The 72,089-nt window shown below is 40.1% G+C and overlaps 2 non-coding genes across 2 annotated transcripts; both read left to right on the top strand.

Annotated features, from left to right (window-relative positions):
- The first annotated feature begins 35,840 nt into the window (after positions 1–35,840).
- On the top strand, positions 35,841–35,978 carry LOC114811783. Its single transcript, XR_003759479.1, has one exon. It is a non-coding gene; the product is annotated as a small nucleolar RNA SNORA7 (small nucleolar RNA).
- Positions 35,979–49,472: 13,494 nt separating this feature from the next.
- LOC114811425 lies at positions 49,473–49,609 on the top strand. Its single transcript, XR_003759129.1, has one exon. It is a non-coding gene; the product is annotated as a small nucleolar RNA SNORA7 (small nucleolar RNA).
- Positions 49,610–72,089: the final 22,480 nt, after the last annotated feature.

Here is a 72,089-nt window from a genome sequence, read left to right as displayed (position 1 = left end):
ATATATCTACTGGGTAGATAAACAGTGTTGACAGAAAATCCAGGCAAGCTGTGCTGTCAAGAGTCTCAGTCAGTAGCAGATGGATTGGGGATTTAGAGGACAAGGAATACACTCCAAGAGAAGGCACCAATTCATCAGTCTTTGACAAGACTGACTTTGCAGAAAACACAACAAGGGTGGGCCATGAAGGCCTGTGACGGGGAAATCTGAGGTTCTGGGACAATAGGAAGAAACAAAGATGGTTGCACTCTGATCAGCCCAAAGAATACTGCATACAAGAGTTGAAAAGAAAATATTATTCAAAATGGAAAACAAAAACCTCTACTATCTGCAACAATTAGACTGTACCTATTACCAAAATTTTTCCATCTATATATTTTATATATATATTTATATATAAATATGTATATATTTATATATATATTTGTGCATAGAACCTTAATTGAACCATAATCCAATTATAGCCATACAATAAACAAAACAACTATTAAAAGTATCATGAATTTCAGTTGTTCTCTTTTAGGCCAAATTTAATGGTTTTACATGACATAAAATGAAAATTTGATGTGTTGAATATAGGTTTTACTTTGAGTTTTCAAATTTCAAATTGGTTGATGTATTTTCCAAAGGCTTAAAAAGGGCATTGATAAGGAAATCCACACAATATATCCTAGGATGGAAGAAAACTCTACCACTACAAGCTTGTAGAAGCAGAGAAACATAAAATGGTCTGTTTCCACACAAAGGAAGCTGAGGTTGAGAACAAAATCACAGAACCTGTCTGTCATAACAATACTAATTTACTACCTGACTCATTATTAGTAGTAGTATGATTATTATTCTTAGTGTATTTACTATGTGTCAACTGTTGTTCTAAATACTGGGTAGATTTTTTAAATATTATTATTATTTTTATTATTTTAGAATCCATAAAATATGGACAGAAGTGTTATAGGTGACTGTGAGTCCCATGACAGGTTCAGAATCTTTCTCATCCCCACTTTTCAGATTAGAAAATTGAGGCTCAGAAAGGTCGAATGACTGGCTCAAGGTTATCCAGTATGCCATTGGAAGATATGGCACAAGAATCTGGATCCCTGAGATCAGGTACCATAATCTTTCCATTAGGTTAAGGTGCCAGAGGTCAGGGGTTTCAGCTTGATGTTATCAAGAATGGGCAATCGTTTGAATTTTTTGAAAAATGGGGAAGATATGTGCGAAATGCTGCTTTAGAAAAATAATCTTAGCAGAGGAATGAAGTATGGACTGGAGAGGAAACAAAATGAATCAATCGATAAATCAGTGGCAATTACTAAGCACTTACTGTGGGCTTAACACATATAAATATTATTATCACTGTGATGGTGACTTGAAGAACATGGCCACATTGGAATCTAGTCTACCACTCAGAAATTCTAGGTACCATAAAGACTGAAGGTGGCCCCTAGGCTGCTGGCATATTTTTGGTCTAGAATTGTCTCTTGCTTGATAATGTGGGTTTTAAACTCGATTATTTTTTGGCTATTTTCCTCTGGCTTTGGTTTCCCTCTTTGTGGTTTTTTTTTTTTTTTGCTGCCTCTTTTAGAGTTTACATAGTTTCTGATCCCCATCTGGTGGCAGCTGGAAGGCCATATTTCAGGTGGTCTGTCTCTTCAGGAATGGGGTTGACTGGGAACAAAGACAGCTGGATGACTGTCTGGGGGCAGGAAAACCTGTAATCACCAAAGAGAGCAGTGCAGTGGCAGTGGGTTTCAGTCTTTCCTGGTTAGGAATGGCTTAAATCAATCAATCAATTGTATTTATTGAATACTTACTCTGCTAAGAACATTATACTAAGAGTTTGGGAAAGTAGAACATAACAGAGTTGGTAGATATGTTCCCTGCCCAAAATGATCTTGCAAGTAGCCAAGCCAGGATATGAAAACTGTTTAGACCAACATGATGGCCTTTTGGATAGAGAAAAAAGGGGAAGATCTTGGAAATGCTTTGGAGGGAAATTCAATGTGATTTGATGAAGACTGAATGTGGGAGTTGAAAGAGACGGAGGAGTCAAGATTGGAGACTTCAGGGACAAGGAAAATGATGGTTCCTTTCCCTTTAAATCGTTGAAGCCACATTGCTCCCCATCTTCAAAGCCCTCCAAGTCCAATCTCCTCTATGAAGCTCTCGCCAGTTAATATCCAACATCCTAGTCCATGACAATCCAACATACATCTTTATCATTCATCCATATTTGTCCTCTGAAACTCATACATTTCTAATTTATTCACTCATTCTATTTTTTCATGTTTTTACATTCATGATATCCTCTGTTGTCTCTGTATTCTTCCTCTAATGCATGCTATTTGTTAAGAACTTGTGTTCTCATAGCTTCTCCTATTAGATGAAAAATATCTTGAGAGCAGGTCCCATGTGATTTATAATTACTCTTGAATTATCCCAAGCACTTTAAATAGTGCTATGCAAACAGTCGGTGCTCAGCCAATGATGAAAATAGTAATGAATTATAATCCCCTTCCCCTCCCGACAGTACTTGTGTATGTTTGTATATATTACTCTAATCATTTTATTAATGATGTGTATATATCTATGATTCTATTTATCTATTCTGATGGTATTGATGCCTGACTACTTGTTTTGTTTTGCTGTCTCCCCCTTTTAGACTGTGAGCCCGTTGTTGGGCAGGGATTGTCTCTATCTGTTCCCGAATTGTACATTCCAAGTGCTTAGTACAGTGCTCTGCACCAAGTAAGTGTTCAATAAACAAGACTGAATGAAGGAATTATAATAATAATTGTACTAAGTATGAAGAACTGTGGCCTAGGGGAAAGAACACAGGCCTGGGGGTCAGAGGACATAAGAGTCTAATCTTAGCTCTGCTACTTGTACTGTGTGACACTGGGCAACTCAGCTTCTCTGTGCTTCATTTTCCTCATCTGTAATTTGAGGATTCAATATCTGTTTTCCTTCCTAAATAGACTGTGAGCCCTGTGTGTGACAGGGACTTTGATCAACCTGCTTATTTGGTATCTACCCCAGTGCTTAGTACAGTGCTTGCCACAGAGTAAGCACTTAACAAATACCATTATTATTATTGTCACAAGGAGCTTTATGGTCTAGGAGGGTGGGATCAATCAACCTATAATTCAAATGTATTTACTGAGCATTTACTTTACAAAGAGCCCTGTACTAAATGCTTGGGGGAGTACAGTACAACAAAATTAGTATACTCATTCCCTGCCCAAAATGAATTTGCAGTCTAGAGAAGGAGACAGACATTCATATAAATGAATAATTTATAAAACATTATTTAAAGATATGCACATACATAAGTATTGTGTGTTTGGGAGTGGGACAAATATCAAATGTCCAATGGACAGAGATCCAAGTGCATATATGATGTATATGGGGAGCAAGTCTGGAAAAAAAAAAGAACTAATCAGAGAAAGTCTCTTGACCTTGGCCATAAGGAAATATGACCTTAACAATATTGTGAAGTTGGAGAGAGTGGTGGTCTGGCACATATGGAGGGGAGGGAGTTTCAAGCCAGGGGGAGATCATGGAAAAGGGGTCACTGATGAGGGGAACAGTTGGCTCTAGAGGAGCAGAGTGTGCAAGGTGGTGGGCTGCAGTAGAGCAGTGAGATAAGATAGGATGAGGCAAGTAGATTGAATGCTTTAGAGCTGATGGTATGCAGGTTCGATTGGATGTGGATGCTGTACTTTCCCCAAGAGCTCAGTACAGTACTCTACACACAGTAAGCACTTAATAAGCACTCTCATTCTAGGCTTCAAGGCTCTCCATCACCTTGCCGTCCATCTCCTCACCGTCCCCCGCTCTCGCCTATCTCGCCGTCGACCCCTGGGCCGTGTCCTCCCGCGGTCCTGGAATGCCCTCCATCCTCACCTCCACCAAACTAATTCTCTTCCCCTCTTCAAAACCCTACTTAAAGTTCACCTCCTCCAAGAGGCGTTCCCAGACTGAGCTCCCCTTTTCCCTCTGCTCCCTCTAACCCCCCCTTCACCTCTCCACAGCTAAACCCTCTTCTCCCCCCTTTCCCTCTTCTCCTCCCCCTCTCCCATCCCATCCCCTCAGCACTGTACTCGTCCACTCAACTGTATATATCTTCATTACCCTATTTATTTTGTTAATGAAATGTACATCACCCTGATTCTACTTATTTGCTATTGTTTTAATGAGATGTTCTTCCCCTTGATTCTATTTATTGCCATTGTTCTTGTCTGTCTCCCCCGATTAGACTGTAAGCCCATCAAAGGGCAGGGACTGTCTCTATCTATTACCGATTTGTACATTCCAAGAGCTTAGTACAGTGCTCTGCACATAGTAAGTGCTCAATAAATACTATTGAATGAATGAATAAATGAATGAATAATAAACATGAATGAATGAATGAATGTGGAGGTGGATGCGCAGCCACTGGAAGTTCTTCTGGGTTGGTGAGACCTGAACTGAGAGGGTTTATTGTTTAGGGTTTTTTTTTTTTTAATTGATCTTGCATCAAAGTGAAGTATAGACTGGAATGGGGTGAGACCGGAGGGTAGGGGATCAGTGAGAAGGTAAATGCAGTAGTCAAGGAGGGATAGGATAACTGTTTCGATGAGTATGGTAGCAGTTTGAATGGAGAGGAAAGGGTGGATTTTAGCATTAACATTTGGGATCCCAGTGCACTTTGTACTCATGATCCCATCTCTGCTCTAAAGTTTGCCTGAATTTCAGAAAAATGAAATTATCTTCTTTAAATAAAATATATTTCTAATGGTTCCTCTCTATGCTGCAGAGCAAGGTGTGCTCAGTGGGGAAAGAAAGGTTGGATGGTGCATACAAAGCAAGTATTCTGAGAAATATTTCAATCTGTTCAGGTCCAACAGCTGGAGAGGTTCTCATTCTATTGGCCAGTCAGATTCCATTTAACCTTATTAAACTTGTCCAGATGGAATATTAATGAGATAGCTGGAAGGTTCTGAATTTTCAGTACTATTTTCCAAAGTGAGGGGGACAAATGTATTAAAACTAGGTGGCAGAAGATATTGCTCACTTGAAGTTGTCTTGAAAGAAGTCTCAAAACAACTGAAAATATTCCATTTGAAACCCAGAATGTGTGTTGACAAGCACCCAACATTTTGAGCTAAATTTTCTATTTCATGATGAAGGGGGAAATAGCAGTGCACCACCTCAGGATCCAAGGGGCTATCCTCATGCATTCCCCTCCAGAGAGGGTAACCCCCTACGATTGCTGACAAAGCAACTTTCTTGCACCACTTTAGAAGGAAAGTTCTGTAGGAGGATGTGATCAGACAATCTCTGTGCATATTAACTATCAACCCCAACTGGACCATTAATAATTTCTTTAGGGATTGGAGAATAAGGGGTGACAAATTGGACCATTGGTTGGTTGTGGTTATTAAAGTGTTATTTTCCAAGTGACTTGATGAACAGCCAATTTTTTCTAAAAGCTTGGTCAGAGTTTCAATATTGTTTCTTGAAACACCTTTAAATTAACATTTCAGGGTCTGACATGTGTCTATGTGTAAAATGTCCTATGTAATTGTACCCAATTATCAGGGTATTGCAGCCTGAGAAAATCCTTCCCCAGTGGGGTGTTCTAGTTTACCAAAAGAAAACATCCATAATAATAATAATAATGGTATTTGTTAAGCACTTACTATGTGCCTTTCATTCATTCAGTCATATTTAATGAGCACTTACTGTGTGCAGAGCACTGTACTAAGTGCTTGGAAAGTACAATTCAGCAACAGAGAGAGACAATCTCTACCCAACAACGGGATCACAATCTAGAAGCACTTTTCTAAGCACTGTCAAGCACTGTTTTAAGCGCTGAGATAGATTCAAGTTAATCAGGTTGGCCCACATGGGGCTCACAGTTTTCATCCCCATTTTACAGATGATCTGACAGACACAGAGAAGTTAAGTGACTTGCCCAAGGTCATATAGCAGACAAGTGGCAGAGCCAGGATTAGAACCTATGTCCTCTGACTCCCAAGGCCATGCTCTTTCCCGTAAGACATAAAGCTGCAGTGGAATTTTAAGGGACATTATTGATGATTATATCTTAAGAAAGAAAAGTCTTATAATTCAAATATCATAGTTAGCACTTGCTTCAACTAATATTAGCACAGAAGTGGTTTTGTTTAGGGAGATTCAGCTCCCATTGGTATTTTAGATTAAGCTAAAAACCAAACTTATTTATCTTACATTTTTCAATTAAAAAACTTGCCAGATAATGCTAACCTTGGAAAACTTCAAAAACAAACGAAAAATTCCATGAAATATAAAAAGAAAATTTGGGGGTTACCTGATGGGTTGATACATTTTGTGAGACAAAATACTTTTCAGGGAAAATTTTTCAAGATGATATGCCTACTTGGCAGCTCTTTGTGGTGGGGAAAGGGCTAGGGCTAGGGATAGTCTGGTCTGCCACAGCTGGGGCTCTCCAGAACATTCATGGAGAGATGCTGCCTATGCTTCCACCATTATCTCTGAGATGTTCGAGAGTGTAGGAGGATGTGAGGGTGAAAAGACACTTGCTCCTGCCCACATTCATAGTTTTCCCCCACTGAACCAGGGGACAGAGAAGGGTGGGCAGATCCACCTCCCCACTTGTCATCTGTTTCCCTTCCCCAAGCAGGAAAGTGGCACAAACCAAAGAGACTTTGTTCCAGCTATTTGCAAAGGTTTGTGCTGCCCAAGGTCCATTTTCCTACAGGGCAGGTAGAGGAAATGAAATGAGAAATCGTGTGCTTGTTTTCAGCCGCCCAGGTCCAGTAGTGGTCCAGGACTTAGAGGTTCCCCAGATCGGGGAGCGCTGCGGCCACTCCTTGGTTCAATGGGATCATATGCAGGAATCTGGCATCAGGTTGTCCATATAGTAATAATGATAATAATAATGTTGGTATTTGTTAAGCGCTTTCTATGTGCAGAGCACTGTTTTAAGTGCTGGGGTAGATACAGGGTAATCAGGTTGTCCCACGTGAGGCTCACAGTTAATTCCCATTCTACAGATGAGGTAACTGAGGCACCGAGAAGTGATTTGCCCACAGTCACACAGCTGACACAGTCACATAGAGCCAAGATTCGAACCCAAGCCCGAGCTCTTTCCACTGAGCCACGCTGCTTCCCGGTGCTCCTTTACGGTCCATATGACTGGAGGGGTTGGTTGGTGAACACATTTTGGATTGTAGTTCAACCCCTTCACCTTGAGATTGTTGAGCTGATAGGACACCCAGAAAAATCTGTTACCAGACAAATGCCTTTTATGCAAATCACACCCCTGTCATGGACCAATGTGGATTTTCAAAAATTAAACTTAGCTTGTTATTATCTGCCCACCATCCTTGATTGTGAAAAGTCTTTTGCAGAAGGATGCTTAAAATCCCACTGTCAGCTTGACTGATGCGTGGCTCAGTGGAAAGAGCCCGGGCTTGGGAGTCAGAGATCATGGATTTGAATCCCAGCTCTGCCACTTGTCAGCTGTGTGACTGTGGGCAAGTCACTTAACTTCTCTGTCCCTCAGTTACCTCATCTGTAAAATGGGGATTAACCGTGAGCCTCACGGGGGACAACCCAATTACCCTGTTTCTACCCCAGCACTTAAAACAGTGCTCTGCACATATTAAGCCCTTAACAAATACTAACATTATTATTATTATTATTATTAAGGATGCCTGCTTGATGGTGGACCAAGACTTCCCAACCTTCTCTTCTTCCCCCTCCTCTTCCCACTTCTCAGCTACCACCTTAGAATAAGTCACTTCCCAGACTGTTTACTATAGATTTTGATACAGTTCCTCACAAAGAGTTCCAACCATGACAGAAAACTCCAGGGCAGCCTGCATGTTCCCCTGGCCAAACTGTTGGCAGCAGTAGAAGTCGGGGGAGAAAATATCCTGCTTTGATTGGCAGATTTGGAATATACCTGTTTGTGTGTGCCAGTATGTGCCTGTGGCAGAGAATGGGTGAAATTGAGAGTTAAATTTGAAACAAGTGTACATGGATTTTGCTCAGGGACAATTAGCCCCTGTAAGTGGAGGGATCTTTCTCACCTCAATCCCCTGCTATTCTCCCCAGGATTCCTTATTAGTTTTGGTTCATCAGCTTCCCAGACACTTACAGACAAATTTTATGTCTGAAAGTATATTTGCTCACCTAATTGTCTGTAGAGTTACATTCCTGTTTTAATTAGAAAATTCCTCCAATAGTTTTTATGATGGAAGTGAGTACTGTACAACAATGTTGCAGAGGAAGACAGAGATTATTTTGTCCAATGGCCACAGACTGCCCTCACCTGCCCGGTCCTGGATACTCATCTTTCAAAGAATGGTGCTGGTCATAGGGAATCCAGCAGGGAAAATGCTGATGGGTCAGTGCAAGTCAGCACAGTCACTTGAAAAATAAATTGACATCAATCAATCAACCAATGACATTTGATGGGGACTTACTGCTTGCTGACCACTGGACTAAACACCTGGGAGAGTACTGTAGACACAATTCCTGACTTCAAGTAGCTCACAATCTAGCAGGGAGAATTCAGACATAAAGCTCAACCACTTATGTTATTGACAATGGGAAACTTTATCTCCTTATCCAAACAAAATTCCAGTGCAAGAAGCAGCATGACCTAGTAGAGAGACCACAGACCTGGGGGTCAGAAGGATCTGGGTTCTAATTTCCAATCCTCCATTTGTCTTCTGGATGACCTCGGCCAAGTCACTTCACTTCTTCACTTATCTGTGCCTCAGTTACCTCACCTTAAAATTGGAGAATAAGGACTTTTAGTCCAAAGGTGGAGAGGGACTGTGCCCATCCCAATTTTGCTTGCAATCACCCCAGCACTTAGTAAAGTGCCTGGCACATAGTTAAAGCTTAACAAATACTAAAATTACTATTATTAAGAAGGTTCATGATATTGGCCATTTGAGCACCGATGATGCAACTGTGCTGCTTGAATAGCTCTCTTTAGGAATGCATTCCTTACTTTAAGTGGAGAATGGGTTATGAAAGATGCCCTAAATATTCCTCACCAAGCTCAAAAATAGCTCACCAGAGAATTGGGCCTGATGATCTTTCATCAATCAAATAATGGTATTTGTTGAGTGGTTTCTATGTGCAGAACACTGTACTAAGAGCTTGGGAAAGGCTAGTCCAATAGAATTAGCAGACCTGTTCCCTGACCATAACAAGATTACAGTCTAGAGGGGGAGACCGGCATTCATATGAATAAGTAATTTATCTAAAGGTATGTACATAATGGTTCTGCATTCTAATCCCAGTTCTGCCACTTGTCTGCTGTGTGACCTTGGGCAAGTCACTTAACTTCTCTGCACCTCAGTAACCTCATCGGTAAAATGGAGATTAAGACTTTGAACCCCATGTGGGATATAGACTGTGTCCAAATTGATTAGCTGGTATTTGCCCCAGAGTTTAGAATGGTGTGTGGCACATAATAAGCACTTAACAAATACCATTAAAGAAAAATGACATAGGGCTGGGGTGAGGTGAATATCAAATGGCCATATGTCACAATCCAAGTGCAGAAGGAAGACAGAGCTGGAGAAAAGAAGGCTCAATCGCGGAAAGCCTCTTTGATGGACCTTAATAAGGCCTTGAAGTTGTGTGAGTGCTGGCCTGGCATACATGGAGGAGAGAGAGTTCCAGGCAGGTGGAGGATGTGGTAAAGGGTTGGCAGTGAGATTGGGGCACTGTGGGTAAGCTGGCCCTAGAGAAGTAGAGTGTGTGGGATGGGCTGCAATAGGGGATCAGGGAGGTGAGCAGTGTGGCTTAGTGGAAAGATTATGGGCTTGGAAGTCAGAGGTCGTGGGTTCTAGTCCCGTCTCCACCACTTATCAGCTGTGTGACATCACTTAACTTCTCTGGGCCTAAATTACCTCGTCTGTAAAATGGGGATGAAGACTGTGAGCCCCATGGGGGACAACCTGATTTTCTTACATCTCGTCAGTGCTTAGAACAGTGCTGGACACATAGTAAGCACTTAACAAATACCGTAATTGTTATAGGGAGATCTAATTGAGTGCTTTAAAGCCAGTGATAATGGGACTAGGCTGTGAGCCCATTGTGGGCAGGGATTTTTCTCTAGTTTTGCTGAATTGTACTTCACAAGCGCTTAGTACATTGCTCTGGATACGGTAAGCATTCAATCAATACAATTGAATGAATGAATAAGTGGTCATTAACTAGTCAAATATGGAGTTAGTACCCTGGCACTAAGCAAAAGCAGACAAATTTCACAATATAGCTAAAATTTGTCCTTCCGCCTCCATCCAAACTACCATATTTTTCCAAGCACTTATTCAATTCAATTCAATAATATTTATGGAGCGCTTACTATGTGCAGAGCACTGTACTAAGCACTTATTCTTCCCCATCATGATTACTGTATCAGCCTCTTTGCTGACCTCCCTGCCTCCTGTCTCTCTCCACTCCAGCCTAATCTTCATACTGCTGTCCAGGTCAGTTTTCTAAAAATAACATTCAGCACATGTTCCATGACTCCTCAAGAACCTCAAGTAGTTGCCCATCCACCTATAAATCAAACACAATCTCCTTACCCTCAGGTTTACTACTTACTCTCCTACTACAACCAGCCCACGCACTTCCTCCTCTAAAGCCCATCTACTCACTGTAACTGGATCTCATCTAAATCGCTGCCGACCTCTCACCAATGTTCTTCTTCTGGCCTGGAACACCCTCCCTTTTTATATCTGACAGGTAATTACCCTCCCTGCATTCAAAGCCTTCAAGAAGCCTTCCCTGACTAAGCTATAATTTCCTCCTTTCTCACTCCCTTCTGCCTAGGCCTTGGCTTACTCACTTTATTCTCCAACCCCCGTCCCCAGCCCCACAGCACTTATGTATATATACATAATTTATTTATTCATATTAATGTCTCTTTCTCCCCTTCTATACTGTAGGCATGGTTTATGTCTGTTATATTTTTGCACTGTACTCTCTCTAGAGCTTAATATAGTACCCTGAATATGATAAGCACTCAAAAAAACACAATTGATTGATTGAAGACTACCTAGTCTCATGAAAGCATGCATGGAATTCAGTGCTGCCTTTTTTTGTGTGCTTTAAAGTGTGTTTATTTTCATTTCAACTCACCAGAGAACTAGTGGAACTTTCTAGTGTTGGGTTGAAAGTTCCCTGAGTAGAGGGGCCATATCTTCAATTCTATTATATATTCCAAGGATCTATGAGAAGCAGCATGGCTTACTGAATAGAGCATGGACCTGAGAGCTAGAAGGAGTTAGGTTCTAAACCCAGCTCCACAACGTGCCTGCTATGTAAACTTGGGCAAGTCACTTCACTTTCAAAATGGCAATTAAACCTGTGATGCCCATGTGGGCCTGGGACTGCGTTTAACCTGATAACCTTGTATCTACCCCACCACTTAAAACAGTGCTTGGCAGTCAGTAAGTGCTTAACAAATACCATTATCATTATTATTATTAAATGTTTGGGTTTCAATCCCAACTCTGTCACTTCCCTGCTATGTACCTTGAGCAAGTCACTCTTTCTGTGTGTGTACCTCAGCTTTATCACCTGCAAAAAATGGAGATAAGATGCCTGTTCATCCTAGTCCTTAGATGGAGAACTACATGGAGTGGAGGGAAGGACTGAGTCTGACCAAATTTCTTGTATAATAATAATAATAATAATGATGATGATGATGAAGGTATTTGTTAAGCACTTATGTGCCAGGCACTGTACTAAATGCTGGGGTGGATACAAGCATATCAAGTTGGACACAGTCCCTATCCCATTTTGGGCTCACAGTCTCAATCCCCATTTTACAGATGAGGTAACTGAGGCCCAGAGAAATGAAATGACTTGCCTAAGGTCGCACAGCAGACAAGTGGCAGAACAGGGATTGGAACCCATGACCCTCTGACCTTGGTCTGACCCTTGGTCTGTCTACTGCACCATACTGCTTCTCTTGTATCTATCTCAGTATCTGTTCCGTATCTATGTCACCTGAAACATAGTAAGTGCCTACTAAGCCCTACACTTATTAACAATAGTAGTTTAGAACTCTGCACATAGCAGTTGCTCTATAAATGTACTTGACTGTGATAATGATGAGATTGACATCTTCAAAGCACTTAGTACAGTGCTCTGCACATAGTAAGTGCTCAATAAATACTATTGAATGAATGAATTTTGAGCTATTCATGTATAATGCCAAGTGCTAGCCATTTTAAGTCACATGATCTTTCTTCAGCATTTGAAAATACTCAGAGGTAAATTCACTGACTGTTTGCCTCATGACCAGAGGCTTGTCATAACTCAGATGGTCTTGAAAGGTTGAACCAATTACCAGTGCATTTTCCATTTCTAGGAATTTTCCCCTGGAAGGTTCAGAAATTGTGAGATTATTAGTTTTTTTTTTTTAAGGTGACCAACATGAAAACATACTGCATTTTACCTTTTAATGATTTTAAGGTCATTCATTTTTCCTTACTTTACATAAAAAATTATATTAGAAAATTAGCTTCAAAAGCTGGAGTGAATGGGCAATCTCTTTTCAGATTTGACATTTATGTTTTGTTGTCCTTCTAGATCAATCAATGAATCATCGTATTTATTGAACACTTACTGCATGCATAACATTGTAGAAAGCACTTGGGAGATGTACAATACAATAGAGTTGGTAGATATGTTTCCTACCCACAAGGAGTTTACAGTCTAGAGGGAAAGACAGACATTAAAGAAAATTATTGATATCTACGTCAGTGCTTTGCTGCTGAGGGTGGACCTACCTCACTGCTTAGGAAAGCAGCGTGGCCTAGTGGATGGACCATGGGCCTGGAAGTCATAAAGACCTGGGTTCTAATTCCTGCTCCACCACTTTTCTGCTGTGTGACCTTGAGCAAGTCACTTAACTTCTCTGGTTCTCAGTTATCTCATCTCTAAAATGGGGATTAAGACTGTGAGCCCCATGTGGGACATGGACTGTGTCCAACTTGGTTATCTTTTATCTATTTCAGTGTTTAATATTAATACACTGTCTGACATACAGTAATTGCCTAACAGCATTAAAAAACAGTGTTTTGCACATAGTAAGCACTTGAATACACTAAAATACCACTGAGTTTCTGTGTGTACAGTATGGTAGGGATTGTGGGTCTTACACTGGCCTTTCTGTTCCCATGCATCCATGTAAGTCAGTTTCAATCTTAGTGGCACATTCTACGAGCATGAAGGATATATATCCCATCTTCCCATCCATTCCATTCAGAACCTTTTCCTGCTATATTGTAGTCTCCCAAGTGCTTAGTACAGTGCCCTGCACACAGTAAACACTCAATAAATGCAAATGAATGAATGAATGAATCTTACTACAGTACTCTAATACTTTCTTGGTCATTTATAGAATAGACTGTGGTGTTTAAGTGCTTACTATGTGGCAGGCAAATTCAAGTCCAAGGGTAATTCAGAAGGGAGAGAGAGTAGGAGAAATATGCCCTTTTGGAAGAGATGTGCATTTAATAAGGTTTTGAAACAGGAAAATGGTAGTCTGTTGAAGAGTGAGGTAGTTGGCATGACAGGAGTGAAGCACACACACTGGGTTGCAGTAGGAAGTCAATAGGTCAGATTGGAAGGGGTAAGCTGATTGAGTGCTTTAAAGGGACTCCCATAGTTAGGGGGTGTGGAGCAGACGAGGAGCCCACAAAAGAGACTGAGAATAAGAGGAGAGAGAGATAGAGAAAGAGGGCAGAATCAGGAGAGGACAATGGCAGTGAAGCCAAGGTTGGATAATGTTATATATTTCTCTCTATCAAAGCTGCTATTACACTGATCCAAGCTCTCATTACCTTGACTACTCTATTAACCTCTTCACTGACGCAGTACTGCCTTTCCCCTCTACAATTCAGACTTTGCTGTTTGGATCATTTTTCTGAAAAAATATTCTGTCCATATCTCCCCAATCTTAAAAAACTTTAAATGGTTGCCCATCTAACTATATATTGAACAGAGATTCCTTACAGCAGCTTTAAGGCATTCCCTCAGCTCTCTTCCTGCTGCCTTACCTTGCTGATCTCCCACTGAAACCCAACCCATATACTCCAACTTAATGTCTTTATCTGTAAAGTAGCATGGTTTAGTGGAAAAAGCAAGGGCTTGGGAGTCAGAGGACGTGGATCCTGCCTCTGCCACTTGTCTTTGTGACCTGGGCAAGCCACTTAATTTCTCTATGCCTCAGTTACCTCATCTGTAAAATGGGGATTAAAAGTTTGAACCCCATGAGGGACAACTTGATTACCTTATATCTACCCTAGTGCTTAGAACAGAGCTTGGTACATTGTAAGCACTTAAATACCATAATTGTTATTCTCAATCTCATCTATTCCACCACTGACTCCATGCCCTCATTCTCCCTCAGGCCTGTAACTCCTTCCTCCTTCACATGTGGCATTTCACCACCCTTCCCCACCTGCAAAATCCTCCTAAAATCGCATCTCCTCCAAGACACCATCTTTGACTAAGTCCTAATTTCCATATCCCTGCTTCTCTCCACATCAACTATACCCTTAGCTATATACCCTTAAGCACTATGGTACTCTCCCCACCCCACAGCATTAATGTAAATATCTTTGCACTCTATTGTCCCATGTAATTTATTTTTAATATCAGTCTCCCCTTATAAACAGTAAGCACCTTGTTGGCATCATGCCTCTTCCCCTCTGTTGCATTGCATTTTCCAAAGCACTTAGTTATATATGTAATCATTTTTTTCCTTCAGCCTTCTAAACATAGTAAGTATTTATGACCATACTTTCTCAACTGTACTTTCTCACTCTCTACACACTGTAAATACTGTCTTGTCTTATGCCACTGAGGCACCTACAACCCATAGTGACTCCATCGACACATCTGTCTCAGAATGCCCCACTTCATCTGCAAATATTCTGATAGTATATCCTTAGAGTTTTCATGGTAAAAATATAAAAAAGGTTTACCATTACCTCCTTGAGTCTCCACCATCGACTCTCTCCCAAGCCACTGCTGCCCAACATAGGTGAGTTTTGACTTTTAGCAGATTGCCTTCCACTCACTAGTCACTGCCAAGCTAGGAATGGAATTGGTATGCCTCTGCTTGACTCTTCCTCCCACAGCAGAGATTGACAGAGTGCAGAAACTCTCCAGATGTGGTCCTGAGAGGGGCAAGTACTAAGTAAATACCATTATTTGACTGATTCCTTGGTCAGACTTCAGCTGTCTGGTGTCACAATTCAGAATCCATGACCTTAAGGCCCATTAGTCATTCTTACTATGCACAAAAAAATTGGAATAAAATGGGAATTCCAAAGAAATCCAACTGCTGAAATGTTTTTATACCATTGTACAGATTTGGTAGATTCATTAACTCCTTCAAATTAGTCAGCTACATTTGAGTAAACTATGACCATATTCAAAAGGACTTGAAAAAGTTAATTAGCTTCCTAAAGTCCATGGTTTACTCCAAGTGAAGGACTTACTGGCAGAGGCTAATTATGTAGAAAAAATAAACACATTGCTGTGACTATCAAAATACTGCTGCCAAAATTATTTCCTGATTCTCATTAGCTTGTCTGAGCAAAATATTATATGGAAGTAAGTAGTCAGCTAATTATTTCACTGCAACAGAATCCCATTTAGTTACCTGAAAGGGTAATTTACTTATAAACATTCTGAGTGCCCTGAATATTTTGTCCCATCTGGATAGGTTCTTTGTTCTCAGGCACTTCTGCTCACTCCAGCTCACCTTGGAATTGTTGTCTGTATATGATTGCAATGAGTTTTACTATGATTTTGATTCCTCCACCTACTACAAGTAGTGAAAACTTCATTCATTCATTCATTTGTATTTATTGAGCGCTTACTATGTGCAGAGCACTATACTAAGCGCTTGGAATGAACAAGTCGGCAACAGATAGAGACAGTCCCCGCTGTTTGACGGGCTTACAGTCTAATCAGGGGAGACAGACAGACAAGAACAATGGCAATAAATAAAGTCAAGGGGAAGCACATCTCGTAAAAACAATGGCAACTAAATAGAATCAAGGCGATGTACATTTCATTAACAAAATAAATAGGGTAATGAAAATATATACAGCTGAGCAGACGAGTACAGTGCTGAGGGGATGGGAAGGGAGAGGGGGAGGAGCAGAGGGAGATGGGGGGAAAAGAGGGTTAAGCTGCGGAGAGGTGAAGGGGGGGTGGTAGAGGGAGTAGAGGGAGAAGAGGATCTCAGTCTGGGGGAAGGCCTCTTGGAGGAGGTGAGTTTTAAGTAGGGTTTTGAAGAGGGGAAGAGGATCAGTTTGGCGGAGGTGAGGATGGAGGGCGTTCCAGGACCGCAGGAGGACGTGGCCCAGGGGTCGATGGCAGAATAGGCGAGACCGAGGGATGGTGAGGAGGTGGGCGGCAGAGGAGTGGAGCGTGCGGGGTGGGCAGTAGAAAGAGAGAAGGGAGGAGAGGTAGGAAGGGGCAAGGTGATGGAGAGCCTTGAAGCCTAGAGTGAGGAGTTTTTGTTTGGAACGGAGGTTGATAGGCAACCACTGGAGGTGTTTAAGAAGGGGAGTGACATGCCCAGATCGTTTCTGCAGGAAGATGAGCCGGGCAGCGGAGTGAAGAATAGACTGCAGCGGGGCAAGAGAGGAGGAAGGGAGGTCAGAGAGAAGGCTGACACAGTAGTCTAGCCGGGATATAATGAGAGCCCGTAGCAGTAAGGTAGCCCTTTGGGTGGAGAGGAAAGGGCGGATCTTGGCGATATTGTAAAGGTGAAACCGGCAGATCTCGGTAACGGATAGGATGTGTGGGGTGAACGAGAGAGATGAGTCAAGGATGACACCGAGATTACCGGGCCTGAGAGACGGGAAGGATGGTCGTGCCATCCACGGTGATAGGGAAGTCTAGGAGAGGACCGGGTTTGGGAGGGAAGATGAGGAGCTCAGTCTTGCTCATGTTGAGTTTTAGGTGGCGGGCCGACATCCAGGTGGAGACGTCCCGGAGGCAGGAGGAGATGCGAGCCTGAAGGGAGGGGGAGAGGACAGGGTGGAGATGTAGATCTGCATGTCATCTGCGTAGAGATGGTAGTCAAAGCCGTGAGAGCAAATGAGTTCACCAAGGGAGTGAGTGTAAATGGAGAATAGAAGAGGGCCAAGAACTGACCCTTGAGGAACTCCAACAGTTAAAGGATGGGAGGGGGAGGAGGCACCAGCGAAGGAGACCGAGAATGACCGGCCAGAGAGATAAGAGGAGAACCAGCAGAGGACGGAGTCCGTGAAGCCAAGGTGAGATAAGGTATGGAGGAGGAGGGGATGGTTGACAGTGTCAAAGGCAGCAGAGAGGTCAAGGAGGATTAGAACTTCACTTAATTTTGTCTGACTACTTGAGTTTTAAGTGATGTGTAACCATTTTTTCACCCTCATTCTTCTAAAGATAGGCAGTGAAAACTATTTGTGACTGTACTTTCTCAATTGTACTTTCTCACAGTTTCTACATTTTTATCAACCAATCAATTGTATTTATTGATCATTTTCTGTGAGCAGAAAACTGCTTGTGAGAGGACCATATAACAGAGTTTGTAGATATGTCCCCTCCCCACAATGGAACAGTCACTAGAACATCAGTTCCTAGCAAATAACAATTCCTATGCAAGATTGTTACTTCCCATTTTTTGCCTACTGTCTCTACCTTCTCTGTTTTCTTAACAAAGGAACATAAATGGGAGAAGAAAATCAGCAAATGCATTTCTACATTATCTTAATCTCTTGGATAATATTTCTCTTTACAACTTCACTGATTGAGAAATTGGCCAACTGCCAATACCAATGTAACTTCACTCCAAATTATCCAGGTCACTGGAACTTAGAGTCCTTGAAATTTGAAGAAAAGTAGTCTCTCAACGAAGGGGGGTGTACTGTGTCTCTGTTAAAGCTCAGTGAATGGGTCATAGTGATATAAAATAGATCTCAGGGATCAGCCAAAGGTGACTCATGTTTTAGTCGATACCTGATCTGGAGGTTAAAAGATACCTGCCAGTGGCACTCAGCTTGACAGTCATAGCCAGAGATCACTGTGCACCCAATTTCAAAAATTACACTTTAGAAAGCAAGAAAAGGAATGGTTTATTTAGCCCTTTATGAGAAAGGGAAAAGTGCAATCAAGGGAATGACTGGTGTATGAAAAATAACTGTGATCAGGGATAGAGGAAAACTAGAAAGAATGAACACACTTGATGGTGATAAGGATGATACGCTGTGTGTAAAATGTTACAGTATTATATGGCAAACGTTGTACTCATGTAAAATTCATTGAAAATAAGGTTTTATTGTGGTAGGATTTTGTGCTGAAAGGGCTCACTTTTGGAGGTCCCTCTTGGAAGTTGCATGTGTACCTGGTTTCCATGATTTTTAGAAAGTCCCCTGAGTTTGACACTTTAGAGAAGCAGCATGGCTTAGTGGAAAGAGTCCGGGCTTGGGAATCAGAGGATGTGGGTTATAATCCTGACTCCACCACTTGTCTGCTGTGTGATTTTGGACAAGTCTCTTAACTTCTTTGGGCATCAGTTACCTCATCTGTAAAATGGGGATTAGGACTATGAGCCCCATTTAGGACAAACTGATAACCTTATATCCACGCCAGCACTTAGAACAGTGCTTGGCACATAGTAAGCACTTAATAAATACTACAATGAATATTATTATTTGGGACAATCCCTTGTCCTTCTTCAGCAAAAACCCAAAATACCTAGTAACATGCTCAGTACCTTAGGGCTGTTGCTCGATTTATTTGATGTCCTGACTGTCTACGCCCACCCTTACCTTCTGACCCTTGGTTCCCTGTCCCTCTGGCCTACATTAAGAATATAGAGCACACTGGATAACAATATTCAGTCATTTCAGCCTTAGCTAGTTCAGTACAGGCTGATGATCTTGTCACAAAATTGTTGACTTCAAGACAAGACTATACCTCCACCAAATTATAGAGAAAGTCTGTTGCAGTCTCAGAAAATTGTGCACAATCTGATAGAAATCACTGGATTAATTACAGAAGATAGGCTCTGACTGACAGACCAGCTCATAACATTCTACCAGGATCTGCATTTGGAAATGAGTGAGACATTTTTCTCTCACCCCTGCAAAAGTTAGATCCATACTTCTGCTGACTTTGACCCTTCTGAAAGACTTTCTGACTTCCTTCACCCCAATTAATTTCCCCAACCATCTACTAGCTTTCCCCACCCACACTGCCTGCTTATTTTTCCTAATACCCATTTCTCCTAATACCCTCTTCCTTTTGTATTCCTTGCCTCACACTAAGCACCACCCTTCAAGGAATCTTATTATCTCCTAACCTCACTGACTTTTCTCAACTCAACTGACTGTCCTAATGTCTGCTGGGTTTCCCATCCTTACGCTGATTCCCTTTATTCCCCTACTCATTGGATTCTGGAGAAGTGGCTTAGCATAGGGGAAAGAGCATGTGCTTGGAAGTTAGGAGATCTGAGTTCAAATTCTGATTCTACCATAGACATATGCCTGCTATGTGACCTTGGGCAGGTCATTTAACTTTTCAGTGCCACCCTTTCATCATCTAAAAAATGGTGATTAAATACGTATTTTCTCTCCTTCTTAGACTATAAGCCTCTTGTGGCTCTGTCCAGCTGAATTCTCTTGTATCTATTGCAGCACTTAAGAGAGTGCTTGGCACTTAGTTAGTGCTTAAACAGTATAATTATTATTATTCATGCTATTCTTTGTTTACTAAGTCTATGCTCTATGCATTCTTTCTACCCTCCACTAACCCTCTTGATTCAGGACTATCAGCTCAGTTCCTGCTGTTTCTCTGGCCAACAGTCACTATACCCTATTTATAGACCTGCCATGTATTGAAAGGGGACAGTTCACCCTCAAAGCCAATTTGGGGGCTATAAAGAAACCCATCCATTGATACAAGATATACCGCATACCTCAGTCTTGGAAGGGGAAGTAGAAACGTCTTAGGATCAAGAAGACAGCAGTAGCAAAAATAAACTAGTCTGTAAACTAATTAATTTACCTGGTTCTTCTGTAAAGTGGGGACAATAATAATTTTCTCTCCATAGCTCACAGAGCTTAAGTGAGGATTTAATGAAATAACTGATGAGAAAATATTGTGGAAAAATATGAATTCCGTTGAAATATAAAGAATTATAGTTAAAGGACTGTAGGGCTATCCTTACTCAGATTTGTCAGTCCATTCTTCACTTCCTACTTTCTTTAACAATAAGAACTGAGATAACAAGGGCTAAGATCAAGTATACATCTTTAGATAGAACAATGGGGAGGTTATCAATCAACCAATCAATCGATAGCATTTAGTTCCTGTGTGCAGATGAATCAATCAATGGTATCTACTGAGCACTTACTAAACTATGCACATGGGAAACTACAATACAACAGAGGTGGTAAACACTTTCCCTGCCCACAGTGTCCTTACAGTCCAAAGAGGGAGTCATGTGTTTAAATCATACAGGTCCAAGTGCATCGATTACTCAGAAGGGAGAGTAAATAGGGGAAATGAGAGCTTACTTGGTTAAGGCCTCTTGGAGGTGATGTGAAATTAGAATGGCTTTGAAGGAGAGGAGAGTAGGATAACTGATATTTTTATATTTTATGTGACTGCTTCCAGCTAAGAATAAGGCAATTCAGAACATGGGAATTCCATTCTCTCTGCATTCCTTTTGATGTCTTATGGCTTCTTGGGCTCTCCAGATGGCTTATTCAAGCTCACTATACATAGATTAAAAAAATACTTAAATCAGTGTATGAGCAAATACTGTAAATGTAGTTCCTGGGAATGATATCAGTTATGTCTAAAGATATAAGCAAATCTGATATGCTTTGTTCCTCTATCTCCCACTCTGTCTTGCCACTATATAGCTATGCTCTTGCTAAGGGATTCAAGAATTGTGTTACTTGCAAATAAATGTAAATAAGACAGGCTTCAGGCATATCATTATAGTGGATTCTGCCTTTAGGCATCTGCTTATTTCAAATTAAAGCTCAATTTTTCTTGCTAGTGACATTGCACTTACAGTATGAACTGAAATGCACTGTAAAGGCAAAGAAAGGTAGTAATTACTCCAATCTGAAGTATCCAGTGACAGAAAGTAATTAAAGGGGTCCAATCCCTCTGAGATTATCAGTTTCTGGCTTAAGCTTAGTCTAATAAGTAATGTTGAGCAGGTTTACAAACAGATCTCAGAATCAATATTCTCCTTGCCAGCTATTCTACCAAGACAGTGTGAGGTGGTTACATTTACTTTGAGATTCATCACCAAAGTGCCCAGGGTCTGGAATCTTCAAATACTTGGTGCTTCAGAATCCCTGACCCAAGTAGCAAGGTGTACTAAGGAGCTACAAAACAAACCATAATGTAGCTAAGAGCCACAGTAAGCAGAACAGTTTAAAGGTTCCAATTCAGGGAGTGGAAATGAGAGGAGGGAAGGAGGAGAGGAGGTGTGTGTGTATCTGCGTATATGTAGGCAGAGATAGGTATGCCGGGAGGGGATGGTGGCAGCAAGCAAGAGACGGTGGGATGGGACTTAAAATCATGGCTACCAGCACCAGGAGGGTAAAAGCAGTAGCTCACTGCCATCACAGCAGCAGTAAAATCAATAATAGAACATTATCAAGCAAGTGAAGGAATACCATATATTAGCCATCAGCTGCACTTGGGCCCAATTGGTCTGGTGTAGCTCAGATTCTTATAAAATAGAGTGCTATTTTATAGGGATATGGGCTAAACCAGACCAATTTCTAGCTCTGAATGGACACTGGTTCTTTAATAGAACAATCCTGGGAGAGATGGAAGAGTCTTCTTTCACTTTCATTCATTCAGTAATATTGATTGAGTGCTTAGTTTGTGCAGAGCACTATACTAAGCATTTGGGAGAGTGCAATACAATGATGAACAGACACATTCCATGCCCACAATGAGCTTACAGTCTATGGTGGGGAGAGACAGACAATGATATAAATAAATAAATTACAGATATGTACATATGTGCTGTGGATCTGGGAGGGAGGAAGAAAAAAGGGAATAAGTCAGGGTGATACAGAAGTGAGTGGGAAAAGAGGAAAGTGGGTACTTAGTCATGAAAGGCCTCTTGAAGGAGATGTACTTTCAATAAGGCTTTGAAGGTGGGGAGAGTAATTGTCTGTTGAATTTAAGGAGGAGGGCCAGGCCAGAGGCAGGACATGGGTGAGGGGTCACCAGTGTGGTAGATGAGATTGAGGCATATTGAGAAGGTTGGTGTTAGAGGAATGGAGTGTGCAGGCTGGGTTGTATTAGGAGGTCAGAGAGGTGAGGTAAGAAGGGGCAAGGTGATAGAGTGCTTTAAAGCCAGTGGTGAGGAGTTTTTCTTTGACATGGAGGTGGATGAGAAATCACCGGAGTATTTTGAGGAATGGGGTGAAAAGTCTTGAACGTTTTTGTAGAAAAATAATCAAGGCAGCAGAGTGAAGTATGGACTAGAATGGGGAGAGACAGGAGGCTTGGAGGTCAGCAAAGAGGCTGATGCAGTAATCTAGGCAGGATAGGTAGAGTGATTATATGAACTACGTAGAAGTTTGGGTGGAGAGGAAAGGTGGATTTTAGCAATGTTGTGAAGGTGGAACTGACAGGATTTAGTGAAGGACTGACTATGTGGGTTGAATAAGAAGCAGGAGTCAAGGATAATGCCAAAGTTGAGGGCTTGTGAGATAGAAAGAATGGTGGCACTGTCTATAGTGATGGGAAACTCAGGGGAAGGACAAGCTTTGGGTTGGAAGTTACCGAGTTCTGTTTTGGACATGTTAGGTTTGAGGGGACTGGAGGACATCCAAAAGAGATGTCTTGAAGGCAAGAGGAAAATGTGAGACTGCAGAGAGAGAGAGAGGTAAGGGCATTAAGATAAGATTTCTCTTATCTCTCATTAGAGATAAGAGAGATCACTCATCAGCCCCTGCATCTCCAGATTATTGCATAAAATTCACAAAATTCTGGGTACCTTCTAGGTCTAGGATTGGTTGAATGGTTATTTTGAACACTACCCATTATTACATAACCTTAGGCATTTCCAGGTGATTGCTAGCTCTTGCAGGTAGTGGACATTTCAATCATATTTACTGAGTGCTCACTATGTGCAAAACACTGTACTAAGCACTTGGGAAAGTACAATACAACAATAAACAGATACATTCCCTGCCCACAATGATCTTACAGTCTAGAGGTCTGCTGAATCTTTTTGTACTCTCCCAACTGTACTATGGTCTGTACACAATAGGTGCTCATTAAATACTACTGATTCACTGACTGTGATAATGTAGAGCAGTCTATAAAGAGGCACACCAAAAGACTTTTTTTTAGAATTAACAGATATCTGCTGACCAGACTCTGTTGAAGGAACCCAATATTTTGATATGCATCAATGGATCGGTGAATAGATAGGAATCCTAAAAAATGTAAGGTAGTAATGATAATAATAATGACAATAATTATGGTATTTGTTACTACACTCTGTGGGCCAGAGTGCCAGGCATTGTACTAAGCACTGGGGTGGATGCGAGATAAAGAGGTTGGACACAGTTCCTGTCCCACTTGGTGCTCACAGTCTCAATCCCCATTTTACAGCTGAGGTAACTGAGGTACAGAGAAGTGAAGTGACTTGCCCAAGGTCACACAACAAATGAGTGGAAGAGCTGGGATTAAAACCCAGGACCCCTAACTCCCAGGTCCTTGCTCTGTAATAATAGTAATAATAATGACAATGGCATTTGTTAAGCGCTTACTATGTGCCAAGCACCATTCTAAGCGCTGGGGTAGATACAAAGTAATCAGGTTGTCCCACGTGGGGCCCACAGTCTTTATCCCCATTTTACAGATGAGGTAACTGAGGAACAGAGAAGTTAAGTGGCTTGTAATAATAATATTAGAGCGACTACTGAGTGCAGTGTACTGTACTGAGCACTTTGGAAATGCAGTGGAGTATGATATATTATTCAATAGACCCGCACACTAGAAACATCTTAATATAACAGTCTTCAAAAATACCTCACTCTAGCATACACTTTATGAGTAAAATATATAATCAAATTTATTCCAACTTGAGGTGCAATGACACTTAGGCCTTCTTGAGTCACAGAAAAGAAGTACAACCAAACTATAATGTAATAAATATCTGTATGTAGACATTTTATTGTATGCAGTCATTGTCACATTTGAGATTTCTGGTTGGCAGCACACTGCTCAATTAGTATGCCCTGGTTGCATACCTCTTAAAGTAAGGCTGAACCAGAGGACAAAAGGAAATGAGAGACAAAAAAAAAAAAAGAATGTACAAGATAAGTAGAAAGTGGTTAACATAAACCTGGGGAACTCTTGTAACTAACAAAACATTCCTAATGCATTTCAATAACCTTGTTCTTTCTCTTTTTGAGGATTTTCCCTGATTTTCAGACATCTTGTTTTATTTAAACATCTTATACTTGTACTCAAGACTCTGACATTACGTCTACTGTCTTCTCAATTTCTATTTTACCTGTTGCCCTTTTTTCTTTTATTTCAATCCTCTTTTCTAGCTTCTTTATTCCTGTTTCATGAATCTTCATCTATTTCTTCAACTATTTTAGGGTACTCAAGACAATGGATAGCAAAGCTTAAGGCTGACACATATATTACTTCATTTTATAGTTTGCAATTCAAATTCTATTAATCTGTGTACTTTCTGTTGCTTACTTTGTTTTTTATTTATATACATGAAAACTAATCTACTCGTCGAAGGACAGATAACTAATATGTTGACTGATTAAACTGACATTTACTACCCAAAATACATTGAAATCAGAAGTCAGAAAGTAGGAAATTGAAGGGAACACTTAGTTAGAGAAATGGTGCGATCTAGTAGAAAGAGCCACAAACTGGGACACAGAGGAATTATTCTAATATCAGTTTGGCCACCTGCCTGCTGTGTGACTTTGAGCAAGCTGTCTAACTTCCCAAGTTCTACTTCTTTAAAAAGGGGATTAAATACCTGTTTGCATAAAAATTGATAAATAAGAAGTAAAAGAAAGAACATCTATTTTCTACTGGAGAGATTGGGATGATAAAATGAGAAAATTGTCACCTAAGTGTTTACTGAAAATAGCATATTTCACAAAGTTGACAGATTGTTCAGAAATCACAGATTAGATTGTGAAGAATAACTTTTTTAGATCTTGGTTGAAAATTCACTTACTGTGGATCAGCTAAAACAGCACAAATTGTGAAGACTTTCTTCTGTCCTCCTACTAAAACATTCTTGGTCATTCCAGGACCAAAACCAGTCAACCAATATTATTTTCTGAGCACTTACTGTGTGCAGAGCACTGTACTAAATTCTTGGGAGAGTATAATACAACAAAGATGGTAAACACCACAAGGATACCACAGTCTAGAGAAAATAACAGACATTAAAATAAATTATGGATATGTGCACAAGTGCTGTGGGGCTGAAGGTGGAGTGAATATCAAGTGCTTTAAGGCTACAGATCCAAGTGGCTAGGCAAACATAGAAGGGAGAGGGAGTAGGGGAAATGATTACTCGGGGAAAGCTTCTTGATTTTAATAAGGCTTTGAAGGCAGGGGGAGTGATCATTTGTCAAATATGAAAGGTGAATGAGCTCCAGGCCAAAGGGAGAACATGAGAAAGGGGTCAGTTCCAGTTTCTGTTCCAGTGAATAAATAGGCACTAGAGGAGTGAAGTGTGTGCCAATTATGTGGTAGTAGGAAATCAGTGAAGTAGGAGAAAAGCTGACTGAATGTTTTAAAAAAAGTGATTCAGAGTATTTGTTTAATGTGGATGTAGTTGGGCAACTATGGGAGGTTATGGAGGAGTGGGGAAATGTGGGCTGCATGTTTTTTAGAAAAATGATCCAGGCAACAGAATGAAGTGAAGACTGGAGTCAAGAAGACAGGAGGCAGAGAGTTCAGTGAGGTGGCTGATGCGGTAATCAAGGACGATTATGATAAGTGCATGGATCAGCATAGTAGCAGTTGGATAGAGAGGAAAGGGTGAATTTTTAGCGATTTTGTAAAGGTAGAACTGACAGGATTTCTTGACAGATGGAATACGTGGGTTGAATAGAAAGACAACTCAAAGATATGTATGAATGTCGAGTGGATTTCAGAGAGAACAAGCCCAACATATTTTTTTTAATGTGATTTTTCTTTTGAATAGCTCCCCTTATTTTCATGTACTTAACTTCCCCCTACATTATAAATTTTTGTATTGCATTCTCATGAAGCCAAAACTACTTTATGGAGCTGACATTGTCTTAAAAGAAAGCAAATACTTAATCAAGAAGATAAAGGAGCTAAGTGGAAAGAGCATGGGCCTGGAAGTCAGAGAACCTGGATTCTAAATCCAGTTCTGCCATTTTTTTCCTGCTAGGTGACCTTGAGCAAATATTTACCTACTTTGTGCCTCAGTTTCCTAATACATAAAATGGGGACTCAAACTTGTTCTTCCTCCTTCTATGACTGTGTCTGACTTGATTACCTTACTTTTACTCCACACTTAGCACACTGCTTTGCACATAGTAAGTCCTTAACAAGTGCTACAATTAGTTCTATTATCAACAATTATATAAATATCAATACCACTGTAATAATTTTCATGGTGCTTACCCATGGCCAAGCATAGTTATAGGGAAGTTTGGACACATTTATCAAACATGTTTCCAAGGTGTTCCAACATGTTCCAAAGTGCCTGATTAAGATAGATGGCTTCAGAATTCAGGGATAACTCAGTTAACATTTACTTGTTTAAGGCAATGGAGTGAACTGGAAGCCACTTCATGGTAGACAGCATAAGGGAGATTAGCAGAGCCATCACTGCTCCTTTCAGGAGGGAATGTTTATAAAGCCCAAAAGCTTCTGAAACAACCCAGGGTTGAATGCATCAGTGGGGATGGTTGATATGCTTTCACTTTTGAAGTAAGAGGTAAGCAGCTGCAATCAGCTTCTTGTTATAACTCAGTGTGGGGACCAGCAGAAAAGACAGAGACTAGTAAAGGGAGGTAAAACACGGCAATAGAAATGCCTCTGCTTTTCCTTTATCTTTCTAAATCCAGTGATTTAACTTCTAGTTAAATATTTCTATTGTAAAAGTCTCTCAATAGCTAGACACATACCTATATATGTCTATAAATAAGTACATATACCATAAATTTAAATATAGTATCCATATTTATGTATATATCTATTCATATACCAGCATAAAAAGTTAATCGTTGTAATAATCTCTATAGCATAGCATAACTAAGAGACTGGTTAATAATAATATTCAATCTTCTACACAAACTCACAAAGAAAAGTAACTAGATTACACAATCTTCACTTTAAAACCATACATTCTCTTTTTGCCCATTTGAGGACTGGGACAGTATATTTGATTTCTATGGTATTTTTCCAAATGTACAGTATAGAGCTTACAGTTGAAACTCAATAATTACTAATGATTGATTTTTTTTTGGAAAATGAAAAGTTCATTACTTGAAATCCCAGCAGTCTTTTAGAAACCTGCCTACTTTAGAATGGGCAGTAGAATGGGCAATAGAATGAATTATAAATTTAGTAGAAAGAATGTTTTCATTTTTACACAGTGAAAATTTGGGGACTGGAAACTTTATGGACTAGTAAAATGCAAAATATTTTACAATGTCATTCAATGATTTAAGCAAATAAAGTACACGAATTTGAGACCATGACATGATCCTGTGTCAGCATGTTCTACCATTTACATCTGAACATTTGCATGTAAGCTCATTGTATGCAGGGAATATGGGCAGGCAATTGTTGTGCTCAATAAATATGATTTATTTGCTAATTGATTTAGGAGAGGAGCACTTCCTTTCTGTCATTTGAGTTGTTCCATCTGCAGACATAGATATTTCCAACATCTTGTTTTTAAATGTCAAAAACTTATTGAAACAATTGAAAGATTTTTCTCCTTAATGAGTAATTCTTGTTCTGTTCCAAAGGTATATCATCACTGAGACATTTGATACACCTATAGATTCATCAATTAGAAAAGCACAGTACTAGTGATCTGCACAAAATAGTCACCCCATGTCTCATTTACTTTTCTCCTCATAGAGTTACCTGAATACAATATTAATTTAATCACAAAGCTTCCAATATGGAGTCAGTATTTTTTCAACTATTACTGCAGAACCTTGGATAATGAGCTATTCCAGCAGTGTGTGATTTTACCACTTTAGCGATTATTAGTACTACTAGTTCAGTGGAAGTTTCAAAACCTGTTTCAGGAAAATTCTGAAACTTGTTAAATATGTTTATGGCCTTTATTGAGATTTAAATGTACTGGCTGAAAACAGTTGAAAGGCTCCTTCTTCAATGAACTGTGATTAGAAAAAAAAGTCTTGCTATAGGGTTGAAGATTGGACATTGTTCGATCATGTTGGTTTGCAATGAATCACAATAAGTTGAAATGATTTATAATACTATTATAAGGAATTATGTTTGCTGCTATCCCTCATTCATAGTGCAGGGATAACAACAGCATGGTCAAAGAGAAAGAGCATAAGCCTGGGATAAAGCATGAGCCTGTGAGTCAGAAGCTCTGTTACGTCTGCTATGTGACCTTGGACAAGTCACTTTAATCTCTGTGCCTCAATTACTTCTTTGTAAAATGGGGATTAAGACTGTGAGCCCTAAGTGGGACAGGAACAGTGTCCAACCTGATTATCTTGTTTCTACCCCAGTAATTTAATACGGTATCTGGAATGTAGTGAGTGCTTAACAAATACCATAAAAAACCAAAAGCTCGAATGTCATTAAGTCGGTCTAAAAATCAAACAAGACATGCTTTCCCCAGAATGTGGCAGGGGCCACATTAAGTAAGGGTTTAAAAATACCACAATTATAATAGTATTATCACTATCAAAATAAAGCAGGACAGTGTTATAGATCCAATCTTATTTAACCTATTTCACACTTCAGGATACAATGAAGACCTTGAAGGACAAGCTCCCTGAGAGCAAGGGCTGTCCTTTCTATCTCCTTTGTTTGCTACCAAGTTCCTGGCACAGTGCTCTGCACAGTTTACAATGCTTAATGCATACTGATGACTCTGATGATGATAGAAGGATTATTGAGAGTTAAAGGAAGATAAGGATGGTGTTGGAATCTGCTTCCGATGTGCTAGGAAATTCTTCTCAATCAACAAACTGCAACAATGTCCCTCCTGTGTGCAGAGCACCTAGGTTATTCTGCTTCAAATGCTTCTGATAATGAAGCTTTCTGACAAAGCAAGCTGGATGAACATTTCCAGCTATCAGGTATACCTTGCCCTGTCTGGTTAACAAATAGCAGGTAAGACCTGTCCCCACCTGACACATCTTTGGTTCCACCCCCTTCAGGATTGTAGAAAGATCACAGGTGTGGGAGTCAGAGGAGGTGCATTGTAATTCCAGCTTTTCCAGTTGCCTGCTGTGTGACCTTGGGTAAGTCACTTAACTTCTCTGTGTCTCAGTTACCTCATCTGTAAAATGGGGACTCAATACTTCTTCTCCCTCCTGCTTAAACTGGGAGCCCATCATGGAACAGAGACTGTGTCCAATTTGATTATTTTGTATTTAAACCAGTGCTTACTATAGTGCTGTACGCAATAAGCTCTTTGTGGGTAGGAATGTATCTACCAACTCTGCTGTATTGTACTTTCCCAAGCACAATACAAAACACAATACAAAAATCTCTGCACAAAACACTCAATGAATTCCATTGATTCATTGATTGGCACATACAGCAGGTGCTCACCAGATACTATTATCATTAGTATTATTTATTATTATTATTATCATTATTATCATTATCATTATTACCCTCTCTAATTTCTTGAAAGTTTAAGGTGACACAGATTCTTACCATTTTTTTCCTCTGAAATATTTCCCCGCTTTGTCTTCAAATATCCATCAATCTGTTCTAGGCATTCCACTATTCTAGCTATACTATTATAGAAGCAGGTCTCCCCTGTTCCAATCTCTTCCCTCCTCAGTCCTTACTCCACTAGCCTGTCTAGAACACTTTTCTAAAAATTCATTCTTCACATCGTACACAAAATCCTAACCATCTGCTTTAAAACACTAAATCATCTTAACTTTGCCTACCTTAACTTGCTGCTTTGATGCTACAACCCAGCCTGCACACTTTACTCCTTTAATGCCATCCTACTCACTGTACCTCAGTATCATCTATCTCACCACTGTCCTCTCACCCATGTCCTGCCTCTCATTCATTCATTCAATAGTATTTATTGAGTGCTTGCTATGTGTAGAGTGCTGTACTAAGTGCTTGGAATGTACAATTTGGCAAAAGATAGAGACAATCCCTGCCCAATGATGGGCTCACAGTCTAAATGGGGGAAGCAGAGAGCAAAGCACAACAGAAAATAACAAAACAAGACAACTGCCCTCTCTCTTTGTATCCAACAAATGATCACTGTCCCAACCTTCAAAAGGTTTAAAAAGATTTAAAGCACATCTCCTCTACAAGGACTTCCACTCATTAGTTCATTCATTCATTCATTCATTCATTCATTCAACTAATTCAATCGTATTTATTGAGAGCATACTGTGTGCACAGCACTGAACTAAATGCTTGGGAGAGTACAGTCCAATAATAAACAGACACATTTCCTGCCCACAATGAGCTTACAGTCTAGAAGGGGAGAAACAGACATAAATACAAATAAATTAATTAAAGATATATCCCTAAGTGCTGTGGGGCTGGGAGGGGGGAAGAGCAAAGGGAGCAAGTCAGGGTGAAGCAGAAGGGGGTGGGTGAAGAGGAAAGGGCTTAGTCAGGGAAGGCCTCCTGGAGGTGATCTGCATTCAATAAGACCCTGAAGCAGGGGAGAGTAATTATCTGTCAGATATGAGGAGGGTATTCCAGTCCAGAGACAGGATTGGGCAAGGGATCAGCAGCAAGATAAACAAGATCAAAGCAGAGTGAGAAGGTTAGCATTAGAAGAGTGAAGTGTGTGGGCTGAGTTGTTGTAGGAGAGTAGAGAGGTGATTCTATATTTCCTCGTCTCCCACACCCTCTGTGTCTTCCTTGCACTTGGATTTGCACCATTTATTCGGCTGCATAGAATTTGGGTTCATATCTACAGTTTATTTATTTATATTAATGTCTGTTTCCCTCTGTAGACTGTAAACTCACTGTCAGGAGGAAACATGTCTACCACCTCTCTTAAAGTGTACTCTCTCAAGCGCTTAGTACACAAAGTGGCTTAGTGGAAAGAGCACAGGCTTTCAAGGCAGAGGTCATGGGTTCTAATCCCGGCTCCCTCACTTGGCTGCTGTGTGACTTTGGGCAAGTCACTTAACTTCTCTGTGCCTCATATACCTCATTTGGAAAATGGGAATTGAGACTTTGAGCCCCACCTGAGACTACCTGACTACCTTGTATCTAGCTCAGCGCTTAGAACAGTGCTGGCATATAGTAATCACATAACAAATATCATTATTATTATTACTCTCTACAGAGTAAGCATTCAATAAACAAGATTGATTCATTAGAAAAGATGAGAGAAGTCTTTCCATCTTCTTGAAAAAAAGTATAACACAGTATTAACACAGCCTTACTCCTTTGAGCTATCAAAGGTTAGCTAGGATGTACAATTTGAAGAATTGACACCCACCCACTACTACAACAGATGAAATACCAAAATCATATTAGAGCAATTAAAAGAAGACAATGTGCCTTTCTATTTTACCATGACTGTCATCAGATTTTCCAATGACTAACAATTTTGAGCATCTACAAATTGTGAGGTACAATTGTTACTCCTATTCTCGCAGTTCACCTTTATTCGCCCTAAAGCAAAGGGAATTCCAGTGTGAAACTTCAAACTGCAATGATTGAAAAAATAAGCTTCATGCTGAGATTAACTAGTATCAGAGAAGCAGCATGTCCTAGTGGAAAGAGCATGGCCCTGGGAGTGAAAGGATCTGGGTTCTAATTCTGGCTCTGACAATTACTTGCTGTGTGACCTAGAGCAAATCACTCAACCTCTCTGTGCTTAGTTCCCTCAACTGTAAAATGGAGATTAAATACCTGTTCTCCCTCCTACTTGGATGTGAGCCCCATTCAGGGACTTTGTTCAATTTAATTAACTTGATTCTAACCCAGCACTTACAAAAGTATTTTTCACATAGTAAGTGCTTAGTACATCCCATTTTATAAAAGTTAATTTTTAATGAATGTATGGAGGAAGAAAGTGAGGATATAACTGCAGACAGACTAAGAAGTGCTTGTACATACTGGAACACTTCCATACATATCTAGGTAATAATAATAATAATGGTATTTGCTAAGCTCTTACTATGTCTTACTGTACTAAGACCTGGGGTGGAAACAGACAAATCCGTTTGGACACAGTCTCTGTCCCACATGGGGTTTGCAGCCTCAATCCCCATTTTACAGATGAGGTAAACACAAAGTAATTAATGTATAGGAGAGGAAAAATGGATAATAATAATAATGTTGGTATTTGTTAAGGGCATAGCACTGTTTTAAGCACTTGGGGTGATACAAGGTGATCAGGTTGTCCCATGTGGGGCTCACAGTCTTCATACCCATTTTACAGATGAGGTAACTGAGGCTCAGAGAAGGGAGGTGACTTGCCCAAGGTCACACAGCCAACACCTGGTGGAACTACGATTAGAACTCATGACCTTCTGACTCCCAGGCCCATTCTCTGTCCACTACACCATGCTGCTTCTTAAATCTAATTATGGTACTTGTTTAGCTCTTACTATGTGTAAAGTATTGTTCTAAGCACTGAAGTATATTCAAGTTAGTCAGGTTGGACATAGTCTCTGTCCCACATGAGGCTCACACTGCTTATATCCATTTTTCTGATGATGTAACTGAGGCCCAGAGAAGTGAATTGCCCAAGGTCACACAGCAGACATGTGGCAGAGTCAGGATTTGAACCCATAACCTTATGACTCCTAGGCCCATGCTCTATCCACTAAGCCACGCTACTTCACCAAAGCACCACCTACCACCAACACAACCTACCACTTAGAACTTACTCATTTACATATTAAAGAAGCAGCATGGCTCAGTAACAGCATGGCACATTCATTCAATAGTATTTATTCAATAGTATTTATTGAGTGCTTACTATGTGCAGAGCACTGTACTAAGCACTTGGAATGAACAAGGTGGCAACAGATAGAGACAGTCCCTGCCATTTGACGGCCTTACGTAGTAATAATAATAATAATAATGTTGGTATTTGTTAAGCGCTTACTATGTGCAGAGCACTGTTCTAAGCGCTGGGGGAGATACGGGGTCATCAGGTTGTCCCACGTGAGGCTCACAGTTAATTCCCATTTTACAGATGAGGTAACTGAGGCCCAGAGAAGTGAAGTGACTCGCCCACAGTCACACAGCTGACAAGTGGCAGAGCCGGGAGTCGAACTCATGACCTCTGACTCCGAAGCCCAGGCTCTTTCCACTGAGCCACACTTAACAGATACCAACATTATTATTATTATTATTATTATCCATTTTTCCTCTCCTATACATGAATTACTGTGTATTTATCTCCTCTAAACAGCACATTCCTTGTGGGTAGACTTAAACTCTTGTACTCTTCCAGGTCCTAGAATAGTGTTTAGAACACAATAGACACTCAAAAAATACTACTGATTAATTAGTGAAGAGTACATCTTTAGATTGTCATAAAATGTTACATATTCTGCCATTTGACCAACCATGATGAAATACTGACATTCAGTTCACATTTAGAGAAGTTGCATTCTATCTCCTATGCTTTCTCACTTGCACCTTCAATGACAAAGGTTGAAGGAGACAAGGGTCATATATATGCACCACAGCTGGTGAGAATAAAATCTAGGACCCTCTCCATCTCTGACCACTACAAGATTGCTAGCTTCACTTTTAATAATAACAATAATAATGGTATTTGTTAAGTGCTTACTATGTGCCAAGCACTGTTCTAAGTGCTATGGTAAACACCTCATCTCTCCCAGTCACCTTGTTTCAGCCAGGATGCTTGAGCAGTTCGGGGGTGGGAGGTGGGGTGGGGTGGGGGGGCGTCAACATGTGGAAATTCCTTTCCTTCTGGAACTGAGGCAAGCAGTTCAGCAGTTGATTTCCAGGACACATAATATTCACCCTCAGCCCAAGCAGTCTGGAAGGGTCCTCTTTAGTACTACTGGGATCTGGCTAATTGCTCTGAGTGGATCCAGCTCCATTTCTGGCCCTAGCTCCAACTCACTATTAGTGGACTTCTGGTAGCTATTAGCCCTCCTCTTGCTCCCCTAGCACCCTTCAACCCCTTAGCCTCTCCCTCTAAATGTGACAGAGCCCTATCCAAAATGCTAAAGCTCTCTGCACACAAGTCCCAGGGCTGAGCCCTGACATTGTGCACAAATTAAGCACCACTGTCTAGGTTTTTTTCCCCATCTCCAATTCCTGCAGGGGGTGTCCCTGTTAATAATAACTGTGGTATTTGTCAAGCGCTTACTTTGTGCCAGGCACTGTACTAAGCAATGGGGTGGATACAAGCAAATCGGGTCGGACATAGTCCCTGTCCCACATGGGCCTCACAGTTTCAATCCTCATTTTACAGATGAGGAAACTGAAGCACAGAAAAATGAAGTAACTTGCTCAAGGGCACTCAGCAGACATGTGGCAGAGCCGGTATTAGAACCCATGACCATCTGACTCCCAGGCCCTTGTTCTATCCCCTACGCCATGATGCTCCTCTGTTAGCTTGCTGCCAGTGATCAGGTAGCACAGGAGCACATTACCATACCAAAGATGGCTGGTAGTTTGCTTCTGCTCATAATGCTATATTTATGACATCTGATTAAGGAGCCATATACTTAGGATCAGCAGCTTTAATTTTGGAATCCATTCTTTTTTATCGATGCTGAGAATGTGGGAGCTGGGAAACAGGACAGATCCTCTCTTCCCACTCAGGCCCCATAAGGCAATGCTCTCCCATTAGCTGTCATAGCTGTATTCCACAGCTTGGATGCTGCTGAGATACTTTTTATCCACCTCCTATAAGTTATTCATGAAGGTGGTGACAGGTCTACTAGATTGCCAGTTCTTTGAGGGCAGGGATTAGGTCTCCTACATATTATTTCTAAATACTTTGTATCAGGCTCTGCACATAATAGGTGCTCAATAAATACTACTGAATGATAGTAAATGAACAAAAAAAGCACCTGCCTGATGCACAAAAGAATAAGTTAATGCTGTGGTAATTTTCTTACTCTGTGCCAGTTCCTTGGATAACCCATGGGCTAGATACAGGACAATCTGAAGAAGGACTCTGGAAGAATTGTATATGAAGAACAATATATGTCCTATTTTATCAATGCATTCAGAAGGTTTACCTTGTTTGTGTGAAGTACATTGTGGAAGTACTTCATGTTGAATAAAGATCTAAAATAATGCATATAAACAGTACTTGAAAAATATGTTGCTGCCTGAATTGAGAGTTAAATATACCTCATTACAGTCATAGATTTGACTCTGACCTTCCACTGGAAACATTTGGGAAAATACTGTTCCTTTAATAAGCCTTATTTAAAGTACGTCTTCAAGCAGAAATATTTTAACTACAGGGATTAGTCCTTCTGCTAAGGAGATTATCAATCTATCTAGATGACTAGATAGATGGATTACATATATATATATTTCTCTATATATCTACATATCTCCCTCTCTCAGGGTTGCACCTGGAGCGTTTCCAGTACTCTACCAGTCTCAGCTGTGGGAGGGAGAGTCAAACAGAGGCCTACCCATTCCATTCCTAGCTTGGGCAGTGGCTAGCGAGTGGAAAGCCATCTGCTACAAATCAAAATTCACCCATGCTGGGCAGCAGCGGCACGGGAGAGAGTCGATGATGGAGACTCAAGTTTACTGCATGGAATGAGGCAGTGGTAAACCACTTCTGCATTTTTACCAAGAAAACTCTATGTGTACACTACCAGAATGATTGCAAGTGGAGGTGGGACATTCTGGAAGAGATGTGTCTATTACTATGGGTCGGAGATGACTCGACAACATGAAACAAAACATCTTTCTCTCTCTCTCTCCGGGTTATTTAGTCTTAAAGCAAGAGAAAACCACAGTTTCAATAATTAGGAATAACTGTCATAAAAAGTGAATCAGGGCATTGCTAATGTGAAATCAATTAGGCTTAAGACTCCTTGAATCTTAGAGAAGGAGCAAGTTAATACTGTTATTGCCCTGTGGCTGTGATTATGATCATGTTTTATATGTAGCTTTGCTTGATTAAGCTGTCATTTATAGCACACACCATTGCTACTGATCTGCCCTAAGAGATGAAAAGGAGTAATAGAAAAGACCACTGCCATGCCTTTAACAAAATTCATTTCATTTAAGACTATTTGTTTCTATATCTCAATGCTGCAAGATATTGTTTCCTTCATTTTTTTTTAAATTTGACCTTTTAAAAGACTCTATTCTCCTACCATCCCTACATAGCTGCTCAGGGATTCTCTACCAGCTCACCGGGACCAATGCATATGAGGAAACTTACCAATCTGAATCTCACTGAAAAGCTTAGATTCTGAATTCCATTGTCCTTTGGGATTAAAATAATATTGAGTGAGAAGACACCTAATTTGATGTATGACTGGTAATCTTTAGCAACATAGAGTGCTTACTACTTTTAGCATTTGATCCTCACAGAGGCTGGCTACTTCTGTACAGGTTAAATGACCCAAACATATCATCATAATCACAGAGGCAAAAGTGCTCTATGGAAAGGTCCATTGTTTAAAAGGGAAAATCTAGAGAGCTGTGGTAAAGACTGTTTTGCCCTCTAAATTCAAGAAACTTGCACTCTGTGGTATGGAGAGAAAAGCTAAAAATGTTACAGTAGACATTCATTGGTCATTTGGAATAAGAGGATTCGTAGGCTATCACTTTTCTGTTGTATATTTCCAAGCCATATAACTGACACAATAAGATTAGATTTCTCAATCCTAAATTAATTTTTAGAAAGGTTGATCTGAACCTCAAGCTCATGGCTAATTAGAAGTCCCAGAATGATCAGTGACATAAATCATCACAATCCCTAACTTGTGGCCGTGGATAAATGGCTAATGTGATAGATTTCAATTCTACTGAAAGTCCCTTATTGACTCCTGTGCCCATTTCCTGCTCCAACTATTTCATACTCAATACCCTGCATCCTTTCTCTCTAGTCCCTAAGGACTTCTCCATGTACTTCATCAATACAGTATAAATTGTCTGCTGTTCAACCCAACCCTCCTCCTGATCTTTTTTAGCTCTCCCATCTTTTCTAGCAGAATCTCAAGAGGAGGTATCCCACCACCTATACAAACATACCCCTTCCCCTGTGCCTCTGACCCCATCCATTAGCACCTATGAAAATACTTGCCCTTTCCCGTTTATCCTCCTTGAACCTGATCTTCAACTATTTACATTCCTAAATGTAACCTGGAATTTACATTTAGGATACTTTCCTATCGTAAAAAAACCCCTCCCTTGACCCCATTAGTTGCCACCACATCTCCCTCCTACTCTTACTCTCCCAACTCCTTGAGCAAAGTGTCTACCCTGGCTGCCTCTACCTCCTCTCCAACTCCTTCCTTGATCCCCTTCAATCTGGCTTTACCACTGTTATGCCATGGATACCGCTCTCTCTAAAGTTACCAAATCTAATGGCCTCTATTTTATTTTAATCCTCCTCAACCTCTTAGCTTCCTTTGACACTTTGATCCACCCTCATTTACTGGAAACTCTATATAACCTTGTCTTCACTGACACTGTCCTCTCCTAGATCTTCTATCTCTCTGAATGTTCCTTCTCTATCTCTTACACAGGCTCCACTGCTTTCCACCTATTAAAGTGTGGGAGTTCCTAAAGGCCCAGTTCTGGGTTCCTTTCTATTCTCTGTATACACCCATTCCCTCAGAGAAATCATTCACTCCCAGGGCTTCATCTATCATCTTTCATCATCTTTGATTCTCACATCTCCAGAAGATCTCTAGAGAAGCAGCGTGGCGCAGTGGAAAGAGCATGGGCTTTGGAGTCAGGGATCATGAGTTCGAATCCCAGCTCTGCCACTTGTCAGCTGTGTGACTGTGGGCAAGTCACTTAACTTCTCTGTGCCTCAGTTCCCTCATCTGTAAAATGGGGATTAACTGTGAGCCCCACGTGGGACAACCTGATTCCCCTGTGTTTACCCCAGTGCTTAGAACAGTGCTCTGCACATAGTAAGCACTTAACAAATACCAACATTATTATTATTATTATTATCTCCAGCTCTGACCACTTTTATTTTCTGCAGCGTCACATCTCCTCCAGGCTTCAGGACATCTCTACTTGGATGCCCCACCAACACCTCAAACTTAAGTCCAAAACAGAAATCCTTATTTCCCCACCCAAATCCTGTCCTCCCCTTGACTTTCCCATCGTTGTAGATAAGTTCACTGTCCTCCTCACAACCCTGTAACACTGGCATTATCCTCTACTCATCTCTCTCATTCAAACCACATATTCAAATTCAGTGTGTTACCAAATCCTACTGGTGCTACTTTCACAACATCTCTAGAATCTGCCCTTTCCTCTCCAACTAAACTACTACCATGTTGATCCATGTACTTATCTGAACTGAAAGCTCATTGTGGGCTGGGAATGTATCTACCAACTCTGTTATATTATTACACTGTAATCTCCCAATTGCATAGTACAGTGCTCTGCACATAGCAATCACTCAATAAATACGATCGATCAATTACTGTATCCCATTTGACTATCGCATCTGCCTCCTCACTGACCTCTATCACCCCTGATTCTCCCCACTCCAGATCTTACTTCACTTTGCTGCTTGGATCATTTTTCTAAAAAGCAGTCAGCTGCAGCTGCTCATTCCTCAAGAACCTTCAGTGGTTACCCATCCACCTCCACATCCAAAAGAAACTCCTTACCATCGACTTTAAAGCACTCAATCATTTCACCCCATCCTATGTCATCTCATTGATCTGCAGCACAACCCACACACTCTGCTCTTCTAGGGCCAGTTAGATATTTTCCCCACCACATACCCCATAACACTTATGTACATATCCTTAATTTATGTATTTAAAATGAAATTAATTTAAATGAATATCTGTTTGGCCTGGATCTCCGTACCTCCTCAAATCCCACAGACAATTACTCTCCCCTCTACTTCAAAGCCTTATTGAAGACACATCTCCTCTAAGAGGTCTTTCCTGATTAAGCCCTCCTTTCCTCTTCTCCCTGTCCCTTCTGTAACTCCCTGAGTTGCTCCCTTCATTCATTTCCTCTAAACCACACAGCATTTATGTATATATCTGTAATTTATTCATTCATATTAATGCTCATCTTCCCCTCTAGACAGTAAGCACATTATAGGCAGGGGATGTCTGTTGTTATATTGTACTCTCCCAAGTTCTTAGTACACTGCTCTGTGCACAGTAAGTGCTCAGTAAATAATCATTGATTTATTGATTGATTGTACTTCAATTTCATTTCTTCTGCAGGCAGACCTTTACCCACATCCTCCTTCTGGACTTGAACTCCTTCCCCCTTCAGTTCCACCTGACCACTACTCTTTCCATCTTCAAAGCCCTATTAAAATCATATCTCCTCCAAAAGGCCTTTCCCAACTAATTCCTCATTTACCCTATACAGTATTCCTTCTGCATCACCTTTGTACTTTGATCTGTTCCTTTAAAGCATCTGAGAGACAGCCCACCCCCGTTCCCACTATGAACATATACATAATTTATTTTAGTGTCTGTCTCCCTCTCTAGACTGTAATCTCCTTTTGGGCAGGTAACAAGCCTACCAACTCTATTGTTTTCTACTCTCCAAAGTACTTAGTACAGTGCTTCTTTCACAGTAAGTGCTCAATAAATACCATTGATTGGTTGATTGAAGGAATCCCCTCTGCCCTCCAACCTTCTTGAAGGTTCAAACTGTCTTTATTACGAGTTGGGTTTCCTCTTTCTCTCAAAATTATTTGGGGACTGGATTCAACTTCTGATTTATGGGTTAAAATCAGATCTGCAAGGAATCTAGAACCTGTCTGAACTCAACTCTGGAATAAAAAAAATCCAAAAATGAGTATTCCAGAGACATGGGAGTGAGGAATTAGAGCAGAGGGCTGCAGCTGCCCTGAAAGACAGGGCTTGGACTGTTGTGGAGCCTCCAGGTCTGCTGCCCCTTCACTGGAGCCCAGAACTGACTCAACAGTCTGATACTTCTGTATATACACCTCCCTTAGTATTTAAATACACATTGATTCCTGTGCTCTACTCTCCACATCACACTACAAGTTGTATTTTTCCTCTTTGCCCATTGGTATATGTAGAGACTTCTTGTCTCCCCTGTAAGATTTTAACTCCTTGAGGGAAAGAATCACAACTTCTTCTTTTATTAAACTCTCCCAAGCACTCAGTGGAATGTCCTGAAATAATTTGAATTTGATTCTCAATAAATACCTGAAATAGCAATCTTTACAAAGGGGGATGTGTTTTACTAGGTATTTTGGCTAGAATGTTCTTAGAAAATTCGGAAATATTCATCCAAAAATGAAAAACATTTTGATGCAGCACATGATTATGAGTTTGTACATGACATCATAACAATGATGGCATTTGTAAAACACTTACTATGTGCCAGACACGGTACTAAGCACTGGAGTGGTTACAAGCAAATCTAGTTGGACATAGTCCCCTGTCCCTTGTGGAGCTCACAGCCTCAATCCCCATTTTACAGATGACATAACTGAGCCCCCCAGAAGTGAAGTGATGTTCTCAAGTTGAAGCAGCAGCCAAGTGACAGAGCTGGGATTAGAGGCCATGACCTTCTGACTCCCAGGCCTGTGCTCTATCCACTATACCCTGCTTTCTTTCTTTTATTTGGCAATAAGGCAACCCCATCATCATAATAGAACCAGGTGTAAAACTGCTGCTGCTGCTGTGGCTGAGAGGCATCATGGCCTAGTTGAAAAATCACAGATCTGAGAGTCAGAGAACCTGGGTTCTAATTCTGACACTGCCACTTGCCTATGGTTTGACCTTAGGGAAGGCACTTCACTGATATTTGCCTCAGTTTCCTTAACTATAAAATGGGGATGAAATACCAAAAAAATGGTAGAGAAATTTCCTCTACCTTAGTCTGTGAGACCCATGTGGCTCAAGAACACCTTCTGACCTGATTATTCTGCATCTACACCAGTGCTTAGTAGAGACCTTTATACAAAGTACTTAACAAATACCACTGTTAATGTCATTATTATTATTCTCTTGCCAACATAAATGGTGGGGAAGACAGGGACTGATGGGAAGGAGGGTAAGGGCCAGACAGAGTAGCAATTTTCACAGCGGCTTTGCTGCTCCTGTTACTGACAGCAGTACCATCCTCTTTCCTGCTCTGGTCTGCTTGGAGCCTCCCTTTATTGGTCCCTTACATCAACCTTTAATGAGTCTCCTGTTGAAGATGAGTCATGATGTCAAATACCTGAAACAGGACATAGATTCAGAGGTGCTTCATCAGATCTCAGATGGTAAGTTAAGAACTCTCTCATCCTGTTGTATGCATAATGTATTACATATCTCCTTCCTATCTCCCCCTTATGCTTTGAGGCCTATTGAGGCAGGAACCGCACCTGACCTGATTCATTCATTCATTCATTCACTCGTATTTATTGAGTGCTTACGGTGTGCAGAGCACTGTACTAAGCACTTGGAAAGTATAATTTGGCAACAGATAGAAAAAATTCCTACCCAACAATGGACTCATGGTCTAGAAGGGGGTGACAAATAACACAACAAAACAAGTAGACAGGCATCACTGATGGTCTGCATGTATCTACCCCAGAACTTAGTAGCGTGCCAGACAAATAATGAGTGCTTTAAAAATGCCAGAAGTCTGGCCTACTGGATAGAGTATGGGCTTGGGAGTCAAAGGGACCTGGATCTTAATCCCAGGTTGGCTGTTGTTTGCTGTGTGATCTTGGCCAAGTCACTTAACTTCTCTGAGATTAAGTTCCCTCACCTGTAAAATGGGTTGAGACTGTGCATCCTATGTGGGACAGAGATTTTATCCAACCCAATTTTCTTGTATTTACCCCAGTGTTTAGAACAGTGCCTGGCACAAAGTAAGCACTTAACAAATACCACAATTACTATCATCATCATCTTCATTACCATCATAAGTGTGGTCAGCACAAAGGAGTTCTGCTCTGGCACAGGAGGAAAATAAGCTTCTTTGGGAAGAACATTTCCATGCCAAATCCAATGACTCCTGGGTTAGAAGATGATTTGTAATGTCAATTTGCTTTGAAGACAAATTTGGTACAATATAAAGGCAGGCATTCACTTTCCTACGTATCTGGTGGACTTTTCTAAAGGAGATAACTTGTCCTAAGCTACATGATATTTCATAAGTTCAGTTTTTAAATAATTTATCTAATATGTCATCAAGGGAGACAAATGAGTTTTTAAGGGTATCTTTTAAAATTTAAAAGATTTAAAATTTATAGGAACAAAGTTGCTTGTGAATGTTCATGAGCTGAATAGCATAATGATTAGTTGCCAGATTGAACAGCTAGCAGCACCTGCTCTTGGTAATCAGAAATATTATTACCATTTGTTATTGACTAAATCTGTTTCAAAAAATACCAACCACATATCTTCAAAGTAACCACATCTGGAATATCACTATGTAGATTACATCTTGGAAAATTTCAAAGTTATTGGGCGAGTTAGTTTCAGTGATTTTTTTCTATTTCAAATTAATATACTTTCTTCAGGCAGCATTCTGAAAAACTGATAAATAAGTTACTTTTGAAAAGCACTGTCAAATTAAATAAGAATATGAAAAAAAAGCTCTAGGCAGTATCGCTGAACACTGAGATTTCAGTTAAAGAAATTATTCAGGCAAAAAGCAGCACTGCTCATTAATATCACCTAGCTTATTTAAAAGGAAGACCAAAAGGCTCTGAAATTCAATGGATACAATTCCTCAAATGCATCCATCTGGAAAAACTGTAATATTCATGCTAATAGAATTCTGTTATTCAGAAAGACACTATATGATGGAAGAGAAAAGTAACTCTCTTAGACAACTGTGTTGATAACTTAAAAAGGACAACAGAAGTTGAATCAAAACTTAAAATTAATTAAGCCTTTCTACTTTAACAAGGTCAAATTCGAGCTTCATAATGGTAAATTTAATTGTGTACTTTATTCCGGATGCTGTGTTTAAGCACCTTTACAACTAGGCAAATTCAGTTATACTAAATCATTTCTCATCAAATCCTTCTTGGTGTCAAAGTGTGCAGTAAGGTTCTTTTAAAGAATACACAGTTCATCATTATTTAGAAATGTGGCCAATAGTATAACCTGTCTGCTTTTAGATTACTGGTCTGAATTCTATTAAAAAGGATTAGTTACTAATTCCTGCTCCATTAGTAGGAGTCAGATTAATTCAGTAGTCTGTGAATTTATTTTCAGTATGATGTCTGATGTGTCTAAACAAATATAAACAGTAAGGCCTAGTGAAAAAAGTAGGTACCTGCACTCAGGAGACCTGGGTTTTAATTTTGGTTCCACCATTTTCTTGCTGCGGGACCACAGACAGGTCATTTAATTTCTTTGTCTCTCACTTTACTCCCTCTGCCTTAGACTTTGAGCCAAATGTAGGATAGGGATTTGGTTAGAAACAATTGTATTGTAACTAAGAGAAGCAGCGTGGCTTAGTGGAAAGAGCACAGGCTTGGGAGTCCGAGGTCATGGATTCTAATCCTGCCTCTGCCACTTCTCAGCTGTATGACTTTGGCCAGTCACTTAACTTCTCTGTGCTTCATAGAACTTACCTCATCTGTAAAATGGGGTTGAAGCCTTTGAGCCCCATGTGGGATAACCTGATTACATTGTATCTACTGTAGCTTTTAGAACAGTGGTTGGCGCATAGTAAGTGGATAACAAATACCATCATTATTATTATCACTCCAGCACTTAGTACAGTCCTTAGCACAAAGTGCTTAACAAATATAATTTTTATTATTTACATTATCATCATCATTGATAGCTTGGATTCCACTGGATATGAAAAAAATAAATGATGTTGTATATCAAAGGTCAAGAACTGTTCACCTGGTTCTGTCCCTTTCCATGGTAAATCCATGATAGAAATTTGTACTTTATTGGTGTACAGTGCTGCTTTCTGAATGAGGAGAAATATTTCATTTTGAAAGTGAATTAATTATACTATGTTCTAATTGTAATGCAATTAATATTTGGAAATTGCCCTTATCTTCACTCTATCAATAAGTAGTATTATTGGGTGCTTACTGTATACAGGCCACTGCACTAAGCATTTGGGGAAAGAACATTACAGTAGAGTTGGTAGGCATGATCTCTGCCTATAATGAATTTGGTATTGAGTGGGAGACCATTGGTTGAAACAGACATTAAAATAAACTGCTGATAGAAGAAATGGAGGAGTATAATGACACGAATAAGTGCTGAGGGGTAGAGTGAATCACAAGAGTAAGAGGAACATATCCAAGACCATGGGCAGGATAGAAGGAAGGGAAAATAGGGTAGATGAGGGCTTAGTCAGGTAAGACCTATGATAAACAGCAATTATTTTGATTTTTAAAATAGGAATATATATTGTGAGGAGGAAGGCAATTAGTACAGTGCTAAGCAGTGCTAATTAGTACTAGCTACGTGTTTAGTACTGTGCTTTGCACACAGTAAGCATTCATTAATACAATTGAAAGAATGAATACAAAATTAAGGTAGTTATGTTTCCAAGAAAAATTGGGTAAAATTGAAAAAAATTAAACCAATCAACCCATGTTGAGAAGTGTGTGTGATCTAGGTCAAAATGCATGGATCTGGAAATCAGAGAAACTGTGTTCTGACACCAAATCTGCACCTTTTTGCTGTGTGGCAACTTGTTTAGCCTCTCTGAATCTCATTTTCCTTTTTTATTAAATGGGAATAAATAATGTTTTCTTCTATCAACCTCCCAGGACTAATGTGAGGATAAATCGAGACAGTGTAATGTAAAAATGCTTCGGAAAAATAAGTTCTATGTGTATAGTTGATCTTTGTATTCAAGAAAGACACCAATGTTGGTGGAATATATGAGTGATTATAAAGGCCAAATCAGGATTCTCAGGCTCAGCCATTTTGTATACACAAGAATGCTGCCCCTTTTCCTATTGAAATGTTTGCTTTTTGCAGCCCCAGTGCTGTTTTCTTTGTGCCTCCTTGTATCTGTAAGGTCACTGTGGGCAGGAAATTTGTCTACCAATTATGTTATAGTCTACTCTCCCTAGCAATTAGTACAGTGCCCTGCACAACTAAGCACTGAATAGATGCCACTGATTGATTTGATTGATTTGACAAATGTTCTTCTCCATTTTCAGCAAGACCTTGGCTAGAGTTATAGTGTAATCACAGTGTGACTTCAGACCAAATAAGGTGGTGTATAGGTCCTAACTGCTTATCAAATAGAAGAAAAGTACTGGCTACCACATTGACTTACAGTGCACTAATAGACAAGGAAACAGAAATAAACCAGAAGTCCACTCTCAGGGGAAATACAGCTGTATTTTATCACAGGCAAAGGTGGATGGAAACTTCTCTAAAAGCAATCTTACTTTTTCAAGCTGCTAGCTTCAGAGAGGGCCATTATTAAGTACTTTTAAATGATTCAATCAATAATAATAATTATTATTATGTTATTGGTTAAGCACTTACTATGTGCCAGGTGCTGTACTAAGCTCTGGGGTGGATATAAGCATGACCTAGTGGCAATAGAATGGGTTTGTCAGTCAGATATCATTAGCTCTAATCCCGGCTTCACCACTTGTCTGTGTGACCTTGGGCAAGTTATTTAAATTTTCTGTGCCTTAGTTACCTCGTCTGTTAAATGGGGATTGAGAATGTGAGCCCCATATGATACAGGAACTGTGTCCACCCTGTTTACCTTATATCTACCCCAGTGCTTAGAACAGTAAATAGTAATCACTTAACAAATACCATTATTATTATTATTATTATACAAGCAAATCAGATAGGACACAGTCCCTGTCCCACATAGGCTCACAGTCTTACTCCCCATTTTACAGATGAGGTAACTGAGGCACAGGGAAGCAAAGTGACTTGCCTAAGGTCACACAGCAGACAAGTGGAGGAGCTGGGATTAGAACCTATGACCTTCTGACTCTCAAGCCCATGGTCTATCCACCTCAAAGTGAGGACTATATTAAGCAACTAGGAGACTACAATAATAATAACTGTGACATCACTGAACTAAGCACTGAGGTCCATACAAGATAATCAGATCAAACACAGTTCCTGTCCCACGTAGGATTTACTGCTTTTAGTAGGAGGGAGAACACATTTTTAATCTCTAATTTACAGATGTACAACTGAGACCCAGAGAAGTAGCAGGAAAATGGCAGAGCAAGGATTAGAACTTAGGTCCTCTGACTCCTAAACCCATGGTCTTTTTACTAGGCCATTCTGCTCTAGTTAGTGTGATCCTTACCCTCAAGGAGCTTACATTGAAAGAGTTGCCAGGAGCAAAAATTAAAGCAGAGAACACTAGCAACTACTTTTTTCTAAGTTTAGCACAGTTCTCTGCACACAGTAAGTGCTCAATAAATAATACTGATTCACTGATGCTGCAGCCTGAAGAGTTTTAAATTTAGGGGATATTTGTCTTTCAGAAGCAGGCTCTACTAGTTTCCTGAAGAATGCAATCTCTCTGTCACTGTTGCTTATGGTGTTTACTTAAGGTATTTATTATATATATTTGCAATGTGTCAGGCTCTGGGGGTGATACAAGACTATCAGGTTGGACACACAGTAAGTAGTAAGCGCTCAATAAATACTATTGAATGAATGAATGAACACAATTCCTGTCCCTCAAAGAGCTCACAGTCTTAATCCCCATTTTACAGATGAAGAAACTGAGACACAGCTAAAAACGAATTTTCTAAGGTCACATAGGAGACAAGTGACAGAGCGAGGATTAGAACCCAAGTCCTCTGACTCCCAGGACCTTCCACATATCCTTCCACTAGTTCTGCAAAGTCTCGCTACATACTGACTAAAAAAGGAAAACTTAGTCATTTTTAAGACTCAAGTGTAGTCCAAGAAGTGCTCCAATATATTAAAAATAAATTTAAGAAATCCTCAGTTGAAATTTAATGGGATCTTACCACTGCCTCCATCTTTAAATCCTTTGGATGAAGAGCTCTGTGGGGCTTAACTTAAATTTACACATCTGGAAAATCTGAACATATCCACTCTTATAAATGTGCTTTAATTAAATGCAAATGCAATGGAGATTGATTTTTAGGAACACCATTTCTTCAATTAAATCACTGTGTTGGTTTTAAATATTTACAACTAACCCATGAAGTTTGGCAAAACTGTCATCTTTTTTAAATTACAAATTTGGCCCTTGAAGAGGAGAAAGAAGATGATCAAAGCCCTGGAGGGATTTTATGATGCAATAACTGGTCATTTGCCTTTCATCTTGAATATGTTAATCTTTGAGATCTTCTGGTCCAAGTTGAGGAAGAATATGAATAAGTGAAGTGCTACATAAATTAAGATATCACCAACATTATTATCATATTTTTATTGATACAGTCAATACTGCTTAGGGAGGTAAATTTCTGTTATTAAGTCATTAAATTTATCTTCAGAAATCACTGCTTGCTGTAACTTTTGGCATTAGGCTTACCATAGATACCTGGGATCACAACTGAAAGCCAGGCTTTATTAGTCAGAAAGCCCCACAATCTCCAGAATATTACCACTCTGATACAGGCATAAAGAAAAATAAAATCTTAGATTACTAAATTAATCAGCAATGTGATCTCATTTTGAATCAATTTGATTGATCAGTATGATCAATTTTCTTTCATTCTTGCTCATGAGTTTGGCTGGGAATAACAAACACTCAGTAGAGTGCAAATTGAGGAATAAGGTTTCTTTAGTAGCAGCGTGGCCTATTGGTTAGAGACCAGGCCCTGGAAGTTGGAAGGTTCTAATCCAAGCACCACCACTTATCTGCTGTGTGGCCTTGGGCAAGTCACTTAACTTATCTTTGCCTCAGTTACCTCATCTGTAGAATGGAGATTAAGACTACGAGCCTCATGAGGCTGTCTAAAACCTGAATAGTGTGTATGTACCCCAGAGCTAGATACAGGGCCTGGAACATGGTACATGCTTAACAAGTACCACAAAAAACAGAACAAATAATTTTCTAGAAAATACATAGATTGTAAGATTATTGATTGCAGGCTCTCTTTTACTCAAACTTTGCACAAAGAAACCACTGATTGATAACCTAATAGTTATTCTAAAAGCATCTTTGGAAAACAGCATTCTTTTCATTCACATTGACAGGTAGATTCTTTCTTTCTGAAATTATTATCTAGGTGTACATTTCAGTTTAAATATCCTCATTTCTATGGGCTTTTTTCAATCACATATTTCCTCCTCCCTTCAAGACACCTCTTCTTGGCTATCATATTGACACATCAATATCTAAAACAGAAGTACTCACTTTCCCACCAAAATTCGATCCTCCACACTTTCTCATCATTTTTGAAAATACCACTATCTTCCCCATTTTACAAGCCCATAAATTTGAGATTATCTTCAAATAATCAAATCCTGTCAGTTCTACCTTCACAACATCTATAGAATTTGCTCATTCCATCCATACTGTTACTATCCTGATCTGAACACAGATCATATCTGCCTCAACTACTGCATCAGTCTCCCTGCTGATCTTCCTGACTCTCTTCTTTCCAGTCCATACTTCACTCTGCTGCCCAGATCATTTTTCTAAAAAAAAATTAAAAATCAGTCCACATTTCACCACTCGTCAAGCATCCACTGATGCTTATCCATTTCTACATCCAACAGAAATAATTTACTGTTGGCTTTAAAACACTAAGTCAACTCACAGTCCTCACACTCAGTTCCTCCAGTGCCAACCTACTCACTGTACCTCAGTCTTATCTTGTCTAGTCACCAATCCCTTCCTCACACCCTCCCTTGGGCCCAGAATCTCTACCTTTCCACTGGGACCACATCTCTCCTACCTTCAAAGCCTTCCGAAAATCACATCTCCTCTAAGAGGATTCCCTAAGCCCTCACTTTCCTATTTATCTATGCCCTTGGATCTGTACCCCTTAAGCACTTGATATTCACCCATAGCTAGTCCCACAGCACATATCTATTTTTTACATGTCAATTTCCCCTGTCTGTAATTTATTTAACTCCCTCTCAGGATCACACCTGGAGAGTTTCCAGGACTCTACAAGACTCGGCTAAGGGAGGGACAGTCAAGCGAGGCATATCCATTCCATTCCTAGCTTAGTCAATGGCTAGCAAGTGGAAGGCAATCTGCTATAAGTCAGAACTCATCTGTGCTGGGTGGCAGTGGCATGGGAGAGAGTTGAGTGTGGAGACTCAAGTTTACTGCATGGAAGAAGACAATGGTAAGCCCCTTCTTGATTTTTACGAAGAAAACTCTATGGATACTCTACCAGCACAATTGTAGAGGGACTTAGGGCATTCTGGGAGAGATGTGTACATGAAGTTGCTCTGGGTTGGAGGCAACTCAGCAGCAGGAGACAAGACAATTTATTTAAATGTCTGTCTCCTATCTCTTCTTCCAGACTGTAAACTCCTTTTGGGAAGGGCTCATGTCTAACAACCATATTGTATTGTGCTTTCCCAAGTGACTAGTATAGTTCTTGGCACATGGTAAGCACTAAATAAATGCCACTGATTAATTGAGAAGTCAAAATGCTGCAGTTGATAGAAAATGCTTTAATAAGTTTTGAGGGCTGGGAAGGATAAGAAATTTGACCTAGTGAATGCAGCACAAGCCTTGGACTCGGGAGACCTGGGTTCTAATCTCAGCTCAGCAGCTTTCCTGCTGGTTGGCCTAAGGCAAGTCATTTTCACAAATTTTTGTTTCTGTCTTCTCTTTTTAAAATAGAAATTATATATTTGTTCTCCATCTGTTAGAATGTGAGCCCTATCTGGAAGAGAGACTGTGTCCAACCTGTTTATCTACCCTTATGCCTAGTACTGTGCTTGGCACATAGTAAACCCTTAACAAATGCATTCATTCATTCAGTCAGTCAGTCAGTCAGTCAGTCAGTCAGTCAGTCAGTCAGTCAGTCATATTTATTAGGTGCTTACATGAGCAGAGCACTGGACTAAGTGCTTGGGAAAGTACAATACAACAATAAACAGTGACAATGCCTGCCCACAATGAACTCACAGTCTAGAGGAGGGGATACAGACATCAGTACAACGAAACAGGCATCAATACAAATAAAGAAAATTACAGATATATACATGAGTGCTGTGGGTCTGGGAGGGGGGCAAAGAGCAAAGGGAACAAGCCAGGGGGACGCAGAAGGGATTGGGAGGTGTTGAAAAGTGGGGTTAGTTTGAGAAGGCTTTTTGGGTTTGGGAAGGCCTTTTGGGTCTGGGAAGGATTATAATTATCAATATAGTTATTATTATTGATACAATTAATAATGAATATAAACTATAAGAAAGCATTGGAAGCAAGCCTCTTGTTAAGTTGTATTAAATATATTTTTAGTTCACAGAACTAAATATAAATGTTATCAAAATGAGCAAACACATTTTAATGGCTCATATGTTTGCTAAGACTGCTTATGCAGGAAATGAAAGTCTTGTTCTTCAGTAACTCACTTCCTACAACAAGGCTCTGGAAAAGAGCACACTTCACATTTTATAATATTTACTGAGAGACCGTTTATGTATCCAGACTTCATATGAATTTAGCTGAAACGTTATTTCTCCAACATATCTTACACTATGCCATGTAACCCTGTTGTCCCTTGTAACTGTCTTGATCCCATCCAAATTTTGTGTTTTACTAATTATTGGGTGGCTCCTGCTACCTTCTATACTGTGAGCTCATCTCAGGGATGGTCTCAATTGCAGTATTGTACTTTCCCAAGCACTTTGTACAGTGCTCTGCACACAGTAAGTGCTCAATAAATATGATTGAATGATTGAACAATTGAATGATTCTTTTACGTTACTGCTAGGAACTCCCTGCCCCACTCCTTTCTCCGGCTCCTTCCAGTATACCCATTCTTATAGTGTTAGCACCCCAATACCAACCTTAACCTCAATGCCTAGCCTCCATAGCAGAAGAACTGAGATGAATGCCAAGATCCGCCCTTTCCTCTCCACCCAAACGGCTACCTTACTATTGCGGGCTCTCGTTATATCCCGGCTAGACTACTGTGTCAGCCTTCTCTCTGACCTCCCTTCCTCCTCTCTCGCCCCGCTCCAGTCTATTCTTCACTCCGCTGCCCGGCTCATCTTCCTGCAGAAACGATCTGGGCATGTCACTCCCCTTCTTAAACAACTCCAGTGGTTGCCTATCAACCTCCGCTCCAAACAAAAACTCCTCACTCTAGGCTTCAAGGCTCTCACACTTGCCCCTTCCTACCTCTCCTCCCTTCTCTCTTTCTACCACCCACCCTGCACGCTCTGCTCCTCTGCCGCCCACCTCCTCGCCGTCCCTCGGTCTCGCCTATCCCGCCGTCAACCCCTGGGTCACGTCCTCCCGCGGTCCTGGAACGCCCTCCCTCCTCACCTCCGCCAAACTGATTCTCTTTCCCTCTTCAAAACCTTACTTAAAAATCACCTCCTCCAAGAGGCCTTCCCAGACTGAGCTCCTCTTCCCCTCTACTCCCTCTGCCATCCCCCTTTACCTCTCCGCAGCTAAAGCCTCATTTTCCCCTTTTCCCTCTGCTCCTCCACCTCTCCCTTCCCATCCCCACAGCACTGTACCCGTCCGCTCAACTGTATATATTTTCGTTACCCTATTTATTTTGTTAATGAATTGTACATCGCCTTGATTCTATTTAGTTGCCATTGTTTTTACGAGATGTTCTTCCCATTGACCCTGTTTAGTGCCATTGTTCTTGTCTGTCCGTCTCCCCCGATTAGACTGTAAGCCCGTCAAACGGCAGGGACTGTCTCTATCTGTTGCCGACTTGTTCATCCCAAGCGCTTAGTACATTGCTCTGCACATAGTAAGCGCTCAATAAATACTATTGAATGAATGAATGAATGAATGCATTCTAAATAGTCCAATTTTTACTTTCCCACATCATTGAGGAATATGTGGAATATAATGTGATTTGCAAGCCATTGACAATTAACACAGTTACAGATAATGGTTTTTGTTCAAATGAAGAAAGGTTAAGGAAATATTCTGATGAAGAGCACCTTCTTTACCTTAACCATTACCTTTTTTTCCTTTAATTGAAAGATTATTTAATGTTCAGATGTGGCTTTATGAATTTATCCTTGGTTGGAAAAGGGGCAAAAGCAGGCAGAAGTTAAATTGACCAAAATAAAGGAAAGAAACTACAGATTTTGCAGACAGTGAGACAAATTCAAAGCATGGGTACACTAAAAAATTATGTCTTCACAAGAAGATTTGGAATTGGAATGACATTACATTCAATTACCACTAGTGAAGAATGGAAAATTGCCTATTAATGATGATATCCAGCTATGTAAAAGGTTACACTGCAGATCTACCACAATAATCTTATGACCTCAGATTGTCAAAGGCAATAATGATAATGAACCATTAAAAATGTAACAAATGAAGATCCTTAAAAATGAGCCCACTTTCTGGTATTTGATGCATGAGAGATGTTTGAAAAATGGAAATTTTTGTCCATTTTTCAAACTGTCTGGGAACAGAGGTCAATTTATGCTTTTACCTATGAAAACCCTGTAATTTTGAATAAAACAAAAGATGTGGTGACAATGAGTTTATTTTACCAATACTAAAAATGCATGTATATGAAAACACATTTTTCAAACAGAACTAATAATAAAAAAGCTGATTCTTCACTCAATACCAAATGAGAGTCACAAGATAGAAATTTTCTAGACTATTCACTTCATCATTGGCAAATTGAAGTGGTGAATGGAGCAAGTACCTAAATAATAATAATGAAGACTAAACAATGGACAATTAAAGAAAAAAAACATGCACAAATCCGGGGGAAAAAAAGAGTTTGGGGGATTGAATTGTTCCTGAATAATTTATCAATTCTCTACTTTGTCTATGGATCCTCAATTAATTACTGTCTTTATAGTCTTTGGAACTACCATAAACATTTTGCTATTCACCCATCAACCAGACCCACAGGACTTGTAAATATATTGACAATAATTACAATGATAATAATAATGGTACTTGTTAAGTGTTTACTATGTGCCAAGTACTGAAATAAGCACTACGATAGGTACAAGATAATCAGGTCTGATATAGAGCTCACATGCTAAGCAGGAGGGAACACAGGTATTGAATCCCCATTTTGTAAATGAGAGAAATGAGGTACAGAAGAGTTAAGTGACTTTTCACACAGCAGGTAAGTGATGGAGGTAGGATTAGAATCCAGGCCCTCTAGCTCTTAAGCAAGTGTTCTTTCAACTAGGCCATGCTGCTTCCCTTATACTCTGCCTTTTTATAATTTATATTAATGTAGTTTTCCTCATCTAGACTGTAAAGTACTTGTGGGAACTACCTACCAACCCTACTGTATTGTACTTTCCCAAGTACTTAGCACAGTACAATGCACACAATATATGCTATATGGGAAGCAACATAGTGTAGTGGATAGAGCACGGGCCTGGGAGTCAGAAAGTCTTGGGTTCTAATACTGGCTCCCCCACTTATCTGCTGTGTGATCTGGGGTAACTCACTTTAGTTCTCTGTGTTTCAGTTACCTCATCTATAAAATGGGGATTGAGACTGTGAGCCCCAATTGAGACAGGGACTGTGTCCAACCCAATTTGTTTGTATCCACCCCAGCACTTAAAACAGTGCTTAGTACATAGTAAGCATTAAACAAATTATTATTAGTTGGTGGATAGAACTACCTATCTCTTTGGCTCAGTTTTCAGTTGGGAACCCTGGCCAATCACAATGACTGCTATTCTTTGATCTTTTTCATATTAACAAGCAGGAATAAATGTTCTTTTATATCCACCTCATTTTAGAAGATACATTTCTTCACCATATTGTTCAGACAGAATCAACAATTGACTAAAGACAACACAATTCACTTAAAGAAATCAGCCACCAGACTGCATGCAAGACAACCAATGTATAAACTCTACATTCACTAACTCACGCAACAACCTTGACCAAGTGCTCCTTGTGGGAACTACCTACTAACTCTACTGTATTGTACTTTACCAAGTACTTAGCACAGTACAATGCACACAATATATGCCATATGGGAAGCAGCATAGTGTAGTGTATAGACCACGGGCCTGGGAGTCAGAAAGTCCTGGGTTCTAATACTGGCTCCCCCACAAACAACAGAAATGTCCAATGTTATCCCTCAATGTAATGTTCTTATTCAGTTTTTCAGTGGTACTGATTGAACTTTTACTGTATGTAGAGCAGTATTCTAGACACTTGTAAACATAATACAGGTCAAAGATATGGACTCTGCCTTCAGAGAACTTACAATCAATGATCTGTTATTCGCAAAAAAGGTAGCACTGAATTTTTTTATGAGGTTATTGGGCTGAAACATAATTTGATCCTACTCATACATTCAAATTCAAAAGAAATTGTTTGCTGTGTTTACTTGATTTATGATGGAATCACAGAATCATTTTTCCTCTGAAAAGAATATGCCTGATATCATTTTTCAAATGACAGCATTAATGAAGGAGAGCTGCAGTTCAGTTACTAACAACCAGCCCATATCAATCAATCAATCAATCATTCAAGGGTATTTAGTGCTTACACATGTTCCTTGCCCACAATGAGTTTACAGTCTACACCAGGAGACAGATGCTGAATAATTTACAGATGTGCATATACTTATTTCATATCAACATGAAAGAGAAATGAATAAACTTCTTAGACTATGAGACCCTTATAGGTCAGGGACTATGCCTAACCTGATTCTCTTGTATCTACTCTATTGTTTGCTACAGTGTATGGCATATAAGCACTTAAAAAATATTTATAATTATTAGTCATTAGATAGAAAATGGTCAGAGACAAAACTATAGATGGAGAAATAACATAAAGTTTAATCAGAAACAGGGAATGAAATTTAACAATGATAGTTTTACCTCAATTCAGCTGATTATTATTATTATTGGTTTTTATTATTGTTATTTATTATTTATGGTATTTAGTTAATGTTTAATAAGTGCAAGACACTATACTAAGTGCTGGAGTAGAAACAAGAAAGCCAGGTTGGATATAGTCCATATGCCACAAGGGGCTCACAGTATTAATCCCCAATTTATAGATGAGGTAACTGAGGCACAAACAAGTGAAGTGAATTATCCAAGGTCACAAAGCAGACAAGTGAAAAGACAGGATAAGAACTCATTTTTTTTCTTACAAGAGATAATTATCATTCTCTTGATCTGTATTAGAGGAAAATTCAACTAGTAACCAAAAGCAGAATTGGAAATGAGGGCTAGCTCTCACTATCTAAAACTTGAAACCATCAAAATGTAATTAAAAATAAAATTAAATAACAAAAATAGAAGGAAGAATAGACTAGGGCATTTATTTCAGCCAACTAAGTTTTCTCCAAGAATATGCTGAGTACACACAGGTTTGTATCTCCTGTACTCTTCTGCACATTCACTCCTGTGTCCAGGTCTTCAACAAGGAACCGGGAAAATATATTGTCCAACTAAAACTCTTATCTCTAGGTGAATAGTAGCAGCCAACAGTGAACCTTCTTCACACACTTCTTTTATACAAGTAGGAAATTCCATCAATCAATTTATCTTTCAGCTACCAAGCTAATAGCATGGGAGAGTTCAAGGAAATAAACAACATAGATCCTTGCCTTCAAGGACCTGAAACCTAATGAATCAAATCTTAAATTTGTAAATCAATTCTTTAAGTTTTTTTCCATAGTATTTTCACAGTACTTCAGTCAATCAATGGTATATTGATTGCATATTGTGTACCAAACTCTGTACTAAGCACTAAAAGAGTACATTAGAGTAAGTAGGCTCAATCTCTGCCTTACAATCTAGCAGAGGAGTGTACAGTCTAGTGGACATCAACAGAGAAACAGCATGGTTTACTGGAGTCAGTAAGGACCTGGGTTCTAATGCCAATTAAGTCACTTTTTTACTGTGTGACCCTGGGCAAGTCATTTCAATTATCTGTGCCTCTGTTATCTCATCTGTAAAATAGGGATTAAGACTGTGAGCTCCTTGTGGGACATGGACTGTGTCCAACCTGACTGTCTTGTACCCACCCCAGCATGTAGTACGTGCTTAACAAATACCATAAAAGAAGGTCTTTTTACCACTATTTTACAACTGGAAAATGGGACCCAGATAGATAAAATTCTGTCAAAATCCACCCCCTCCACCTGCACATCCCAAAATCTTCCTTTGCACATTATCAAAACACTTTCCCTCGCCCTTCTACCCTTCCTAACTGGTATCTTCAATAGTTTGCTCTCCAATGTCTTTCTCACTGCTGGAAAACATGCCCATGTCTTCCCTACCCTAAAAAGCCCCTCCCTTGATCCCGTGGCTCCCTCCAGTTATCATACAATTTCCCTTCTACCATTTTCTCTAAACTCTTGAGTGGGTTGTTTACACCCGCTGTCTCAATTTCCTCTCTTCCAATTCTCTCCTGGACCCCCTCCAGAAACTGCCCTCTCAAAGGTCGCAAATGACCTCGTTCTTGACAAATTTCAATGGCCTCTATTCCACATTAATCCTCCTTGACCTTTCAGCTGCCTTTGACACAGTTGACCATCCTCTTCTACACTTGACCATCCTCTTCCCCTGGAAACACTATCCAACCTCAGCTTTAATGACACTGTCCTCTCCTAGTTCTCCTTATCAATCTGGCCACTCATTCTCAGGCTTTTTTATGGCCTCCTCTGCCTCCTACCCCCTAACTGTAGGTGTCCCTCAGGCTTCAGTCATGGGTTCCCTTCTATTCTCCACATACCCACTCTCTCACGGGCTTTGGAGTCAGAGGTCATGGGTTCAAATCCTGGCTCGGCCATTTGTCAGCTATGTGACTTTGGGCAAGTCACTTCACTTCTCGGTGCCTCAGTTACCTCATCTGTAAAATGGGGATTAAGACTGTGAGCCCCACGTGGGACAACCTGATTCCCTTGTGTCTACCCCAGCGCTTAGAACAGTGCTCGGCACATAGTAAGCGCTTAACAAATACCAACATTATTACATAGTTTCAATTATCACCTCTATGCAAATGATTCCCAAATCTACATCTCCTGCCCTGATCTCTCTCCCTCTCTCTATAGTCTCATATTTCCACCTTCCTTCAAGACATTTATACAGTATGTCCTCCTCCCACCTCAAACATAATGTGTCTAAAACAGAAGTCCTTATTTTCCCACCCAAACCCTGACCTTACCCTGCTTTACCAGTCACTACAAACAGCACCATCATCCCTCCTGTCTCTCAAGTCCATAACTTTGCCCTTATCCTTGACTCAGCTCTCCGATTTAACCCACATAATCGATCCACCACTGAATCCTGTCAGTTTGACCTTCCCAACAAATGCTACAATCTGCCCTTTCCTCTCCATCCAAACTAGTACCATGTTAATCTAATCACTTATCCTAATCTGCCTTTATTACTGTATCAGCCTCCTATCTCTCCCCATTCCATTCCACACTTTGCTTTGCTGACCAAATCACTTTTCTACAAACATGTTCAGACCACATTTCTCCTCTCCTCAAGAACCACCAATGGTTGCCCATTCACATCTGCATCAAACAAAAACTTCTCACCATTGGCTTTAAAACACTCAATCACCTTGCCCCTTCCTACCTTACCTCACTACTTTCTTATGACAATTCAGCCCCACACTTCACTCCTTTACTGCTAACCTTCTCACTGTACCTCGATCTCATCTATCTTGCAGCAGATCTCTCACCTATGTCCTGCCTCTATCCTGGAACACCCTCCCTTCTCATACTTGACAGACAATTAGTCTCCCCCTAAAATCCACTCTTTACTGTCCATTCAAACTGCTACTATGTTAATACAATCACGCATCCTTTCCCATAGAGATTAGTGCAACAGCCTCTTTGCTGACATCCCAACCTCCTTTCACTCCCCACTCCAGTCCATAATTCACGTAGCTGCCCGAATAATCTTTCTACAAAAACATTCATGACATGTCACTGCCCTCCTCAAAAATCTCCAGTCATTGCCTATCTTCCTCTGTTTTAAACAAAAAATCCACACCACTGGCTTTAAAGCATTCCTTCATCTCCTTCCCTTCTACCTCACCTCACTTTTCTCCTTCTACAACCTAGCCTACACACTTTGCTCCTCTGGTGCTAACCTTCAACCTTCTCACTGTGCCTTGATCTTGCTTGTCTCACCACCTACCCCTGGCCCACATTCTGTCTCTAGCCTGGAACACCCTCCCTCCTCAAATCCAACAGACAATTCCTCTCCCCCTCCTTAAGCCTTATTTGAAAGTACCTCTCCTCCAAGAGGCCTTCCCAGACTAATCCCCACTTTTTCTCATCTCCCACTCCCTTCTGTGACACCCTTTACTCTTTCCACACTCCCCAGCCCCACAGCACATATGTATACATCTGTAATTTTATTTATTTGTATAGATGTCTGCCCACCCATCTCTAGACTGTGAGCTCATTTTGAGCAGGATTGTCACTGTTTATTGTATTGTTCTTTCCTAAGCACTTATTAGAGTTCTCTGCACACAGTAAGCACTTAATAAATGTGAATGAATGAATGAATGAAATAGTGCCACAGTTCCTATGCTCCTGATATGTTCAATTTGCAAAGAACTGTGGCCTGGGACCTTGCTCGGAAGAGTCAATCAGTCATATTTATTGAGTGCTTACTGTGTGCAGAATGATATATTAAGCACTTGGGAGACTACAATATAACACACGTTAGACATGTTCCCTGCTGGCAAGGAACTTACAGTCTAGGGTCATAGGTTATGATGACTTCAGGAGCTGGCAGTAATAAGAAAATAGTTTCAGAATTTCTCACATGGAAGTGAGCAAAACAGTTAGTTCTGCAAGGATGTGTTTTCATTAAACAGTTTGGATAGAATGCTACTGTTCAATCACTGAACATTCTTCTCACAACCCCCTTCTGTCTGGCTATTACAACACTGTGTTTCAGAGGAAGTGGTTTTCCCTTCTTTGCTGTGCCAAGAAAAGTGTGACTTTTATGTAATGCATATTTCTTCAGAAATGCAACTCCCACACTATAGGAGAACTGACTGAAGGTTGCCCTGCTTGAAGCAGCATGCCTAATGTATAAAGCCCCATTGTAGGAGTCAAAGGACCTGGGTTCTAATTCAGATGCTGCCCCTTGCTTGCTGTGTGACCTTGGGCAAGTAACTTCAATTCTCTGTGCTTCAGTTTCCTCAACTGCAAAATGGAGATACAATACTTGTTCTCCCTCCTACTTGGACTGTGAGCCCCATCTGGGAGGAGTGTACCCAGTCTTATTTTAGAGAAGCAGCAAGACTTAATGGATAGAACACAGGCCTGGGAGTCTGAAGGACCTGTGTTCTAATCCTAGCTCTGCTACTTGTCTGCTGTGTGATCTTGGGGAAGTCACTTAACTTCTTTGTGACTCAGTTACTTCACCTTTAAAATGGGGATTAAGACTGTGAGCCCCATGAGGGACATGGACTGTGTCCTACCTGGTTAGCCTTTGTCTACCCCAGTGCTTAGTACATTGCCTGGCACATAGTAAACACTTAACAAATAAAATGATAATGTAAGATATATTTAGAAATCAGCTAGCATGTAAGAGGGTATTTACATAAGGCTCTACTAGCACAGTTCCCTAACACAGTAGCATCAGTTTGAAATATCTGGATGAATCTCTTTCTAATGAATCTTTTTCCCAATTCATTATACATACATATACACACACATGTATAGGGTGAAATAAGGTGACAAGTTTTCACTTGAATACATTTTTGTTTTTATATTAGAAAAAAAGAGGGAACATGTTTGTTGGAATCCTCTAGTCACTGTGTGGCAAGAGAGAGTTTCTTGAAACTCTCTCATGGATCCCAATTAAAATAATATTGTAGTTTTGAAAGACTGAGTATCAAGACTTTAGCCATTCCCTTTTCAGGCTAGATTCTCCCAAGTGTCTGATGGGATTTGTTATAAACTTTTCCAAGTGGGTGGGTGGTAGATTGTTCAGACTGGAATGAGGGGCACACTGTTCATCTAATCCACTATATGTTCTTTGATTCCTTTCAGATTCAGAACAACTCAAGGGTTTTTGTTTTGTTTTGTTTTAAATTGAAATGTGAACTGTTGACTCAGTAGAGTCAGCGTGGGTCAGTGGAAAGAGCACGGGCTTGGGAGTCAGAGGTCATGGGTGCTAATCCCCGCTCTGCTGCTAGTCAGCTGTGTGACCTTGTGGCCTCAGTTACCTCATCTGCCAAATGGGGATAAAGACCTTGAGCCCCCGTGGGACAACCTGATCACCTTGTATCTTCCAGTGCTTAGAACAGTGCTTTCCACATAGTAAGCGCTTAACAAATACCACAATTAATTTATTTAGAGTCCCTAATGTCCTTTATGAAAGATGAATGGATTAACATTTCCCAACCAGGACAGAGAATAGAGAAACTGATATAGCAACAGGGCATCTAGTCCAAAATGCATTTCACAAAAAATATTAAAACATTACTCCACAAGCATTCCTATATAGAATGATAATTCTACCTGATGAGATGTTTAAGTTTCAGGACTAAACATTATTCTTTTTCTTGTTGCTTGGTCTTTTGCTTTATTTTTTTTATGTTTTTCTTTTTTATTTAATTTGGCTTTTAAAATGAACTTACAAACACTGTCCCTGCTTCCATTCTGAATGATAAATTATCAATGACTAAAATGACACTATCAGCACACCACATAAACGCTATTTTCTGAAGAACAGATCACTCCTAACTTCCTCTATCAGGTGACGCTTATACATGATGACTTCTAACTGTCACATAGGAACTGTGCTGGTGAACTGGACAATTGGTGGTGTTCAGAGTGGGATTTATTGAGAAAATTTTTGCTTTATTGAGACCTAGAGTTAGATTGGAATTCTTAAACTCAAGAAAGTCTTAGTGAGAAATCCGAGACTGAGGGGTTGTAAGACAATAATTGATTCCAGTAAGATAGGTTCCACCAACTCAACCTTAGGATACACTCATGAAGAACTTGTCATCTGAGAAGAAATTGAATAATAATGACTTGAAGGCATCAAAGGAGCTGCATGTTTAAGAATGATGATCCCAATTCCTTGGTGTTGGGCTCATCAAAAATGACACAGTAATTTTTGACCCTCTAGAGGATACATGGATATTTCTGCTCCAGCTAGTAGACTAGGAGAAAAGATACCAATTTTGATGGATGCAAATATCTCAGTCAACAGTGGGGAATGAAGTAGTTGAGGCTCCAGTAGCTACTTGTTGCCAAGAAATAAACTCCTTGAGGTCAGGTACTATGTCTACAAACTCTATTCTATTTCACCTTCCCAAGTGCGTAGTTTAGTACAAATAAAGGTTCAGTAAAAACCACTGATTCATTGATTCACTGATTGATGAATACATAGAAATATTCTGTTCCATATCCTCAACTAAAAGTAGCAAACAGTGCTTGTTGTTGAACAGTTTATGGATTAACACAAAAGTATCATTGTTACATGAAAAACAACCTAAGCAAACATTCTGGGATGGGAGTATGGCAAAGCAACTGCTGTAAACAATCAAGTTTAAGGGAGAGATGGGATGAACTATTGCTGAAGAGGCAGTAGCAACAGCACTCAGAAGCACCCTGGGTAAAAGCAAACCTTGATTAACATAATACAAAATTGAAAAAAACCTTAAAAATGACTTCCACATGTCATGGCGTATGGCAAATCCTATTCAACTTTCCTCTACCTTAAAAATTTTGATTCAAGCAGCAAATCTAGCATTTTGGACCCTTATTCAAATGAATGTCCATTACCCCATTTATTCAATTCCTTGTTACTTTTAATGTCAGCAATGATTTATTTTTCCTGAAAAAAAGACTTTGGAATCTTTTTTTCCATTATGATCTGGGGTTAAAGTAAGTTCTCCGTCCCAGCAGTTGATGTTGCCCTTGGCTTGTGTTTACTCACTGTGGTATTCCATGGTTTCCCTATGATGTTCAGAATCACAACCCTGCATTTTAAAAAACAAAATCAGAAGCTAAAATATTTCTTGAATTTAAAATATAAATATAATCAATTGATCATTCATTTATTTACTGAATAATCACTGTGCACAGAGCACTGTATTCTAAACACTTGAGAGTACAATACATCCCAGTTGGTAGATGTGTCCCCTGCCCACAAGGACCTTACAGTCTAGAGTGGGAGACAGATATGAAAATAAATTACAGATAAGTAGTCAAGTGCTATGGGACCAAGGATGGAGTGAATAAAGTGTTCAAATCCAAGTGCAAGGATGACATAGAAGGGAGGAATAGGGGAAATGAGGACTTAGTCAGAGAAGGTCTCTTGGAGGAGATGAGATTTTAGGATGGCTTTAAAAGTAGGGAGAATGGTGGTCTGTCAGATAAGAAGGGAGAGACAATTGCAGGTCAGTGGCAGGATGTATGCTAGGGGTTGTGAGAGAAATAGATGAGATTGAGATAGAGTATGTAGGTAGGTAATGAGGGAGCAAAGTGAGGCAATGGGGAGGGGGTTCTAACCTCGGTTCCTCCACTTGTCTGCTGTGTGACCTTGGGCAAGTCATTTAACTTATCTGTGCCTCAGTTACCTCATCTGTAAAATGGGGATCGAGACTGTTAGCCCCATGTGGGACAGGGACTATGTCTGACCCAATTTGCTTGTATCTACCCCAGCACTTAGTACAGTGCCTGCCACATAGTAAGTGCTTTAACAAATACCATAATTATTATTATTACTGGATTCTAGAAGAAAATCAGTGAGGTAAGATAGAAGGGGGCTAGGTGATTATGTGCTTTAAAGTCAATGGTAAAGAGTTTCTGTTTGATATTTGAGGTGAATGGGCAACCACTGGAGGTTCTCGAGGAGTTGGGAGACAAGGACTGAATGTTTTTTGGGGTTTTTTTTTTGAAAAATGATCCAGCCTGTAAAGTGAAGTATGGACTGGAGTGGAAACAGACAAGAGACAGGGAGGTCAACAAGGAGGTTGATGCAGTAGTCAAAGAGGACTATGATAAGTGCCCGCTTCAACACAGTAGCAGTCTGGATAGAGAGGAAAGATCAGATTCAAACTATGTTGTGAAGGTAGAATGACAGGATTTGGTGACAGACTGAAAATGTGGGTTGAATTAAAGAGATTAGTCGAGGATAATGCCAAGGATATGAGTCTGTGAGAAAGGAGGAATGGCGGTGCTGCCTACAGTAATGGGCAAGTTGAGAGAGCAGGGTTTGTATGGGAGCTGGGTTTGGGTGGGAAGATGAGGAGTTCTGTTTTAGAAATGTCAAGATTAAAATATTGACTGGAGACGAAGAAGGCATGAATAAATTCAAAACTGCAGAAAATGATAAAATCAGGGCAGTAGATATAGATTTAGAAATCATCCACATGATCCCTTCAAAGTCTTATTCAGGCCTTTCCTGACTAAGTCCTCCTTTCCTCTTCTCCCACACCTCTCTGCATTGCCCTAACTTGCTCTGTTTATTCATCCCCCCTCCCAGCACCACAGCACTTATGTTCATAAATTATTTATTTATTTATTTATTTATTTATTTATTTATATTAATATCTGTCTCCCCCTGTACACCATAAGCTCACTGTGGGGAGGGAATGTGTCTGCTTATTGTTGTATTGTAATAATAATAATTATGGTATTTGTTAAGTGCTTACTCTGTGCCAAGCTCTGTTCTAAGTGCTGGGGTAGATACAAGGTAATCAGGTTGCCCCATGTGGGACTCAAAGTATTAATCCCCATTTTACAGATAAGGTAACCGAGGTACAGAGAAGTTAAGTGACTTTCCCAAAGTCATTCAGCTGATAAGTAGCAGACTCAGAATTAGAATCCACAACCTCTGACTCCCAAACCCTTGTTCTTTCCACTAAGCCAGGCAAGCACTTAGTAGAGTAGTTTGTACATAGTAAGCACTCAACAAATATGATTGAATGAATGAATGAATGAATGAATGAAGAGAGAGTAGTCTTAGCCATGGGAATGAAAGAATTCTTCAAGGCAGTGGGAGAAGACAGAGAATGGAAGAGGACCCAGAACTGAGCTTGAGAATGGATGGGAGGCAGAGCTGATATTAATGATACTTGAATGATCCATAATCCTACAGTTAATTTGTGAGTAACTAAGGATCACTCAAAGGATCAAAAAATGCAGCATTTTCTCATTGTTGATGAACACTTCAAATCAAATTTCAAATCGAATTAGTTTTGCCACTCCGACATATGGGTAAATACCAAGAATTTTTTTTTAAATGCTTCATCATTAATAATAATAATAATGTCGGTATTTGTTAAGCGCTTACTATGTGCAGAGCACTGTTCTAAGCGCTGGTGTAGACACAGGGGAATCAGGTTGTCCCACATGGGGCTCACTGTCTGATTCCCCATTTTACAGATGAGGTAACTGAGGCACAGAGAAGTTAAGTGACTTGCCCACAGTCACACAGCTAACAAGTGGCAGAGCTGGCATTCGAACCCATGATCTCTGACTCCAAAGCCCATGCTCTTTCCACTGAGCCACGCTGCTTCTCCAAGACCATCAGTGGATTGTAAATGGTAGAATTCTATGATTAAAGTCACCTCTTTATTGATAATGAAATGCCAGTTGTTTATAGTTATTTCCAGGAGTACGTCATTGTAAAACCTTGGCTATTTTAGATTTGTCATCAAGTTTCCGCAGAATTCATCAGACTTCTTCAGACATAAGAAAATGATTCATAATTAGTTATATGTCCCCTTCTGTGATAGCTTCAGCTATTCTGTGCCTTATGTTTTGGAGCACCTGGCTAAATCTATAGAAGGACCCAGCCACATTTTCCTCTAGTACCCACAGAAGGAGTAGATGAAAAAAGGTAGGGTCCCAGACATGATAGGTGAGGGGCACCAATAGTGAGAAGGTGCTCTTTGAGGTAACATTTTCTAGGAATGAAATAATAAAGACAACTTCCACATTCTCTCTAAAGGAATCAAATAGTAAAGGCACATTACATATTTAAATTTATACAAAAATATAAAAATCTTCCCCAAATATAAAGCATTATAAAGGTTATTTTAGCTTTTGCAAAACTCCATATAGATTGCCAAAAGTTACTGATATTAAAAGGCACTCCTCCTGTATGACAGCTTTCCCTCTGCACATACACAAATTGTGAGGATCATTTAAATTTATTAACTCATATAACACTATTTTCACGTGCACACTTAGTTGCAGTAATAGCATTCTTTGGTGAGCCCTCAGCAAGCCGCTTTACAAGGGAATGTTTGTGATCCCATGGACAACAACAGAGAAGAAGAAGAAATTAGCAAAATAACTTGGTTGCTCTACTTCAGGACAGGTTTTGTCACCCCATTGGGGTGGGGAACGGAGGGAGATGTGATCTTCTGTCTCTGTACCATGGATCAATTAATGGCTACCACTTGGAGTCACAGTTGTGACACCTAAAGCTGATAAAAGGTGATTGTTTTGAACCACGAGGGCAGAAGTAGTGTGTAGAGGCTTGTAGCATCAGTGGGCCATACTCTCAGCATGGACTGGAGTGTAGTCGAGCCCTCAAGAACTTCTCCGAACCAGTTGATATGGGATCAGTGGGACAGGTCTCTTCTCTTGACCTGCAGACTGGGACCAGACTCTCGTTGGAGTGAGTTCATGTCTTAATCCCCTGCACCTTGGTTAAAAATCTAAGTAAAGCTTTCCACAGTAAATCTGGAGCTTTAGTTTGACTCTTTACTTGGCTCAGAGGCTAACCCGGTCCAGGAAAGTCCTGGTTGGTACAAACCAGGGGCTTGTGGCATAAAATGGTGATGAGGAAGGGATTTGTGGATGTTGTTCACTATGGTCTGGTGTTTATTGTGTTGTGGTTAGCTAGTTTTCTTACTCAATTCTTCCCTCTCCTACTTCCCTCATGGGATTTGGGGCTGGGTTAAACCAGTATTGGAATGTTGGCACCGACCTGGAACCCTATTGTGGGCTTGGGTCTGGCTGTAACATTTTGCAAAGGTTTCTGGTTGTATCATAGGAGAAACCTACTAAGGGCTGCTGACGAAGCCATTAAGGTGGTTGAGCTCAACTGGCATCTGAAAATTAGATGCAGTTGTTACAGGTGTGTGTGACCCTTGTGGGAGTGAAGGCATCTGGTCTGATGAGGAGCCAGACAAAGCAGATTACACTCTTGACTGTGGAATTGACCCCAGGGTGGCCCTGGTTGTGGTTACTAAGACCATGGGTAGTCTCCTATTATGACCTCAAGGGATTATATTGGGACAGAATTAGCTGAGTTAAATCAGCGATTGTGTAGCACTGCTGGAGAGCCTATACCAGGATGGATCCTCCAGATCTATGATTACAGAGCAACTTTAGTCACCCTAATGGAGGAGGAAGCAAAGGGTGTAGGTGACTTGGGCAGATTTGAGAGCAAGAACTGGAGTTTCTGGGGAAATGGCATGAGAGTCATGAGAAATGCTGCTTGAGCAGCTGTCATCAGAGATGTTTCTGGAAGTTTATTTAAAAGGAATATTAGAGATGCTCACAGCTGTGGGCATAGTGTGGCTAAAACTACCTGGTATGTTCTCTGAATACCTCTGTTCAAGCATAGTACTTGAGTGAATTAGCACTTTTTCATGAGTGCTAGTACATGAGTGAATTTCCTCCTTTGTGGGCCAAGATACAATTATCACTCTTTCCTGAGTCATGAAAAACTACACACTTATGTTTGTAGTGGGGAAAGACAAAAATCAGCCTTATTAAATCATATAATTAATAATTTACCCCTCTCAGGGTCACACCTGGAGATTTTTCAGTAGTCTACCAATCTCAGTTACGGGAGGGAAAGTCAAACAGAGGCCTACCCATTCCATTCCTAGCTTGGGCAGTGACTAGTAAGGGGAAGGCAATCTGCTACAAGTCAAAACTCACATGTGCTGGGCAGCAGCAGCAGCTTGGGAGGGAGTCAAGGGGAGACTCAAATTTACTGTGTGGAAGGTAAGCCACTTCTGTATTTTTACCAAGAAAACTCTATGGATACAAGAATGATTGCAGATGGAAATGGGATGTTCTGGGAGATATGTGTCCATGCCCGTGCTATGGGTCGGAGACGACTCTACATGACAAGAGAGGACAATAGCTTAACTGAATAGGTAGAAACACATAGGCATTAATTGACTAATCTGAATGACAAATATCTTAAATTTGATATCAGGCAGAGAATCAAAACATTTTTGAACTTGAATGTGATTAAATGACTCAACTGCCATTATTTCAATAATTGATAGTTAAGATTATATTTTTTTTTAAGTTTAAGGATCTGATTCTGACACTGGGTGCTTGGAAAGTGGTTTTACATATTATATTAGAAATCAGACAAAAAACACTATCTTCCAGAGAATATTACATTTCTCAAAAAAGAAACTGAATAATGTTTCATTATTGTTCCAATTTCTACTTTGTATAAAACATTATTGTATTTTATTCCCTGCCCTTTCTTTGACAACACAAACATGCACACAAATTGCTTTCTGTCCAACCATAGGCTCTTTGAAACAGTTCTTTTGCTTAGAGCAGTTTGAAATTGCCACCACTTAGATAATGCATTTTATTTTTCATATTCCTCCTCTATCAAGAGAAAATAAATGTTGGCTTGTTGTTGAAGAATGAGTCTTTAGGGCAAAAGACAGCAAATATGTCAACACTAAAAGCTTATTGGTCAGAGTTCAAAATTCTGACAAAATATACCCTGTATTTCTAGTTGGGTTAAAGTTTCCACAGATATATCATAACTTTGTGATTCTCTAGCTGACATGATTTCTGAATCATGAATATATATATATTACTGGCTAAAACTATGCAATGCATAACAAGGCATTTGGTTCACATTAATAAAGAAAGCTTGAGCTGTCATTTAGCAACCAATAAAATGATTACTATGGTAAATCACTATTTTATCACCTGAAATAAGGTCTTTTTTATGTAAAAACTAATGACAAATTTTGAGTAATTGCTACATATACTCTCAAACCACTTGTTATTGTAAATCCCATTCTCTTTTTATGAAACTATGCTATAAGATAGAACGTAACTTTAAATCTTGTTGTTAAGGATGGAGGAGACAGAGGCTCTAAAAAATGCTTATTGTGTGTTCTCCTGTTTCTTCATCAAAACAGTGATTATTACAACAATTAGATTTTAACTATCAGTGTCTCAAACCTATATGATCCCTTTAGAGTGTTACAATAGCATATATAATTGCTATGGTACTTCTTCCAGAACTTGATTTGAGGGTCAGAATGTGAAGATTCTAGACTCTTAATATGGTGAATAGAATATTCCCCCAAGCTTTATTTCCAAACAAAATAAAATCTTGTTGCCCCACACTAGTGGTCCTGGTTGCAGACCAGGTAGTGTTGGTATTTGTTTGTTAAGCGCTTACTATGTGCAGAGCACTGTTCTAAGCGCTGGGGGAGATACAGGGTAATCAGGTTGTCCCACGTGAGGCTCACGGTTAATCCCCATTTTACAGATGAGGTCACTGAGGCACAGAGAAGTGAAGTGACTTGCCTACAGTCACACAGCTGACAAGTGGCAGAGCCAGGAGTCGAAATCATGACCTCTGACTCTGAAGCCCAGGCTCTTTCCACTGAGCCACGCTGCTTCCCAATGTCACCCACCCCAACCCCTGCCCACCTCCTGTCATCTCCTGCACCCCTCTCCACACTTTAAAATCTTTTTCTCTCCTCAACTGCGATTTTTTTCTGAACTCCTTTCCTCCACAGTTCTCACAAATACCACCAAGTACCCATGATTGCTCTGTGGAACCTTCTTTTCTCCCACTGTCCAGTGCTGATTCCTTTTTAATTTACCTGTTTCATTGATGTTAGTAGTCCCCTTACCAGGCTTTCACCCACCAACACAGTCCATTCTGGTTCCCACAGCTTTGAAAATCCCAGAGGCAGGGATTGTAAAATGGGGAAGGGTCCAGCTGTGCCTGTGAAACAAGTGAAAACGTAAAACAATTAAAATGTGGCACCAGTCATGGAAGGGAGAGAAAAGAGTGTGAAAATTGAAGAGGAATGGGTAGATCTGGGGTCATAGAGGTGACTGGGAATAGCAAGAAAATGGGGAATAAAATGTAATGCCACAATAAGGGGAAAGAAGAGAGAAAAGCGGATAAAAGAGAGAAATCAGGGCAGAAATAGATAGAGGTGGGGAAGAGCTGGGTGAGGATGGGTTTATTTGAAAGTCAACAGGGGCCACTCAAAATTTCACTTAATTTGAAAATGAAAGCTTTTCCTTATCATTTACTTAGATGGATTACCTGCAGTCCATGGATTACATGGATTACTTAAATGGATTACATGCCATTATTAAATATACAAATCATGCATCAAATTATTCACATGCCAGCCTGGTATAGCTCTATTAAGCCTAAAGTAAAATTTGCAAAAATGTGGTTTTCCCTGTCATTTGTCTGCAGGTTACATTCTGATATCTGAATGAGTTGGGGAAGATCACATGAAAAAAGAAGGATCCCAAATTAGCTTATTGTTTGTATATAATCTGAGTGTACTATGATCTGAAGTTAAATTTAAAGCCAATTCTCCCTGACAGTTTATTATGAATGCTGTCCAATAGCAACTACAGCTTTTTCAATCTGCCAGTTCCCAGAATCACATACTCTTCAAGAGAAATTATGCCAGAAAAAAAAAATCTGGTATAAAGGGGGGGTCAATACTGTTCTCATAAATGCATACATGGTCTCAGTCCTGAATTTCTTAGTGTGAGCTTCCACTGACATCAAAGAGATTTCTGGGTATGAATACAAATAATTGAAATTTCCTCTGGATCTTTCACTGAGCTGACTGAAAGGAACTCCACAAGGCAAATAGAAAATAAATGAAGACCCTGTTAAAGATGGCTATCAGTGAAACAATGAAAGGCCAATAACTGGAAATGTTTAAATACAAGTCAAGTTTAATGAGTGTATTCACAGGGCACTGTATCATAGGGCCTTTCTACTTCTATTCCTGCTTACAGAAACATTTGCCATTACAATGTAAAAAGGAAAGTAAGAAGGGGCTAGAAAATTAGTGGGTGGGAGAATAAAATATAGAATTATTCTTCAAAGGATTATGTGGTGCTCATATCATTTCCTGAAAGACATATTAATGAACAGTGAAATTCATTCACTCGTATTTATTTAGTGCATACTGTGTGCAGAGCACTGTATTAAGCACTTGGGAGAGTACCATACAACAGTAGACACATTCCATGCCCACAACAAGCATACAGTCTAGAGGGGGAGACACATTAATATAAACAAGTAAAATAGAAGAATACCAGAAGAAAAAGAATTTCATAGAGACATTTAATTTGTTTTGAAAATTGTATTAAAAAAATTAAAGACAGTGTTATTGCCCACTGAGGGAATGAAGAAACCCTCTGAGGTAGGATAACTCTACTCCTCTGAAAGAGAGATTCCTAGATCCTCCCAAAAGTGTCGCTGTCCGTAGCAGCGAAGAATCTAGTACCACAAGCAACCTGGGAAAGACAAATAATCACTAGAGTAGAGTGTCAGTGGAGACCTGGAGGAGTTAGCTGTGGTTCACAAACAGCTTAAAGAGATTAATAAGGTACAGCTTACAGCAAAAGAGTCATACCATATCCATCTCTTCCTGAACCCCTCCATAGGGATGGACGCGATCTTTGAGAAGTATGATAGCTGTAGCTCCACTGTGCCCACATTCACTGACTTGTCTGCTATGTGAGACATAGGACAAGTCATTTAACTTCTCTAGGCCTCAGTTTCATCTATAAAATAGTGTTTCAATACTTGTTTTTTCCTTCTACTCAGACTGAGTCTCATGAGGGAAAGGAACTGTTTTCAACCTGATTTATTTGTGTGTATACCCGTGCTTAGTACAGTGCATGGCTCAGTGGAAAGAGCCGGGGCTTGGAGTCAGAGGTCATGGGTTCAAATCCCGGCTCCGCCACTTGTCAGCTGTGTGACTGTGGGCAAATCATTTCACTTCTCTGGGCCTCAGTTACCTCATCTGTAAAATGGGGATTTACTGTGAGCCCCACGTGGGACAACCTGATTACCTTGTATCTACCCCAGCGCTTAGAACAGTGCTCTGCACATAGTAAGCGCTTAACAAATACCAACATTATTATTATTATTATTATACAGTAAGTGCTTAACAATTACCACTCTTATTATCATTATAATTGTTATTATAATAATTTCCCCAGGTGTAGACATTCATGTGTGACCTCTTGGATTCCAGAACACATTAGCACTCTGGACCACTGTGGCATTGTAATACATAACACAAGCAAGATTTCCAGTGCCACTTACTAAACATCATGTCTGGATCAGCTGAACTCAGTGGAAAGTAGAACTGTTATCAACTGCAGTTATCAACTGCTTAGATATGAAGATTTTCTTATGATAAACCAACCAGATTGGGTTGGGTCCGGCCAAAATGTGTTAGTCCCTGGATTTTCAGTCCATATCTTGATTTTGTCCTAAAAGCATAATTGGGATCTGGATAACCTATTCCAATCATGGATTTAAGACAAAATAAAGATATGGACAAGTTGTGAA

The sequence above is a fragment of the Ornithorhynchus anatinus genome, chromosome 4 (assembly GCF_004115215.2).
Source record: "Ornithorhynchus anatinus isolate Pmale09 chromosome 4, mOrnAna1.pri.v4, whole genome shotgun sequence".
NCBI classification, from domain to species: domain Eukaryota; kingdom Metazoa; phylum Chordata; class Mammalia; order Monotremata; family Ornithorhynchidae; genus Ornithorhynchus; species Ornithorhynchus anatinus.
Note: the sequence above shows the minus strand (reverse complement) of the source record. Positions and strands in the feature narration are given on the sequence as shown.